At 40.5% G+C, this 72089-nt stretch overlaps 3 protein-coding genes across 3 annotated transcripts in view; all 3 read left to right on the forward strand.

Annotated features, from left to right (window-relative positions):
• Positions 1-18545: 18545 nt before the first annotated feature.
• Positions 18546-30992, forward strand: LOC309390517 (DGAT1/2-independent enzyme synthesizing storage lipids-like; the record flags this gene model as incomplete). Its single annotated transcript, XM_081949913.1, has 6 exons — positions 18546-18837; positions 23484-23648; positions 23908-24101; positions 28018-28078; positions 29418-29557; positions 30542-30992. The coding sequence occupies 6 exons, from the start codon at positions 18546-18548 to the stop codon at positions 30644-30646; spliced, it is 957 nt and encodes a 318-aa protein (XP_081806039.1). The 3' UTR covers positions 30647-30992.
• A 10755-nt stretch (positions 30993-41747) lies between these two features.
• On the forward strand, positions 41748-56389 carry LOC309391601 (DGAT1/2-independent enzyme synthesizing storage lipids-like; the record flags this gene model as incomplete). Its single annotated transcript, XM_081952233.1, has 6 exons — positions 41748-42039; positions 43810-43974; positions 44158-44351; positions 49027-49087; positions 50111-50250; positions 56277-56389. The coding sequence occupies 6 exons, from the start codon at positions 41748-41750 to the stop codon at positions 56379-56381; spliced, it is 957 nt and encodes a 318-aa protein (XP_081808359.1). The 3' UTR covers positions 56382-56389.
• Positions 56390-63869: 7480 nt separating this feature from the next.
• Positions 63870-72089, forward strand: part of LOC309391840 (DGAT1/2-independent enzyme synthesizing storage lipids-like) — an 8671-nt gene continuing 451 nt past the window's right edge. Inside the window, exons 1-7 of the mRNA XM_081952635.1 lie at positions 63870-63890; positions 64380-64717; positions 65547-65711; positions 65898-66091; positions 69939-69999; positions 70948-71087; positions 72075-72089. The exon at positions 72075-72089 is cut by the window's right edge and continues 451 nt beyond it. Coding sequence (XP_081808761.1) covers positions 64426-64717; positions 65547-65711; positions 65898-66091; positions 69939-69999; positions 70948-71087; positions 72075-72089 — 867 coding nt within the window. The 5' untranslated portion in view covers positions 63870-63890; positions 64380-64425. The remainder of the gene's footprint in view (positions 63891-64379; positions 64718-65546; positions 65712-65897; positions 66092-69938; positions 70000-70947; positions 71088-72074) is intronic.

Consider the following 72089-nt stretch of genomic DNA (forward strand, 5'->3'; position numbering starts at 1 on the left):
GTGGTTGTAAGCTGAGGACTACACTACAGGTAACAGAAGGGACCTCTGTATTCACCCAACAATGTACAGTCTTTTCAGGAAGGATGTTCCCCAACAAACAGGAAAGATATAGTCTTTCATCCAAGAAGATAGTTCAAGAATGAATGTCATATTCTCAGAGCAATACAGATTTCCTTTTTCTGAAATTTAGTTCTCAGTTCCAAAAAACAGGAATATATGAATTAGGTTCAGTACTTAGGTCAGTCCAAGTAGCTATTCAGAAGTTAGTGGTTAGAAGCAATGGTAAAGCAAGATATGGAATTAAAACCAGAAATATTTTGTTGGCTATTTGAAAGGGAGTACAATATATATTTAATTTTACACATGTTAGCAGCTGCTGGAATTGTGTTTACACAACAGTGGAAAAACAGAGATATGAAAATGAATAAATATTACAATGTGCAGGAATAAATAAATTGACAATTAAATCAAGAAGGCTTTGAATACTTTTTCACGTGGGATTTGTTTTGGCAATTGCTAATTAATGGAAACAGAAATTAGAAATCCAAAAGTATGAAAGAAAAAACCAATTATGTAAGGAAAGGTCCCTAAAATGTATAAGGAAATATTACTAGATCATTATTAATACGTAGATAACTGCGGGACATTACACACCCACACAAACTATGACAGTGCCAGGAAAACACCAAAAAATAAGAATCCCCCCCCCAAAAAAAAAGACTGCAAATGAAACCAGTTTTTTTTCCTAACCCTAAGGACAGGAAAGACAAAGCCACTGGAATAAAAACCATCAAGGCATTGTGGGAAATTATAAAGGACAGTGCCAGGATGCTCACAGAACCAGCAACCTCCTCAGAATTACCTAAACAACGAGGGTGAAACACACAAAATCTGGCAAAGCTGTCTTGCACCAACCTGGCCTGCCCATAGAAAAGCAGCCACTTTGAGATACATAAACCTGGTCTGAACACTTTTAAGCAACATATTGCATCACAAAGAAAACATTTGGAAAAAGGAATAACATTTCTTGAAGTAAATATATTTTATAAATAATTAACAAATAAAAATTCCCAAAAAATAATTTTAAAAAGATATTTTATAAATAAAAAAAATCCTTCAAAACCACTGTTAAGTATTCAACCAGCAATAATTTATACTGTAACCATTTCAAACTATTCCACGCACAATAATTTAAAATGAAACCATTAAAAATATTCCATACAGAATAAATTACAATAAAATGATTTAAAACAATTCTATGTACAATACATTTTAAAGTATTGAGTATAGAATATTTTAAAATGGTTTATTTTAATTTATTTTGGATAGAATCTTTTTTAAAATAGTCTAAGACAATTTAAAAAAAGAATCCACACACAATAAATTGAAGTAAACCATTTTAAAATATTCTATACTCAATACTTTTAAGTAAAATTATTTTTAAAAATTCTACGCACAATAAATAAAATATTATTTTAGAATACATTAAAAAAATAAAAGAAAAAAAATGGGTTACTTACCAGCAGGCAGAATCAGCAGCACTCTGATGCGATGGATGGATGTAACAGGCAGCAGACAGGCAGAGAGGCAGCAGGACAGGTAAGACTGTCACTAAGCAGGTCGCCTGGCAGGCTTAGCCAGCCAGGCGAGGCTGGAGAGAGGGGGTGGGGGGCTTTTGGCCTTCCCTCACGGAAGCTTGCCACCCGCGCCGCCCCCGCCAGCCCGCCGCTTCAGTGAGGGAAGGCCTGAAGGCCTCCCCGCGAGGAAGCTCACCGCCCGCCACCCGCACCGCCCCTGCCAGCCCGCTGCTTCAGCGAGGAAAGGCCTGAGGGCCTCCCCTTGCAGAAGCTTACCACCTGCCGCCACGGCCACCCCGCCAGCCCGCTGCTTCAGCAAGGGAAGGCCTGAAGGCCTTCCGTTGCGGAAGCTAGCCTCCCGCCACCCCCCTCGTGCTTAGTTGCTTACCTGAGGGAAGCAGCAAGCTCCTGGAAGGCGAAGGGAAGGGAGTTTTGAAATGGAGGACCCACTTTTAAACGGGTCGCCTCCAGCCCGCTCACTGATGGCTGGACTCCAGCCAATCAGTGAGCGGCGGGCTGGGCTAGCCTAGTTTAGTGCGGATGGGCAGGGGAGTGAGCGAGCTGCGTCGGAACGGCAAGGGCGATCGAGCGACAGGGCCGGTGCCAGTTCCCAGAAGTTACTTCCAGGTCCGGTTACTTCCGGGTCCGTTCACGATCCGGTTCGCCCGAACCGGTGTGACCCGGCAGAAACCCACCACTGCTCTGGATGCTCCAGAGTCTGACGCTAGATGGTCCTGGTCCCCGCTCTGCCTCTGACACAGAACTTTTGTCCGAGCCTTGCCCAGACTCCAGAACTGGTCCATGTTCCTCCCCAACCTCCTCACTGACTGACCTGCGGCACTACAACACTGCTAATGCTCCACTCTGTCGGCCACTCCCATTCTGTTACAGCCACCACTGGTCAGCTGGATCTCGACATTCCAGCGCACCACCAATCAGCTGGAACAGGCAACCGTAAATGCCACTATTGCACACTGCCTCCACCTGGTAGGAGCTGGAGCCTTCACCGTCAAACAGCTGATTGGCAGCTGGCTCTCAGCCTCCCGGCATGTCACTGATTAAGTATGGTGGGACTGCCACTGCTGTTTGCTGCCATTATTTGTTGTGCCGTTGCTGCTTTTCCCAAATCCCCTTCCCCCCAGCTATGGCAAATCCCCACCAAGGTTTGATACTTGCTCTCGAATGCAGGCTTGCTAACCTCCAATCCTAACCATGAGAACCATTGTTTTGCAAGATATTCCAGTGAACTGCAAATGACTGGATGAGATCTACTGTTATTCCTATCTTCAAAAAGGAAGAAAAGGAAAATACAAGAAATATAAACCAGTTATTCTAACTTCCATACTCTGGAATTTTTAGACTACATATTGTAATAATGAAAATGTTTATCATTCAACATAACTACCAGAAACCTGGCTTATCTTATTTATTTTTTTCAGACAGTAGACTGTAAGATTTTTGTAAAGATAATATATCTTGATATTTGTACAAAGTATCTGACAGAGTATTTAATTTTGACTAGCAGATTATTAATGTATAGGCTGCATAGAGACTAATTGACTGCACTTCCAACTTGAAAATTGTCTATCACTCATCAACATTGAGTGAAATTTAGAGCAGAAACATACAAGATTTAATTGAGACTCGTGTACTTTTCAATGTGTTAATGATTTAGATCAGGTGTGTCAATCCCAATTTCATTGAGGGCTGCATCAGGAATGTGTTTGACCTGGGGGGGGGGACTGGGGTAGGCATGGCCAGTTCGACATCACTTGTGTCGGAGGGCATCTGTGGTGGCAGATGGGGGGGGGGAAAAACAGTCCCAGAAAATTATAGACCAGCAGTGGAGACTTTATGAGACAAACACCAGAAAATACCTGTAAGCATATTGCATGCTCTTAGACAAGTCATATAATATAAAGTGATATAACAAATACAATATTTGTAGATAATATATATGTATTTATATTTAACATAACTGCCTTATTATTTAAATTTAAGAGGATTTAAAATTTGTACCTCAGATATATGATCTTGATACCAAAACCTGGTTTGACTAGTTAAGAATGTTACTAAACCTTTTTTAGAAAGTTTCAGCAAAGATTAATTAGAATAGGGTGTCAAACAAATCCCAGGAGCTGGAACCAGCACACGGGATACTTAGATCTGGCCCACGGAGCCACCCTGAAAACAGCAAAAGACTAGCCCGCAATGCTTCTTCCAGCGAAAACAAAGCTTGGGAGGGCTGCATGCGGTCCACCCAAGCTCCGCTTTTGCTGGCAGAGGGTTACAGGAGGCTGTCACAGCTGGAAACAGAGCTCGGGACCCCGTTTTCTCTGACAGAGCACTCGGGCCACTATAGGCGTCTCTGACACAAGTGACGTTGAGCTGGCCATGCCCACCCCTGGCCACAGCCCATTCCCATCCTCCCAAGGTCAAGCATGTTAGATTGGGTAAAGGAAAGGCACACTCAGGCTTAGGCAGCAACAGCTCTTTATTGTAACAGAACTATGTACAATCCAGCAAAGGTTCAGTCTGACAGCAGCCCTTTTATAGGGAGCTGTCAGATCCTTCAACCAATCAGGTTGAATCTCTGTTCCCGCCGGAACAGAGGACCTTGGTGGAAACCATTGTAACTGATTCTGGTATCTAACACCCCGCCCCTCTTAGATGGGATCAACCGACTTGTGACGTAGTCACGCAGAGAGGCGGGCTTTCTAGTGGCTCGTCCAGACCTGCGCAGTTTAGTTGTTGGGTGTTCTTCGGTCAGGTCGGACTGACCTGTTGGCTCTGCGGCTTCGTCTGGTGGAAGCTCCTGGAACCTTTCCCAGGCTGCGGCTGGAGCTTCTAGAGCCGGTTCGCTCAGAGCTCACTGCAGGCCTGCAACCTTAATAGATGAGTATCCCAGCACCATCAGGCTTGAGTTGTCTGTGGAAGGAGTGACTTTGTGCTCCATTTGGGTAGGGCTTTGGCTAACTCATGCAGGAGTTACCTCTGGTTGCCTAAGATTGGAGTTGGAGAGACGGCCACGGAGTTGGTCAACGTGCCTTCTCCAATTCCGACCATCCTCAAGCTCTACTAGGTAAGAGCGAGGTCCAGTAATGCCTATCACTGTGGCAGGAATCCACAGAGTTCCCCCAGCGTAGTTGTGGACGTAAACTGAATCCCCTATGCTAAAATTCCTTATTTTGCTTATCGAATTGGGGGGCAATGCGGCAGAGTAGTTTGGGTGTAGCTGGTCTAAGTGGGACCTTAGCCGGTAACCCATTAGAAGGTTGGGGGGGCTTCTCCCAGTGGCAGCACTTGGTGTGATGTGCTGAATGAGGAGGAATTGATCAACCCGTGTTTGCCAATCTCCTGGGCCCATCCTGGATAGGGCCTCTTTTGCAGATCTCACCATTCTCTCTGCCTGACCATTGGAGGCCAGATGGAATGGAGCAACCAGGGCATGTCTGATTCCCTGCGTTGCTAAATAGGTTTCAAACTGCATGGCCATAAATTGGGGCCCGTTGTCAGAGACCAGGACATCGGGCAGGCCGTGAGTGGAAAAAAGTCTCTGTAGTGCCTTGATGACTGCTTCTGGCATGGTAGAGGTCATCAGGACTACTTCTAGCCATTTCTAGTAGGCGTCCACAACTGCCAAGAAAGTTTGGCCTTGAACTGGGCCAGCGAAATCTATGTGCACCCTAGACCATGGTGCTTGAGGTTGCTCCCACTTCTTAGCGGGCACATCTGGGGGAGCTGGTCTGGACTCCTAGTACAGGTAGCCACCCATTCTTCTATCTCCCTTTCCATGTTAGGCCACCACATATAACTCCTGGCCAAAGACTTCATCCTGACAATTCCAGGATGCCCTATGTGCAAAGCCTCTAATACTGCAATGTGCAGTTTGGGTGGAACAACGACCAGATTCCCCCACAGTAGACAACCATTTATTACAGGCAGCTCATCACGTTTGCAGTAAAACATTTTAAACTCAGACCCCTCCACACCCAGTTCAAAACCTGTTTGAGAGTGGAGTCTTTTGCCAAATGGCAGGCAACATCACTAGATGAGACAGGACCAGTCTCTAGACAGTCAATGAGGAGGACTGGCATCTCAGGGGTAGGGTCTGCAAGCAGTTTAGGAATTGGGCATCAACTCAAGGCGTTTGCATGCCCCAATGTAGAGCCAGGTCGATGGACAAGATGATAACTCTAGGCTGCAAGGAAGATTGTCCATCTGGTCATTCACAGCGACAAAGAAGCAGGAGTAGGCCGGTTCCCAGCCAGCAAGCCCAGTAGAGGTTTGTGGTTCGTGATGAGTTTGAAATCACAGCTGCAGAGGTATTCGTGGAACCTTTTAATGCCGGAGACTACAGCCAGAGCCTCACAGTCCAGTTGCCTGTAGTTCCACTCGGCAGCAGACAAGTTTTGCGAGTAATAGGCGATGAGCGCCTCAGTTCCATTGGGCATGCAATGGCTGAGGATGGCTCTGATGCCAAATGGGGGAGCTTCACACGTTAGAACAAGTGGCAGGGTCTGGCTGTATTGGACCAAAAACATGTCTGCTGAGAGCAGTCTCTTTACCAAGATTCGCTAGTAATAGGCAAATATGGCTGCCTCGGCTTTTCCCCAGGACCACCTTGCATTCTTTGCGAGAAGCTGATGTTTCAGCAACTGTGGCTTTCTGTTTGAGAAAGATGCTGTAGAAGTTAAGGAGCTGGAGGAATGCCTGTTGCTCGGTCCCATTGTGAGGTGTAGGGGCGTCCTGGATTGCATTAATTTTTTTGTTGGTTGGGTGAATCCCAGAGCCGTTGATGAGGAACCCTAGAAATTTAACCCTCAGGACGTTAATTTGGCATTTTTCTTTTTTAATACGGAGGCCTATATCTCTGATTCTGGCCAGTACAGATCTCAATCTTTTGAATAATTGTGCCCTATTTGCAGCCGATACCAAGATGTCACCAAAATAGGGGACGACTCCTGGAATCCCCTGCAAAAGCTGTTCCATGACGCTTTGGAACAGTCCAAGGGCGATACTAACGCCGAATTGCAGGCGGTTGCATTTGAATGTACCCCTGTGCGTCACAATGGTTTGGGCCTCCACTGTGGCGTCATCTACAGGCAACTTTCGGTATGCCTGCGCCATGTCCAATTTTGCAAAAACTTTTCCTGGGCGTAATGAATGTAGTAAATGCTGTACAATGGGTACAGGATAAGGGCTTTGTTGTAAAGTTTTATTTATTGTGCACTTGTAGTCTGCACAGATGTGGACAGATTCATCAGATTTGACCGGTGTCACTATAGGGGTCTCCCAGCAGGCATGATCTAGCAGCTCTAGGATTCCCTGGCCTATTAATTTGTCCAGTTCCAAATCAATTTTAGGGCGGAGAGCGGAAGGTACTCTTCTGGGTTTTAGCCTGATGGGAGCTACATTGGAGTCAAAGTTAAACGATATTGGAGTCCCCACATACTTACCTAGATCAGTGTCGAAGATGTCCTCAAACTCCTTAAGGAATTCCTCAGTGCTTTCGTCTCGCATGGCATTGATTCCGGTCACTTCTAGACCCAGGGCTTCAAACCAGTGAAGCCCCAAGAGGCTCTGCAGGTCTCCGTTGACTACTGTCACTGGTAGCTGGCCACAGAAAGTCTTGAATTGCACCTGGAAGGTGCCCTGGCCCACGATGGGGACTTGGTACCCCTGGTAGTCGCGAAGGCGGATGTCAGGAACTCGGAGATGCTGCTTCTTGAGGCTAGGGATAGCCTGCTTGAGTACTGCCCAAGGCATTATGGTCAGAGATGACCCAGTGTCAATCTCCATTTCCCATGGAGAGTCCTCGATGAGGACTGTGACCTTCAGCTTCTTTGGCCACTTTGTGCGGACATGGCCTATAGAGGTGTGGTAGGGGAGTCTGGTGTCGCCTTCCGTTTGCCATGGTGGCAGCTGCCTTGCCCCTTGGTTGGGCCTCTGCTGGCGGTTAGGTTGGCTTCTGGGCATTTGTGGCGGGGTGATCTCTTCTGCATACCTTGGCGATGTGCCCCTTTCGATCACAGCATTGGCAGATTGTGTCACAGAAGCGGCAATGCAATCTGAGATGGTCTCCTCCACAGCCGGCGCAAGGCAGGAAATGCGGTTTGAATTTTCGCACTGGTTTGGTGCAGTCACTGTGCATGCGGTAGCTGTCATCTTTGCTCTCTGAGCTTTCAGGCTCTATAGCTTTGCAATGCACTCCTGCGCTCTTCCGCGTGCTTTTAGGACTGTTTTGGCACTGCAGGATTTCTGTTGATTTAATGGCAGACTCAGTGGCCCTGGCTTCATCTAGGGCAATTTGAAGCCTCAGGTTAGATTTAGCTAATAGCCTTCTCTGCAGGCCAATGTCTCTCACATTGCATATGATGTGGTCAAGTATCAGTTCATCGAAATCTCTAAACTCACAGTACGCTGTGGCCTTTCTAAGTGCCGCAATGTATTCATTGATGGATTCGCCCTCTTTCTGGTTGCGAATGTTAACTCATGCCTTCTGACATGTTTAGATGTTCTGGGAGCATAGTGTGTCCTCAGCGTCTGTTGTAACACCAACCAAGTGACCGATTGGAGTGGCATTGGCTTGGATAAGTCTTTTGCAGTCTCTAACAGTTCCCGTCCACAATAGCTCAGGAACATGTTCTTCTTTCGGCCTTCAGAAAGGCCCATGAGGTCGCTGGCTTCGAGGAAGCAGTTGAATCTCAGCATGTAGGATTCCCAGTGCTCGGTGACTGGGTTGTATGGAGTCGGTGGGGTGTGAATGGCCATCTTGTGTCTCTGAGGGCGTTTGAATTAGCCGCTCAAAGATGGCTGCTTGAAGCCGCGCTGAGCTCCGGGCTGGATTCACTTGCTGGATTGTTGTCCTCTTTTTTGTATGCCTAGTTGCCTTCCAATCCCACCTTCGTCATCAGTGTTAGATTGGGTAAAGGAAAGGCACACTCAGGCTTAGGCAGCAACAGCTCTTTATTGTAACAGAACAACTATGTATAATCCAGCGAAGGTTCAGTCTGACAGCTGCCCTTTTATAGGGAGCTGTCTGACCCTTTGACCAGGTTGAATCTCTGTTCCCGCCGGAACAGAGGACCTTGGTGGAAAACATTGTAACTGATTCTGGTATATAACAAAACACAACCCTGATGTGGCCCTCAATGAAATCGAGTGTGACATCCCTGAATTAGAATACCTCTGAAAAAGCTAGACAAACCAAGTTAATATGCTTATTTGGCAATTTATGCCATGTGCTCCATATAGAAAAGTAATGGTAGTATTTGATGGGCAAGCAGAATCTCAGATACATCCATGGATATTGCATAAACCTGAAGATTAATAACTAGATATTTGCAACATGCCCTGTCCTACTATTATGTCCTAATTCATTATACATATTGTAAAAGTATGTACTGGGATCTAGAAAATATTTGTAGAACACAACTTGATGAATGTAGATGGTAGTGTAATCCTTCGTTTACTTACAGCATAACTTCTGTTCTGTTGGTTCATGCTGATTACAGAGACAGTGGTACAGAGGTCAATCTTCAAGCCATGCCCACTATCCTGGCAAGATGCAGCCTTGGGAGAAGGAATCAACATAATTTAGTACTGCACAAAAAAATTCAGTAAAATGGAATGCTGTTTTATTCAAAGTGCAGAACTAAGCATAGGAAGGAATACTGACTGTCCATCACAATTTTTGCAATATGGAATATAAAATGATATGTTGCCATGAGTGCCACAGTTGTCTAAGGGCAAAGGTAACATGATTCCAAATATGTGTGGTGGTTATTTAAACTTTACACTTTTTTCTAAACTTTAATGTGAAAACTTTATCAATGGATGTGTCAGATTAATTTAAGGAGGAGCTACCAGTACTAGAAGCTCAATGACCTATGAAATTAAGGTTTCCCAGGCTGAGACTAACAAGGATGTTTCATTATTGTTGATTGAAGTACTATAATATCAGGTGATCATTTTCAGACTAGTTATTTCACTACAAATTCACCTATACTGGTTCACTTTCAGGAACTTCTAAAATACACAAGCAGTAATTACTGGTAGGAGGAAAACATTTCCAACCTTCAAACATATCATTAGTATTGTACATGTAATCTTTCTGTGGTGAAATTCTTTGCCGCAAGGAATAAAAATGGTCATTTCCAAATATTGTGGAAGAACACATACCTATTTCAGCCAACCAAATAAATAATCTCTTCGTTAAATAAAGACTAACAGAAAGAAGATCAAAGTAATAGAAAGCCCACACCTAAACATTTACTAAGAAATCAGGGACAAGTTACACATATTCCTTTTTCAACATTGTGTAACCTATGTTGGTTTTCACACCCAGTAATTGTTGAGCAGTGTTAGGTAAGTAATCACAGGCAATTAAGTTAGATTGACCTGAACAGACCAACTTACCTGTGAAGATGCCAAACCTAGCCATTTTCAACTTCTGAAGATGGTAGTCACAGTTGCCATAGAACAGGACATTTGTTGTTTAGACCACAGTCACTAAACCCTGAAATTCAACACTGCTTCCTTTCTGTAACCTAACTCCATACATTACTCATTGCTGTAATAAGGCTACAAACTCTGAATCAGTGAAGATATTGCCTTATTCATTATAAGTTGCTACAGGAGTTTAACACATTTGGAGCTCTGAATTTTTGGGATGGTTCCTGCAGATTAACTTTTTATTCCTGCTAGAATTAGTTGGATCTTTTTGCTTTATACCTTCTGGAGCTGTGTGACTGGTTCACTTCGGACCCACCTGAAACTTTCTGAAGGTGTTTCATTAGCAGTCAATCTGTTAATTGATTAATTCTTTTCTTCTCATTTCCACTTTTGCCACAACAGAGGAACAAAGGCGAATGGAACCGGGTATGCCTTGGAAATTGTTACATAAACAGACAGAGCCATTGTTGATATCATTTAGTAAGGTGACCAACCGTCCTCCTTTAGGGAGGACAGTCCTTCTTTTGTAATTTCCGTCCTCCCTCGAAAAGTGTCCTCCTACATGTCCTCCTTTTTGATATTTGAAGGCTAATCTGTTGCACGTTATGTGACGTATTTTATTAAACAGTTTTTAATGGTGTTTTTTTTTACTTCATCGCAAGTATATTGAACAGATATTGAATCTTGTGTTGAATTTTTATCTAAAGAAATGCTAGACATTAAAATAGACGACAATTGTCTCTTTGAAGAAATTAGAACACTGAATGTATATTTAAATTCTGAAAAATTAATACAATGGGAAAATCAACATGTTGAAATTGATAAAAGATGGGTGGATATTTTCAGCCATTTCAAAAATGAACATATTCCATGTGAACATTTATTTATACCTGTTCAATTTACGTTGTGCTGCCCTGGAACTAATGCAGCAGTTGAAAGAGTTTTTTTCAATTGGCAATGATTTTTCGACAAGTGAGAAATCGAGATTGAATGTTGATACTCTAGCTGCAGCACTTGCTGTAAAATTCAATATGAAGGATATTTCTTGTTCAGATATTTCCAATATATTGTTAGAAGATAATACATTGACAAAAAATATTAATTCAATGGAAAAGTACTCATTTAAATAATAATTAACAGGCATGTAAGTATAATTACAATATAAAATGTTGCAAATGTTTTTATTATGCATATATCATATTTTAGTGTATTATTGTTGCAATGAATACAATATTTCTTTTATTTACGATATATTTTTTCCAATTTATTTGTCTTCCTTTTCATTGTAAAAAAGTTGGTCAACTTAGCATTTTGGACAATAGAATGTGTTTTGTCCTCCTTTTCATTGTAAAAAAGTTGGTCACCTTACATTTAGGCCAGGGGTGTCCAAACTTGGGATCTTTAAGACTTGTGGACTTCAACTCCCAGAATTCCCCAGCCAGCATCTGGCTGGGGAATTCTGGGAGTTGAAGTCCACAAGTCTTAAAGTTCCCAAGTTTGGACACCCCTGATTTAGGCCAATGTGGCCTAAACTGTGCTCTTTATAAGGTAGATGTGAAACTTCAAAGCTTCCAAGGAAAGCCTTGCAAGTTTGATGATAAACTATGTTTTGAGATTGCCTATGAACACATGTCAGCTAATATTCATAGTCCTATAATATGTAGATTGTAGCTAAGAAAGTTTAGAGTTTTCTGTGAATGTGGTTCTCTCTCTCTCTCTCTCTCTCTCTCTCTCTCTCTCTCTCTCTCTCTCTCTCTCTCTCTCTCTCTCTCTCTCTCTCTCTCTCTTCCCCCCCCCCCCCTCTCTGTGATATCCTTCTAAAGGGAAACCGTTTTTTATGGATAATTTTGTGCAGGGCAGAAAAAAAGTGGGAGGCAGAATTGAACAATCTGCTGCTGTGTTATTCTTTCTTTCTAATAATATTGTAATTTTAGACAATAGTATGAGCACTGAGTGTAATGCAGGTAGATTCACTTATAAGTAGGCCTGCAGTTATGAAATTGTTTTTGTGGCCTCAATTTGAAGAGGTATTTAGGAGAAAGGTTTCTAGATAATCAGGCTCAGTGGAACAAACTTTTTGATTTGCAACCTCCTTGCTTCTGTCTTAGTAAGACAATTGAGAAAGATATGTATTTACCTGCAATTAAACCCAGCTGAATGGCTGAGGGCCAACTTTTATGAGGGAGGGAAGTGAACAAATAATCAAGCTAAGCAAGTTACAGCTGAAGAAGAACATTTGCCCTGAATTTTCCTAAGTACTTCTTATGCAAATGCATTTTTACTATGATATGAGAGCTTTTGTTGTATTGTTCTCATGCTTAACTCAATGGATCTTTGCTCATAGGATTTCCCCCTTTACATGGGGAAGGATGGAGTTGTATCTGTCAAATGTTAGGAAATAGAATGTAACAGGTATTATAAGAAGTTTGGTTTTGAGTTTAGGATGAATTTAGGCTGTTGTGGAATATACTATAGAATTCTTAATTCTTAATTAACTTCATATTCTTTGCTTCCCACTTGAAAATATGTGTGATTACTTGCGATTTTGTTTTTCTTTTATATTATCCACAAACTGCCAATCTCCTGCCATCCAAAATTTCAGAGATTTCATGGAATTTCATTTGAAGACATGTAGAAGACTGGGATGAGAGTCCTGAAAAAGGAGAACAACTGGTGTGGGATAGAACCCTAAGGGGAAAGACATTACTGTACATCAAGCAGACAAATGGAAGCCTGTATTACATAGTCATGAATTCTGTCATTTCGGTTTGTTGAATAAAATGCAGCTGTCTCCATTTTCTATCAATAATGACTGGCTCTACTACTTTTTTACAGTTCATGTGTGTAAACTGGCTATTACATTTCATGGTTTAAAATGATGTTTTCTAATAAAATCATACACTTTTACATGAAAACTATAACAAATTAAAAGAACCATTGTTAAATAGGATGAACGGATGAGACAGGGCTCAGGCTTCAGTGACAGCAAACAGCTCCTTAATCCATAACTATGTACAGATCCAGCGCTGGCCTGTGTTGACAACTAGCCCTTTTCATAGGGAGCTGTCAGATGGCTCAGCCAATCAGCTTTGAGTATTTTCCACCGGAATGGAGAATCTTGGTGGAATCTATTCCGGTCCCAATATGTAACAACCATAATAAGCTATTAGAGACAGTTTGATGTTGTGGTAAAGGTGCTGCTCTAGGAAGCAAAAGACTGAGTTGTAATCTCATTTTAGCATGAAACTGGCCAGGGTGACTTTGGATCAGTCATTCTATTTCAGCCCAGTCCATCTCTTAGATTATAGTTTTTGGTTTGATTTGTTTGGTGAAAGAAAACAGAAGGTGTGAATATTCATGACTTACAGAAAGGTAGCAGAAGCAAGTAATATTAAAAAAAAAACACCCTGTCTGTAACTGTCTCTATTTTGATTAAAAAAGAATAGCTGTGCCATACACACAAACACACACACACACACAAAAAACATAAATCAAGGACATCATTTTTCTAATAAAGAACAAATGGGAATTTGAATATATATTCTGTTTTATATATAAAGAAATGTATCCTGAGGTTCTAAATTTTCCTATCTATGAATTCTGAAACACCCTCATCTTCCCACTCTTCATTTCACCAAGCCAATTGGCTAAATTGATAGAGGGGAACTTTATGAGACAGGTGGACAAAAATACAGCTAAGCAGCATGAATCTGGGGCAACCACTGAGTTACATCATAAAGATTATATAGCTTGAACAATCACTCTATAAATATTAGTTTTATTAAGCAACTCTTTATACTTTGGTTTCAGTGCACAGGAAGAGTTGTAGTTGGTTCTCAATTTATTGTTTCCTTTTTTAAAATAGATTTGTTATTTTATTCAGAAAGTTTAAATGCAAATTTCCCAAAAATGTCCAAGCGCAAAAAAGACAAAATATTAAAAATATGTATTAGTTAGTTATTACCCCTTCCAAAGAAGCTCCATAGTTTATAGGCATCTCATCAACTTATAGCTAGCTTGGCCTGCCATTTATCTGCTACATGTAAAAACAAAGTAGTTAACAGGTAAATCAACAATGATTGAACAGGCTCCAAATCTTAACTAGATCCTGAGATCTGTTGATACAAAATCTTAACTAGATCCTGAGATCTGTTGATACAACCATGTCTTAGACCTGGGTGTCCCAATCTGTGAGGTATGGAGCAGTGGTGGGATTCAAAAAAATTTACTCCCGATTCTGTGGCCATGGTGTGGCGGGTGTGGCATGGCTTGGTGGGAGTTGCAGGGGAAGGAGACTATAAAATGTCCATTTCTACCCCAGAAGAAGGTTACTGCAAAATTCCCATTTCCTCCTGATCAGTTCGGACTCAGGAGGCAGAGAATAGATAGGGAGCCAGTCACAGGTGGTATTTACTTGTTATCAGAACTACTCAAAATGTCCATTACCAGTTCTCCAGAACTGGTCAGAACCTGCTGAATACCATCCCTGGTGTGGAGGTGCAGACAGAATCCAGGGGAGGGTTAAAGAACTCTTTAGCAATATGGTTATAATACATGCCTGTATTTCAAGAGTTTGTCCTATTGTTTGCATTGTTCATATGTGTGCATTTGGGTATTTAGAATTTTGCGGGAAATGTGTATATTAAAATGTCAAGGTGGTTCAGTGGCTAAGAAACTGAGCTTGTCGATCAGAAAGGTCGGCAGTTCAGCGGTTCAAATCCCTAGTACAGGTATCCTGCGTGAACAGTGGATTGGACTAGATGACCTCCAAAGTCCCTTCCAACTCTGTTACTGTTTTAAAAAATTACACGAAAGGGACATGTGATGGAAAAACTTTTAGGAACCCCTGTGTTAAACCCTTTCAAAAGGCAAACAGGACTGGACCAATCTAACTCCTGGCGATGTTAGGGGATGATGGTTCAATGGGCACATGTGACAGAAAACACTTTCATTTTGGGTCCCATCAGATGACCCTCCATAATATACAGGGCCCATAATAGGCTCTTTCTTTCAGACCTGATGCGACCTGATGGCATGGTTAGGTGTAGCCAGGGAGATCTAGCTCCTCAAATAATTCAGACCCATGCCATAAAAAGCCTTATAAATCAGGAGTGTCAAACTCATGGCCCGCGGGGCATATCCAGCCCTCAGGGTGCTTAAATCTGGCCTGCAGGGCCAGCCTGGAAATAGTAAAGGACCAGACTGCAGTGGTTCTGGGAACCAAAAAGGGGCATGGGGGAAGGGTGCACAGACCCCCATGCCCTATTTTCAGCTTGGAGGGCCTCCTGCAGCACTCTGCTGGTCAAAATGGCATGGGGAGTGCACATGCCCCCTCCTCACACCCCATTTTGGCCAGCAGAGTGCTGCAGATTCCAGAACCTACAAGAGACAGAAAACGAAGACCTTAAGGATATTATGAGTACAATTTTAGCAAAATATATCAAGAGAGATTTTAAAAAGTTGTGGTGGGACATGGATCTGGTATATAGGATTAATTCAACATATGCTAGAAGTCATAATGTTCCAAGGGAGGTGCATGTTAGATTTCTCAGGAGGACCACAAGGGATGAGGTGCTTGGGGCCCAAAGGGAGAGACCACTGAAATATAAAGATGAAGAAATTAACATTCTTAAACAGATTCTGAAAAAGATAAGAGAGAGAAGGAGGAAGTATTCCTCCTTATCAAAGAAATTATACAGTAAAGGAATTTGGTTTAGATGGTTATTGCCAGAGGGAAGGTGGATCTTCTGGGAGGGAAATAGGATTAGAATTAATGCAATTAATGAAGCTGAAGTCTTCATTAAAAAGCATTTCCCCCTCCTAGAGGATGAACACAGTGAAGGTAGTGAAAAGGATAGCAAAGTACAAGACAAGAAGGAAGAGGGGGGGCTGTGACTTCCTCGGGGGACAGGGAGGAAGGAGCAATATCGAAAAGACTCAGGTCACAAAAATAAAAGTATTTGAAATAATAGTAATTGTTGATATTCTAGAAAATGACAAAAGAAAAATGATTGAACATATGGTTGACAATATAGAATAAGATTCTGTTTTCTGCTTATCTTTTATCTTTTGTTTTTAAGACTGTAAAAACTGTGAGATTTGGATGGATTTCTATCACTAGTATGGGAGCTGCCAAATTTTCTATGTATCCCCTTACCTTTTCCCATAAATGTTTAAAAACCAATAATTTCTTTTTTTTAAAAAGAAGGAAGGAATTAATTCTGATTTTCCCTGCCAGCTTCCAAAAGGAAACTCAATGGGTTCCATTGATGCCCTCTTATCTATACAAGGGAAAAGCTGGAGACAGTTTTCAGAAAGTTTCCAAATTTCTCCTTCTATGGATAAAAGGGTATCAGTGGAGGATCTTCTTATTCTATGCTACAAATCTTCATTTTCTTGTTCCTTATTTATTTAATTGATTTGTTAAATTTATTCAGCTGCCCATCTTACTCATGTGACTTCACTGGCATAGAAAAATATAACGAAGTTGAAAAGAGCTGCAGATGGACCAATGCAAATAAATATCTCCCAAATCCAAATTGCATGTTGTGCGGAAGAGCATACCCTCATGCTGATTGGTTCTGACTTCCTGCTGAGAGACAGGGGGACATAAGGCAGATTCAAGTGGAAAATGTTAAAATTTGTGGGAAGAACACTGATTCAACCATCCTTGAACGACAGGCACTAGACATGTTTTCTCATGTGCAGGGCTGGAGAAGTTTGTTGCAGCCTTCAGGAAGACTTTCCAAAGGATAGATGTCACAACAGAAAAGAATCATCCAATAAAATGATATTCCTCTGTGAAATATCAAAAACTGATATTCCCACAAAATGCCTTCCTGCATGAGATTACATCAGAACATAAGCCCCAAAGGGTCTCATGGCCCAGGACTCAGACTCAGATAAATCTGCCTCTGCTGAACCAAGTGGAATGTCAACTCAGCAGAATATCACCAGGAGTCATCTAAGGTTGATTAAGTACAAGGTACCATGAGACTAGTTAGAGAAGACTTAATTCTCATTTCATAAGCTGCTTGTTCTTCACTTAAAGATGAATGTTGGCATTGGCTAAAAGAATGGTTAATTCTAGGTATTTGAATTGAGTTTGTTCTCACTCCACCCTCTGAGGGAGGAGAATTCATTCATTTAAAATCATATTTCATCAGAGTAAAATTGAACTTCCAAGCAAGCTGTTTGAAAGAGGTAATGATTGTGTATGCAGGTGAAATTCATCTCCTTTTTTTCAATACCTGTGGGTCCCTTCAGTTTTTAATCAATTATGCTCTGATTGTTCATAAATTTACAACTTTTCTTTTAATGTTTTGATACTGACCTCAATAGGATATTGTTATTGCAGAAAAGTGGCATAGTGAGGGGTTGTTACTGTATAAATTACTGTTTCATTCTGAAGGAAATTCAGTTGAATTACCTATTTTCATCACCTGCTCAAAATGACTTGCGGGGTGGGATGAAGAGTCTTAGAATCATTTTGCAAAAAGCTGAATATTATTACAAGACTTGGTGGTCATTCTGAGGTAGCTTTTCAGATATCTGTAGAATCTGAAATATTACTGCTATACTATTTCATCTACGAACAAAGCCAAGAAGAAAGGCTAATAGTGATACCAGCTATCAGAGTGTGCATGGAATAGTGTTATGCTATGGCTTCTATCTGTCTTGTTCTGCTAGAAGTTCTTTCAGCAGGTTAGCTCACAGAAAACAAAGACAGGAAATATTTATTTATTATTAATATTTTTTGGAAAAAATATATTTACTATTCTGAATAATGAATTTATTACTCATTCGGTCAGTAAATCAGAGAGTTTCCTTATTAATAGATTGCGAAAGATTGATAGATTGCGAGGCAAGATATTTCTTCATCCTGTTCTGCATTACTGTATAATGGTATAAGGAAATCCTTAAATGAAGCATTTCTTACTGAACAGTTAAGGGAGTGGGTGCCTTTTTCCACACTTATTTCCACACTGCTTTGGCATCTGTCCTGGCTGAATCCGTTGCTACGTTAGAGTAGCACAATGTTTTATATGCTCTGGGAGACTGGTTTGCTGGGCAACATCCCTGATATTTTAACTGCAGAAGAATTACAAGATTCGTATTTTGGAATTTATGCTGATGAAACTCTTGAAACTAACTAGTCAACTGAAGATCAATGTCCTCAGACACAAACCTATGTTAATGTTTGTTTCTATTAATTGAAGCTAACTTGCGTACTGAAGATTAGTGTCCTCAGACAGAACTACCATCCCTGTTTTAATCGTATTCTGCCTTGATTGTACTAAGATTTGATCTGTTTTATCATCTCAGCCCAATCTTCTCCATTAAGATATTTGAAAGTGTCATTACAATGTAGTCAGTGCTATTCTGATATTCTGCTGTTATCCGAAAGCTCAATATTGCAAATAGTAATTAAAGTATTAAAGAATGTTTGTATGATTTTTTTTTCAGGAAGAAAACGTTTTTGGACTTTTATTCATATATTATGAGTTAAACATGACTGCAGAAAATATTTACTATACCCCTGGAAAAGAATATTTCATCTGGCCAACTTACATTTGGAAAGAATGTGCAGGCTTTATGGTATATCCCATAACAGTGTTAGTGATATTTATAACATTATATTATCCAATTATATTTGCATTTTCCTGCTTCTATACCACTAATCTAATATATTATGTGTTGGCAAAAATTGGTAATTTGCCAGAAGATGACAATAGCAAACAATGGGATATACCAAAGAAAATTTACGCATTGATATCAGACTTGTTTGGAAAGATATTGCACGGTAAGTAGGATGTTCTTCATTAATTCTTTAAGGCAGAGGTAAGGAATTTATTTTCAGTTATAGACATAATTCTTGGGGCCAACCCTTAACTGCAGTCATTTGCATCTTGAAACCTCATCAGAATGTAGTAGGAAATAAAGGGGAAACTGAGGCTGCATACTGCCAATTTATATAGAATTCACTTTTGAAAAAATGCTTCTACAATTTGTCAACAAACTCCCTTAATCTTTGAGGTTGCAGAACTGAATCCAGGAGCTGCCTTAACCTCGTTTTTAAAGAATTTTATTGATTTTTAAAATTTATGGGAAAAGGGTAGGTGGATATACAAAAAAATTTTGGCAACTCTATCGTGCTAGAGGTAAAAATCTCCAATTCTCACAACTTTTACAGAAAGGAAAAAACAATAGATATAAGATAAGCAGAAACAGCATCTTATTATATATTTCAACCATGTGTTCAATCATCCCTTTTGCCACTTTCTAATATATCAACAATTACAATGATATTCCAGATATATTTATTTTTGTGACCTGAGTCTTTCCAATATTGTTTCCTCCCCACTGTCCCCAGGCAGACCTGCAGCCCCTCCCTCCTTCATGTCTTGTGTATTGTTGCCTTTTTCACTACCTCTTATATTTTCGTCCTCTAGGAGGGCACTATGTTTTTTAATGAAGGCCTCTGCCTCCACAACTGTGTTAATTCTAATTCTGTTTCCCTCCCAGAAGATCAACATTCCTTCTGGCAATAACCATCTAAACCAAATTCCTTTATTATATAATTTCTTTAATAAGGAGGAATATTTCCTTCTTCTTATCTCTTATTTTTTTCAGAATTTACTTAAGAATGGCAATTTATTTATCTTTATATTTTAGTGATCCCCCCCTTTGAGCCCCTAGAATCTCATCCCTCGTGGTCTTCCTAAGAAATTTAACATGTACTTCCCTTGGAACATTATGTGTTCTGGCATATGCTGAATTAATCCTGTAAACCAGATCCATATCCCACCACAACTGTTCTTTATCTCTTTTAACATATTCTGCTAAAATTGTACTCATGATATCCTTAAATCTTCATCTTCTCTCTCCGGTAGGTTCTGGAATCTGAGAAAGGACATTCTTTCAAGTTCTATCTTTGCCATAAAATTTTCCAATTCTATATTCCCCTTCTGGACTGCCTTGACCTCCTCCCCCCACCCAACCGCACCCTCCTCCAGCACACCAATTCTCTGTTTAATTTCTGTTATTTGTTGCTGTACACTTTTGAGCTCTTCTCCAAAATCTGCCACCTCCTTTTTCAACTCACTTTGTCCCTGCATAAGAGCCTGGAACATTTGAGTAACAGATAAATCTTTTGAACTCTCTCCAGTCCTTTCTTCTTGTGAAAATGATGAAATTTTTGTCAGTTGAGTCATTGGGCTGGATGTAGAAGAAGTAGGTGCCGAGGCTGCTTTGCCTGAAGGTGGTTTTCTGGGCCCCATTGTCTGAGTTCAGAGATGAGTATAAATCTTTTGCAAAAAAAATGGCGTCTGTGAAGCGCGCAGCCGAGCGAGTCCGAGAAGACAGGCAAATCCAAAAGTGAAAGTTAATCCTCAATTCCAATCCAAGAAGTCACACACACAAAAAAAAATCAAATAATCCAAATCCAGAAAGACCACATAACAGGAGAAGCTCCAGGAGTCCTTCAGGTGGGGTAATATAAAGCCAGACTTTCTTCAAAGGTAGTTTCAAAAGGCAGACTTCATTTATAAGTGCGAAGAAGAAGACAGAAGCAGGCCATCTTAGCTCTCCCTTTCACAGGGAACCAGGAGCAGAACATCAAAAATTTCCATAAAGTTTTCAAAACAACTCAGCAATCACCTCTTGCAATTGTGATATAAATATTTTCACATAGTTAGTTCAAGTGACTAATTCAACTTTTTGCTCTCTCTCCATTCCAAGATTGAGAGATAGTCCAAATGCCGCTTTGCCTGAGAGGGGTAGGGAAAAAAAAGAAACCCCCCTCCAATCTTCCAACTTCAAACAGATTGAAGCCACAACTTACAAAAAGCTGCTGCGCATTGATTAAAAGCGATTAAGGAGATTGGAGCGAACTTCTCACCTCCAGCACTTCAGCCGCTGCATGGAATTAGTTATTTCCTTCCCGAATCCATTCAGCAAAGGTGCTGCTATACACTCCCTACACTCCCCAGCTCCTGAGGCGAAACTGGAACCCCTCCCCCATGGCTGCCGCCTATCCGGGGGTTCTAGCAAGCTGCCCTATGGCAGGTGGTCCTTCCAAGACCGCCTGTGCTCCTAAGAGGAGCCCACCGGAGAAGCGAACAGCAGACCAACGTCCGTCGCCTTCGGAAGCCGGAAGCGATCTCCCCTTAACCAAAATAATTGCGGGTATGACACACAATATCAAGTTTGCTTATGGTCACTCAAACACACACACAAATACTCACAGCCCAGGTCATTAGCCATGCTCCAATTATTTTTAACTGAACACTGAGTTACAACTGGTTCTTTGGAATTTGTGAAGACCTGAAGAATTTAAAGTAAGTGAAAAACTTTACTGGTTTTGCAATGTACATTTTCACTTTTTCACATGCATGCAGACACTTATCCATATTTGTCACATCCTTCTCAGCTAGGCTGCCAAGTATTAGTCGGAAGGATGGAAGCCATCAATTATAGATCTAAAGTTAACTCAAAATGCACAGTGTTCAGTTTGTTGATTCTTAGGACTTGCCGTGTTCATTTTCAAGTCTGATACAGCTGTTGATGGGATTTTGGGAAGGGTTTTCCATGTGCTCAGGCTCAATTTCTTTAGTCTGGTTCTGGTGACACTTTTGCATTTGTTTCCTTAAAGACTTAGGTCTTCGTATATACTTCCTGGGGGTTTTCAAAAATAAACAGGTCAACCATTTGACTGATATGTTATAAGTTTCATGCTTTGGCCAGGGGGTTGGAGTAGAAGACCTCCAAGGTCTCTTCTAGCCCTATGATTCTATGATTCCATAATCTGGGAGACCTAATTTCTGACTTTTTGTCTACACTGCTTATGTGCCTGTTTTATCTTTAGTCTCATACATAGATTATTGTAGAATAATAATAAGATAAACCCTAACCATAAAATACCAGAAATATTTAGGTATAGTAGTATAGACTTTATTGTCATTCTACAAAATAAATACAATGAAATTGGTTTTAGCCTCACTGGTGCAAAATTATAGAAGAAATGAAAAAAGAAAGAAAAAGAAAAAAACTAGCGTGTGCGTGGAGTGATTGCGCTTGTATTCAAGAGTCTGACAGCCCAAGGATAGAAACTATTTTTAAACCTATACTTTGATGTCTTCTGCCCGATGGTAGAAGTGCAAAGAGACACTGACCAGGGTGTGAATCATCTCTGAGTATCTTCCTTACTCTCTGCTAAAGTAGAGAGACCTGGCGATGTCATCAAGTGGTGTCAGAGGGCAACCAATGGTTTCTTATGCCAAATTGATCACTCTCTCTAGTGCCTTCCTGTCCGCAGCTTTTAAGCCAGCTATATATACATCTTCATATCATTATATTCCTAAAAAATCAGAATTATAAAAATAATAACCAGTATATAATCTTCTTAGGAAAGGTTAAAAAAAATCAGAGAGGAAATTGTTCAGCACACTGGAGGAGCAAGACCTTATATCTAGCAAAAACACTAGCAAATGTTTTCCCTGGTGGGACAGGGAATAGCGCCTGGGTCTCCCATGTGTAAGGGAGGCATTTGCCTCTCATCACTGGCCTAGCAACCCAAAAAAGCCCTGGCCTTCTCCCCAGTGCTCTATTTAGTGACTGCAACTTGGAAAGTAGTCATTGAGTGAAGAGGTCATATGGCTTCTCCTATTATAATCACAAGAAGACCTATAATATATTTTGTGCTAAGGTGTCAGTTGCTTAGAAGCACATTGGCTTTACATTTTACACTAAGACATAATTTGTTCTGGTTTTGGTCTGGCCATCCAACCTAGTAATCTGTAATTCTAGTCTTTTTGACAATTAAAATAATTGTAATTTTATTTCATATGCAAAGTACAATAACTAAACATCTGACAGTAAACAAATTAAATCAGGAATATTTCTGCTAATCCTTGCCTCTACGTGTACAATTTTTCCTGTGCCTTAATATTAAACTCCAAATGTGCTGTTTTAATTTAAACTTGTTTTTTTTTTTCAAAATTGCAGTTAAGCTGTTAAACTTTACCATTAACTATACCTTTGGATAAAGCTGGAAGAAGCCATCTAAAGCCCATACATTCTATATGTTTGTAAGAATTTTGGAAAGTATCAACACAATACCAAAATTGTCTTTTAAAAATGAGGTTTTTAAAATGGACAAAATCTTAAAAGGCATAAATATTTGTGGGAAAGGTTTGGTGTCATTAAGTAACATGAATCTAAATAACTAATAGGAAACTAGACAGGATGTGCTGGATCACAAAAGCAGTAACATTGATTTCTCAGAAGATTTTTTTTTTTTTTAGTATTCAATGTGATGGTTCCAAAAAGAACATTTAATTTAAAATATTTAGCTTGATAAGAAAAATATGCCATATTTTAATGTGATCTTCTATAGGAAACTCTTGTGACAAAAAAACTGAAGCCATTTCATTGTTGTCCCATTAACAGGTTATGAGATTTCTGGACTAGAAAATTTACCCCAAGGACCAGCACTTCTTGTCTATTATCATGGAACCTTTCCAATTGACTATCACTGTTTTGCAATGAGGCTGTATAGACTCACTGGGAGATTCTGCTACTCTGTGATAGACAACTTCATCTTGCGTTTACCAGGTTAAAAAAATTACTATGTTTAGGGGTTTTGGGGGGGGCTCGGAGTTAATATTTATTTATTTATTTATTTATTTATTTATTTATTTATTTCTTAGCGCTTATAGACCGCCCCCTCTCCCGAAAGGGACTAAATAAAATTGATTCACTAAAATTTTTCTTCTCCAAGGTCTTATTTGGAGTTATGTTATTATGGAAATACATGTATTCTGTTTTCTTTTAAAAGCAAGAACAGAGTGATTTCTTACGTCTGCTTTTGCAGGACTAAAACCATTCATTTCCATTCATCGCTGTGATTTGTCTACAAAAGAAAGGTGTATAAACGTTCTGAAACAAGGGCACTTAATTGGAATTGCACCAGGAGGATTACGAGAGCAAAACTATGGAAATAACCAGTATAAAGTAATATGGGGAAAACGTAAAGGATTTGCTCATCTAGCTATAGATGCCAAAGTGGTAAGCCATTTGTCTTCATGTTTTTTTCCTAGTGGTCTTTTAAAGTGTAATATGAATTTGCAAAAATTATCTATTCATTTTAAGCTATTTGCTAATGGACAGGGAGGTGCATACAACCACAAATCAGATTTGCCAGACCAGGAAAAGGAAAAATTTACTTTTTTCAGTTCACCTGATTCATTTCACTTTTTTTATTTTCATCAATTTATTATGCTAAACTATTTAAGACAATGAAAGTATAAATGCATACATAATACATTATGTAGTCATGCATACAAATAGTATAACTACAAAAGTAGTGAAAATAAAAGTAATAATTAAAATAGGAAGGAAGGGTTGTGTTTCCTTTTGCTCTAGTAAAAATTTGTCTATCCAACCGTAAGCAATCCATACAATGCATCAACTATTATAGGCAGCGCACAGGAAAACAAACCTTATGACTTATCCATCTATGCCAAATTTGATTGTAATAAAAAGTATGCTGCTCTCGCCACATCTCCTGGAAAAAAAGTGAAGAAAATAAAATGATATTTTATTATGTGTACATAATAATACTTGTACTATGTAATAATCTACTTGTATTATGTGTACAAGTAGATAATAATACAAGTTTACATAAAATTAGAAATAAAATCATTGCCCTATAAAACTTAAAAATTATGCTGCTCTTCTGAACTCCCCAGAAAAAAAAAATTAATTTAATTTAATATAAAATTTGGTGCAAAAATTTGGTGAAATCAGGCAGTTAACTTATGTTTTCTATGTTAATTCATTTTATCAAATCTCAAACCGGGTGAGGTGTGTGTGTGTGTGTTTGATTAGTGGACATATCTATATCTGCGTGGTTCACATTCAAAAAAGTTCCATCATTACTTTCCCTTACAAAAGTGACATTGGTGGCAGCTACTTAGAAAATGGCCATGAGAATGAATATGAAAACTGTTGAACTTAGCTTTTCAATTGATTGAAAATAAACCCATTCAGCAAATTTTAAACTTGAGATTACAAGGGTTTTCAATCCACAAATCATACATCTCATTTAAAGTACACATCTGTGCTCTAGTAATCAATTTTCAAAGTTTTGTTTTAAGAATGAAATGTAAACATGACACTTTTTCAAGAGGCAACTGGACTTTCTGGATTTTCTCTGAAGATGTTTTGCTTCTCATCCAAAAAGCTTCTTGGATGAGAAGCAAAATGTTTTCAAACATTTGGACAATCATGACCTGGAAGACAGAACCACTATAGATATGTAAATAGTACATTTTTTCCACATTGGGAGGTATAATTAATATGTTTTTCTTTTTAAATGTATGAAAGATTAAGTAATTCAGCAAATGGTAAACTTGAAGTGCTGAATGATTTTCAATCTTAAAGAAGCAACAATCAGTAAAACTCCACAATGATTAAAAAAAGAGAGGAAATAGAAGACCTTAAAGCAGTGGTTCTCAACCTTCCTAATGCCGCAACCCTTTAATCCAGTTCCTCATGTTGTGATGACCCCCAACTATAAAATTAATTTCGTTGCTACTATGTAACATCGGGAGCCACAAAACCTGGGTGGGTGTGGCCAACTCAACATCACTCCCACCCAGTCACATGCCATCCCCCCCGGACATGCCTACCAAGGTTTCATGGCTCAGTGTTTTCTGTGGGAATAGGGTCTCTCTCTCTTTTCTCCCCCTCCCTATCATTTCTGTTTTTCTCTATTTTTCCTGTCCCTTTTTCTTCTTCCTTCCTTCCTTTCTTTCTTTCCTTCCCTTTCCCTATTTCTTTTTCTTTCTTTCTCATTGAATACGATAGCAAATCCAAAATAAAGTTATTAATTGTAGGAAATTGCTTCTCTGCAATCGTTTCAATGCTTTTAAGTTGATAGAAGCTGGCAAGATGGTACTAACAGCAAAAGGATATCTATTTTGATTTCTTTTGAGTTTGACAATATAATATGTTATCCAAAATTATAAATAATCTTATTTTTAGATGCATTTTTTGCCATCTCTCTTATTTTTTTAAAAAAAAATCAGACTTGCTTCCAATATGTGTCTTCTGCAAACTGCAGTTTTCTTGGCAAGAGATCAAGCTTGCCATTGCTTTCGTCATAGATCTGAACATGTTAGTTTCTTTCTTTATTTTCTCTTCCTTTCTTTCTCCATGATTTGCTTCCCTCTCTTTTCCCTCTCTCTCATTCTCTCCCTTCAGCTCTTTCATTTATTTCTCCTCCCCCCTTCTCCCTCTAATTTGTTTCCCTCTATTTTACCTCTCTCCCATTCTCTCTTTCCAGCTCTCTTTCACTTCTCTCTCTCTCTCTTTCTCCCCTTTTCTCTTTCATCTCTTTCTTGCGCCTGCAAGCAAAATACTCTCCTGGGCCAGGATCACTGCAGCAGGGACAGCGACTCATTCCGCTGCCGCCACTGAGAAGTGAGTAGCTGGCTGCGCTGAGCATGAGACTCTACAGCACCAGAGTCAGGTCGGTCCCCTTTGTGTTGACTCAGGAAAGAGCCAGAACAACCATCTCTGGATATAAAGAGGAAGAGTTCCAGAGCCCTGCACAAGGAAAGCCCTGTGCAGCGCAGGAGAACTGGAGCTCTTCCCTCCCTGCACACAACCAGCTGCTGCTGCTGCTCCCCATTCCCTCCTTCCTGAGCCAACATGAAGGGACCACTGCTCGCACTGACCTGAGTCTGGCGCTGAAGAGTCTCCTGCGCAGCATGGCTGCCCTGCGCTGCTTACCCAGTTACTCCCTTCATTGCAAAGTGGCGACAGCAGGAAGAGAGTCATCCCCTCCGCCTTGATCCTGGCCCAGGTGGGTATTTTGCTTGCACGCACATGCACGCACGCAAGAGATGAGCACAAGAAAAGGGCTGGAGCTCTTCCTGACACTGAGTTGCCTGCGAAGGGCACAGAATTGCAAAAGCAGGGGAGAGGCTAAACCCATCACACACACACACATACACACCCCTCTCCTTATGCTTTGCGGGGAACCCGACCCACTTCTTCCCTTTGGGCCGGCTTCTCACCAGCCTCTCTGTGGGAGGCTCCTCAATGACCCCTGTGAAAAGGTTGTTCAACCCAAAAGGGGTCGTGACCCACAGGTTGAGGACCGCTGCCTTTAAGGCTTAATTTGCTTTATGATGTACATTTGGACAAACTCCAGATCTCGATTCCAGACAGAGTTTTGGCTGTCCAGATCTTACATCCAGTTACCTTTTCATCCATAATGCGCCTGCAATGCAAAAGAAAATGGAAATTTTAGTTCATCTTCAACTCATTGGAACATTTCTGCCTCTGAATTGGAAGGTTGTGGAAGGTTTCTACCTTCCCCCAAAAGTCTAAGTCAGTGGTGTCAAACTCAAGGCCTGGGAGTTGTGACTGGCCTGCTTAGATCTGGCCAGCAAAAGACTCACCATTGGTGCCTGTGTCAGCATTTGCTTGAGTATGCTAGATGCCAATAACTGATCTGAAGGAGTAAATTTATCTGTAAGAAATATGGACAAAGTTATAGGACAATGTAATAAACACTAAAAAAAAGAATCATAATATTTTCATTCAACTCTTGCCTTTGTCTTCCCTTGGCATATTAGTTAGTTATGTGAAAAATAGAACTGAAGTTTAATATTAGTTTAAAAATCAGGATATTTTGGATGCATGAGCATGAAATTTCAGCATTAAGAAAAGAGGTTCAGCATGTCAGTAGCTGAACTACATTTAGTACAATAACACATCGAACTACATTTAGTTCAACAATGCTCTGCTGAAAAGGGATGTTATAAAAATACAATGATCTTATACAATATATTGTTCATATTAGTTAAAATAACCTTTTAATTGATGTATTTTATGTCCAACCAATATATTTTATTCCTTTGATGTATTATAACTAAAAGAAACTCATTATTTGTTTTTTTATTTCTTCTAGCCAATCGTTCCTTTGTTTACACAAAATATTAGAGAAGGATATATGACATATGCAAACATAAGTAAGTAAAACTTTACGTATTCTTGAGAATGTTATTTATTTAAGACTATAAATTTGTACATCTGCATCTTTGCTTACCAAATGTGGGTTCTAAGTAAAGTAAAAATATAATTGGGGTAGATTAATTTGGGATTGTTCTTATTTTATTATTAGGAAAACTGCTTTAAGAAGTGGTACATATTAGTTTTCACCTAGAATGAGAAAAGACTGTATATGCTCTCTCTTCAGATATCTATCTATCTTCTTGTCTGTCTGTCTGTCTGTCTGTCTTTCTGTCTGTCTGTCTGTCTGTCTATCTATCTATCTATCTATCTATCTATCTATCTATCTCTAGATATATATTTGCAAAACCTCAGATAGACATACACATATACTGTATACAAATACACACATATGTACATACTCCAGAACTCCAGAGCTTTGGTGGAAAAACTGATTTAATACATTTCCCATAACTGACGTAATGTCATGGGATTAAAAGGCACAGGGATGACCTAGAAATTATGGATATTCAGCAAAGTTATCCATATTCTGTAAATAAATTGGTAATTATCCTGGAAAGACTGCCTGTTTTGTCTGTTTATCTGTCTACTATCTATCAGCCTTCTGTCAGGCTACTTATATTTATGTGTCTATTTATGTGTCAGAATTAGCTGGATTCTCCTAACTCTAATTTTTTCATAATTTTTAAACGAAGTTGTATTTTGCAAATTGTAAGGCTCCAAATATGGTGGCTTATTTTCTTGTTTCTGTGTACTGCAAAAGCTTTCCATTAGTTGATTCCACTCCTGGCATTAATTATTGCATTTAAATATAGGCTTCCAACAAAGTGCAGAGAAGAGCAACAAAGATGATTAGGGGACTGGAGACTAAAACATATGAAGAACTGTTGCAGGAACTGGGCATGTTTAGCTTAAGAGAAAGTAGGACTAGGGGATACATGATAGCAGTGTTCCAATATCTCAGGGGTTGCCACAAAGAAGAGAGAGTCAAACTATTCTCCAAGGAACCTGACGGTAGAACAAAAAGCAATGGGTGGAAACTAATCAAGGAGAGAAGCAACTTAGAACTGAGGAGAAATATCCTGACAGTTAGAACAATTGATCAGTGGAACAGCTTGCCTCCAGAAGTTGTGAATGCCCCAACACTGGAAGTCTTTAAGAAGATGTTGGATAGCCATCTGTCTGAAACGGTATAGGGTCTCCTGCCTAGGCAGTGGGTTGGACTAGAAGACCTCCAAGGTCCCTTCCAACTCTACTATTGTATTGTATTAAAGTCAAATATGAAACTCTTGGCAATCTACTAATATGCATTTCATATTTTCTAAAATTTGTACCCAGGACCAATGAGATGGTTATATGAGAGAAACCGATGGTTCATCTTTCCAATGTTTGGAATGTTTCCAGTTAAACTTATAACCCATATTGGAAAACCAATTCCATATGATCCAGATGTAACTCCTGAAAAATTAGCTGAACAGGTAAGTGTATTTCTAGTCTAAAGAGAAAATATCCATTCAAATTAAAACTTCATTCTTTATGAAATTATAAGTTCAATAATAACTATTTGCAAACAGTTATGGAAATACACTAAGTATATATGCAGAAATATTGTTGAATGTTTGGTACATAATTCATCCCTTACTGTTTAAACAGCGCTTATTCAAACTACACAATATAATTAACAGCATGTATAAATGAAAATATCCATCAAATATACTGTATATCCCACTAAAGCTTCACCTCTTCTTACCCAATAAGTTTATATTTTCAATTTACCCAATTATAGTTTCTTCAACAAACCACTGTTAGGAACAAATTAAATAAGAGGCATCAGCATGCATTCTGCTTTTTAATTATACTATTGGGTGTAGCAGACAGTCTAGCCTAGGTCAGAAGATGTAGAAGAAGGCTTGAACACCATCTCCGGCCATACGGCACAATTCCAACTCTTCTGCAAGGGCATTTCTAAGAAGGAGAAAGAGATGAAGGTTTGTGTTTTTACATGCAAAGGAGGAATTTTTTTTATAGACATTGCTGGAAATGTTCAACTCCGTTTACCATGGTCTTATTCTGGCCCACATGAATTTACTCTTGGTTACAGTATAGAAAAAGAGACAGATATTTGTACACCATATCTTTACAGATTTATAGGAAAATGTGATTTATCTGAATATGAATGGTATAACATGAGCAGGAAGAGAGAGAAAATCTTTGCCATAAGATAAAATCAAAGAGAACATTGGTTTTCAAATGTATGTTAAAGACTGTGATGAAGAGCAAGTTAGAATTTTATATATGTGTTTAAACATGTGGTGTGTTCTATTAAAGAGTCTGTATATTGTATATTTAGTTCCAGAATGTTCTCTCAACAGTTCCTGAACCATAAATCTAAATTAAATCTCTTTTTTTCCTTTTTTTTCTCCCATTCCATCCCACCTCATGCCACTCCACTGCTCCAACAGACTCAAAGGGCAATGGAAGATTTACGGGACAAACACCAAAAAATCCCAGGAAGCATATTGCATGCTCTTAGGCAACGCTTTGATGCACATGACAAAGATAAATAGTGATATAACATCAACAATATTGTGGATAATATACATATGTAGCTAATATATGTGTATGTGTAATGTATGCGTTCCATCAGGCACTTTTTAAAAACAAAATGTCAGGGCAAGATTGAGATGGGATGAAAACATTTATTTCTTCAATGTGTTTAAATCTCCAACACCAGATTAAATTACATACTAAGGTATCAAAAGCATTGAGTGATTTTCCCCCCAAACTCTTATGAATTATGTTTGAGAAATCCTGATGAACTGGAGGATGACTCGATAACACCAACTGTTGTTCTCATCTTCAAAAAGGAGAAAAAAGAAAACACAGCAAGTTATCGACCAGTTACTCTGATGTCAGTACTCTGAAAAATTTAAGAGTGCATACTGTTATCATAAAAGAACTTATCATTAAACATTTTGAAAACAATTGCTAGAAACCTGTCTTTCCTTATCTAATCTTTTTAGATAGCTTCCTTAGTAGACTGTAGGAATTTTGTGAAGTTAGTACGATATATCTTGCTTTCTCTACAAAGAAGTTGACAGAGTATTTTATTCTGTGCAGCAGGATATTAGTGTACAGGTTACATGATGATTGATTGAGTGCACTGCTGACTTGAAAATTATCCTCAAAGAGTGATCATCATTCATCAAATACAGAGCATCACACAATATTCAGTTGGGAATCCTGTACTCTTCAACAATTTAATTAATAACTTATATTAATTAAGGTGCTCAAGAAACAACTTGCAACTAAATACTAGTAAGACAAAGGAGGTGACGTCTCTCTGATCATGTGGCCAGCATGACTAAATGCCGAAGGCACATCAAACGCTGTTACCTTCTCACCAAAGGTGCTTCCTATTTTTCGACTTGCATTTTTATGTGCTTTCAAACTGCTAGGTTGGCAGAAGCTGGGACAAGTAACAGGAGCTCACTCTGTTATGTAGCACTAGGATTCAAACCACTGAACTGCCAACCTTTTTGATCGATAAACTCGGTGTTTTAGCCACTGAACCACCATATCCCATCAAGGTGGGTTAACTAGTGCTAAATGACAACTTCTCACTTGCCTTCTTACTGCCCCTACTGGAAAAGTCTATTGCTCAGAGGTGGTATTCAACAGGTTCTTACCAGTTCTGGAAAACCGATAGTGGAAATGTTGAGTAGGTCGGACAACCAGTAAATACCACCTCTGATTGGCTCCACCCCCATCTATTCTCTGCCTCCCAAGTCCCAGCTGATCGGGAGGAAATGGGGATTTTGCAGTAACTTTCCCCTGGAGTGGGGCAGGAATGGAGATTATACAGTATCCTTCCCCTGCCACGCCCACCATGCCATGCCCACCAAGCCATGCTACATCCACCAAGCCATGCTGACAGAAATAAATAAATAAATATAAATAAATGTATCCTGAGGTAAGCAACTCTTTATAGTTTGGTTTCAGTGTACAGGAAGAGTTGTAATTGGTTCTCAATTTATTGTTTCCTTTTTAAAAATAGATTTGTTATTTTATTCAGAAAGTTTAAATACAAATTCCCCAAAAATGTCCAAGTGCAAGAAAGTAAAATCGACAAAACATTAAAAATTAGTTACTCCCCCTTCCAAAGAAGGCCCATAGTTTATAGGCTTCTGCATCAATTTATAGCTAACTTGGCCTGCCATTTATCTGCTACATGTAAAAACAAAGTACTTAACAGATAAATCAACAATGATTGAACAGGCTTGAAACCTTAACTAGATCCTGAGATCTGTTGATACAACCATGTCTTAGACCTGGGTGTCCCAAACTGTGTGGTATGGAGCAGTGGTGGAATTCAAAAAATTTTACTCCCAGTTATGTGGCCATGGCTTGGAGGACCTGGCGTGGCTTAGTGGGAGTGGCAGGGGAAGGATACTATAAAATGTCCATTTCTACCCCAGAAGAAGGTTACTGCAAAATTCCCATTTCCTCCTGATCAGCTCGGACTCAGGAGGCAGAGAATAGATAGGGAGCCAGTCACAGGTGGTATTTATCTGTTATCAGAACTACTCAAAATTTCCATTACCAGTTCTCCAGAACTGGTCAGAAGTTGCTGAATACCATTACTGGTGTGGAGATGCAGACAGAATCCAGGGGAGGGTTAAAGAATTCCTTAGCAATATGGTTACAATACAGGTCTGTTTTTCAAGAGTTTGTCCTATTGTTGCTTCTTGGGAGTGCATTTTCGAGAATTGTCAAGAGAAATGCTAAAGGGGCAATCATTTTAGGATTAAATTCCAAATGAAATTGGGTCTACAGGGTAAGGAGAAATGAAGACTTTTCAACTGCAGGTTTCTAAAAATCTTATTAAAATGAATGTCTAGAAGCAGCTCTTTAGCTTTAAGCTAGAGGGAGCAAAATATATAGGGCCCCAATGAGGGTCTTAGCTAATTAACTCAGGAATAATGGAATAACAGAGCTGAAAGGGACTTTGAAGGTCTTCCAGTTCAACCCCCTACTCAGGCAGGGAAACTGAGGATGCCAAAATCTCTTGGCTTGGGAAAGGTGTCAGAATAACAGAATAACACTTAAAAGGGACTTTGTGGGAGACCCTATACATTAAAGACAAATGGCTGTCCAGTCTTTTCTTAAAAATGTCCTGTGATCAGGCACCAGTGGTGGGAAACAACCGGTACACCCCGGTACAGGTGTACCGGTGCCTGCTGGGACCACCAGGTACCATTCCAGTATGGTGCTCCGGGGGGCCCACCCGCCTTCCTTACCTGTATTTGAGCCAATCAGGACTTACGCATATGGAGTGTACGGCACCTGCGCAATGTTCCACCGAGCAGCTGGAGCGTCACGGGCGGAAAGTATGCGTGCGCATGCTGCCGGCGTTCATGTGGTGGATGCCCAGCCCCGTTGCACCATACTGGTTGTAACGGGATCCGGAACCCACCACTGTCATGCACCCAGAATGTCTGGAGACAAGTAGTTCCACTGGTTAATTGTTCTTACTGTCAGGAAGTTTCTCCTTAGTTTTAGGTTGCTTCTCTCTTTGTTCAGTTTCCATCTATTGCTTCTTGTTTTGCCTTCTGCTTCTTTCGAAAATATATTTTCCCCTTCTTCATGGCAGACCCTCAAAAGAATGTTTTATGACCTGCCTATCACACTCTTAGGCAAAGCATCTGAGCCATTTTCTCCTTTCAGTGGTCCATGAAAATACATCTATCGTATGTAGATTCAGATAATAAAGTTGAAAAAGGTGAACAATATTTTTACAGACCTATAGATAAATTGAGGCCAGGGGTGACAAGGAGTGGAGGGGAGGGGAGGGGCTGGGCGAAGCACCCCTTGACATGAGTGATGCAAAGTTGACCATGCCCATCAAGTCATATGCCCACCCAGCCACACCCACCCAGTCATATGACCACCAAGCCATGCCCACCAAGCCAAGCCTACCACTGTTCCAGTTGCATATTTGCTACACATATATTAAAATTTAAAGTTAATTATTTTTAAAACAGCTCTTAAATCATCACTAGAATAATTCATTTCTAGAGGGAGAATGGGGCCTACACTTTCAGAAGAAGAATGCCATTAGTTGGGAGGGAGGGAGGGAGGGAGGGAGGGAGGGATGAAGGAAGGAAGGAAGGAAGGAAGGAAGGAAGGAAGGAAGGAAGGAAGGAAGGAAGGAAGGAAGGAAGGAAGGAAGGAATTCTGATTTTCCCTGCCAGCTTCCTATAAGAAAACTCAATGGTTTCCATTGATGCCCTCTTATCTATACAAGGGAAAAGCTGGAGACAGTTTTCAGAAAGTTTCCAAATTTCTCCTTCTATGGATAAAACGGCATCAGTGGAGGCTCTTCTTATTCTATGCTACAAATGTTCTTTTTCTTGTTCCTTATTTATTTAATAATAATAATAATAATAATAATAATAATAATAATAATAATGATGTATTTATTTCTTAGCCGCACCCTCTCCCGAAGGACTCGGGGCGGCGTACAATGAAACATACGAAATAAATATGTAAACAAAACAAACATATAGCAAAGACATACACTGAAACATACACAAGGAGGAGGTCGATTGATAAAAACAATTAAAATACAGTATATAAAACCCCTAGAAATTAAATATAATTAAAATACCCAGTTAAAAACCCGTCAGGAGCGATATGGTTAGATCAAAGTTGAGCCAGGCCAGCTGCTTGGAATAGGTGGGTCTTAAGCTTAATACGGAAGGAGCGAAGGTCAGAGGTATTCCTAATATCCGGAGGGAGGTCATTCCACAGGGCTGGGCCCACCACAGAGAAGGCTCTACTCCTAGGCGCCGCCCCACGACATTGTCTAGCGGACGGCACCTGGAGGAGCCCCTCTCTGTGCGAGCGAATTGGTCGCAGGGATGTATGGGGCAGAATACGATCCCGCAAGTAACTAGGTCCTAAGCCATGGAGCGCTTTAAAGATAGTTATCAAAACCTTGAAACGCACCCGATAGACCACAGGAAGCCAGTGCAGCTCGTGCAGGAACGGTGTCACATGGGAGTACCTAGTACTCCCCATAATTACCCGCGCGGCTGCGTTCTGGACCAACTGCAGCCTCCGGGTGCATTTCAAGGGAAGCCCCATGTAGAGAGTGTTACAGTAGTCCAAGCGAGACGTCACCAGCGCATGAGTGACTGTGCGCAAGGCATCCCGGTCCAGTAGGGGGCGCAATTGGCGCACCAGGCGAACCTGGTGGAACGCCCCCCTTGCCACGGCTGTCACATGGTCATCCATGGACAGCCGGGCATCCAGGAGGACGCCCAAATTGCGCGCCCACTCCACGGGGGCAAGATGAATGCCCCCAATGGCCAATGATGGAATTAATTGGCTGAACCGGGGGGCTGGTACCCACAGCCACTCCGTCTTGGAAGGGTTGAGCTTGAGTCGGTTGTCATCCATCCAGATCCGTACGGCTTCCACACACCGGGACATCACTTCGATGGCCTCGTTGGGGTGGTTCGGGGTGGAAAAGTACAGCTGAGTATCATCAGCGTACAGATGGTATCCCACCCCGAAACCACGGATGATCTCACCCAGCGGCTTCATATATGTGTTGAACAGGAGTGGTGAGAGGACCGACCCCTGTGGCACCCCACAAGTAAGGGGGCGTAGGGTCAACCTCTCTTCTCCTGTCAACACACGCTGCGTCCGGTCAGAAAGGAAGGAGCCGAACCACCGCAAGACGGTGCCCCGGACCCCCAACCCCTCCAACCGGCGCAGCAGGATACCATGGTCGATGGTATCAAAAGCCACCGAGAGGTCTAATAGGACCAGGATAGAGGAACAACCTCTATCTCTGGCCCTCCAGAGATCATCCACCAACGCGACCAAGGCCGTCTCCGTGCTGTAACCGGGGCGGAAGCCGGACTGGCGCGGGTCTAGATAATCATTTTCCTCCAGATGTCGTGGGAACTGGTGGGCCACCACACTCTCTACAACCTTCGCCAAAAAGGGAAGGTTGGAGACAGGACGATAATTGGCCAGCTCCAAAGGGTCCAGGGAAGGCTTCTTGAGCAAGGGTCTCACCACCGCCTCTTTCAAGGCGGCCGGGAGAGACCCCTCGCCCAACGAAGCATTCACTAGGCCCAGGAGCCAGTCTCGTGTAACCTCCCAGGATGCCAGTACAAGCCAGGAGGGACACGGGTCCAATAAACATGTGGTGGGTCGCAGTCGTCCACGCAATCTGTCCAAATCCTCGATGGCAACCAAGTCAAACTCCTCCCAGATCGAAACCTCAAGACTCGCCATGGGCGTCTCCACTGGACCACTGACTGGAACCCAGTCTCTCCGGATTTGAGCGATTTTATCCTGCAGATATTTACCAAATTCCTCTGCCCTGCCCTGTAAAGGGGCCTCCCGCGGCCTCTGAAACAAGAGGGAGCGGGACACCCGAAACAGGGCGGCAGGGCGGTTCTCCGCGGACGCAATGAGAGTGGCACAATATTGACGTTTGGCCGCTCTCAATGCCACAAGGTACGTCCTTAAATGGGCTCGTACCTGTGTTCGATCAAATTCGGAGCGAGAGGATCTCCAACGACTCTCTAGACGTCTCTTGCGGCATTTCATCACCCTCAGCTCCTCGGTAAACCAAGGGGCTAGGGTGGATCGTTGCCGCCGGAGAGGCCGCAAAGGCGCCATCCGGTTCAAGGCTCCGGTAGTTGCATTATTCCACGCAACCACCAGGTCCCCTACCCGGGGGCGGGTCAAGGTTACAGGAGGTGGCCCAAGCTCCGTCTGGAACCTATCAGGTTCCATCAGGCGCCTGGGGTGGAACCATCTGGAACTTTCCGGTTCCGCCTCCCCGCGGCGGGAGGTAGCACCAGGGAAGTCAAGACGAAGGAGTGAGTGATCTGACCATGACAGGGGAGTGATGGTTAAGTCCCCTCCTCCCAGATCACTCAGCCACTGGCCAGAGACAAAAACAAGGTCCAGAGTGTGTCCTCCCTCGTGTGTTGGGCCCTGAATCATTTGAGTCAGGTCCATGGCTGTCATGGAAGCCATGAACTCCCGAACCCCCTCTGATGCTTCTCCCACCGACGGCAGGTTAAAATCCCCCATCACTAAAAGTTTGGGGGTCTCAACCGCCACCGATGCGATCAGCTCGAGTAGTTCAGGCAGGGCTGCTGATGTATAGCGAGGAGCCAGGTATACTATCAGCAGGCCCAACTGTCTCCCAGGCCCCCATTTCACAACAAGGGTTTCACATCCGGACGTCTGTGGCACAGTAGACTCCCTCGGCTCTAAGTCCTCCCGAATAATTGCTGCCACCCCGCCGCCCCTTCCCTGGGCCCGGGGCTGGTGAAATGCTCGGTATCCTGGTGGGCACATTTCCACGAGGGGAAGACCTCCCTCGTGGCCCAACCAGGTCTCCGTTATTCCCGCGAGGTCCGGCTCCCCCTCTAAAATTAGATCGTGAATGAGGGGGGCCTTGTTAACAACGGACCTCGCATTGCATAACAACAGCCTTAGGCCTTGGGTCTGTGACTCTTGACCACCTAGAACGCGGGGGTTGGTACAAGCGACCGGGTGTAACCAGCAACCACGGTCTCCCAACCGACTGTAAGTTCTTAAACTGTCCTCGTATCTGCCCCTCCCTGCGACTGTTGGAATTAAAGAGCCCTGTATAGGAATGGTATCCTCCCCCTCCTCCTCCCTTCCGCCCCTTCTGCTCGTGACCACACCTGGGGGCCCGGCTCTCACATCGCTCCTGATCTGACCCACCCGCCCCACAACCCCTAAAACCCCACCCCTACAAATATTTAAAAAGCAACTAACTAAAAAACCCCTAAGTCTCCGCTTCCTCCACCTCTCGGGATTAATAAAACCGTCATCAAGGTGGGCCCTCGAAAGGGCGGAGGGCCACACCTGCGAGAGGGGGGACTCTCGCAGTAGGATAAGGTCTGACCTTGAATACATAAAACGTTAAAAAGTTCGTCGTCGGGGCTTAGGGTCTGTGCTGAAGATGTCATGATCCAATAAAAATTTGAAGAACACAATTGCAGCAAAAACAGAATAGTCCAGTCATTAGACTTAGATGTGGGGGTAATAGTAATGGATTGGTTAGATGACAATCAAGAGGTGGGGGCGGTGGGTGGTAGGTGGCAAATGGCAAGGGGTAGTTGGACTGTAGTTGGAAATAGGCAGGGAGCAGATGGTCAATCAGCAGTGAATCATATAGGGTAGGCAGAGGTCCTCTAGGGCACACGCAGATGGAATCCGGGCAGTTGTTAATAAATAGTCAGCAGGGGGGGTAGGTGGGGTGCAGTCAAATGCACGATGACAAGGGCCTCCTGGCAATCCACCAACAAAACTCCCCCCCCCCCAGTCTCTATGCAGCCTCCTGAATCATAGTCGTGGTCCTATTCCTACCAGGTCCTAGGCTTTCAATCCTGCCTTGGCCTGTAACTACGAATTTGGCCCCCCAAAAACCGCCATTCCAGGCCCCAACGCCGCTCCCACCGGCCTCTCATCGGCCTCCAGCTTCCTTCTCCAACTTCCTTCCTCCAGCTTCCTTCCTTCCTTCATCCAACTCCTTCTCGGCCTATCCATCCAGTCTTTACCAGCCTCAAAAGTCCTGGCCGGTCTCCAGTCCTCGTAAATTCAGCCAACATGGATTTTAAACCTTTTCAAACCTCCCATAGCTCCCACAGCTACCTCTCATAACAAGCTGCAGGCCGAGGGATTTAATTGATTTGTTAAATTTATTCAGCTGCCCATCTTACTCATGTGATTTCACTGGCATAGAAAATATAACAGCAATGAGCAAATACATTATGACAAATTTCATTTTAAACTATTTTTTTTAATTGTCATAATCTTTGGTATGGTGTAATCAATTTCCCTGCCAATGCAGCCACTTTGCAGGTGCCCATATACACACTCCCAAATCCCAGGCTAAATGGAAAAACCATGTCTTCTGGTAGGCCACAAAAGTGGAACCAATCTGCCTCTAGGCTGATTGAGAGTTGTGCAACTATCGCCACAAAGTTGGAAGTTGAAAAGAGCTGTAGATGGACCAATGCAAATAAATATCTCCCAAATCCAAATTGCATGTTGTGCGGAAGAGCATACCCTCATGATGATTGGTTCTGACTTCCTGCTGAGAGACAGGGGGAGGTAAGGCAGATTCAAGTGGAAAATTTTAAAATTTGCAGATGTATAAAAAGAACACTGATGCAACCATCCTTGAACAACAGGCACTACACATGTTTTCTCATGTGCAGGGCTGGAGAAGTTTGGTGCAGCCTTCAGGAAGACTTTCCAAAGGATACATGTCACAACAGAAAATAATCATCCAATAAAATGATATTCCTTTGTGAAATATCAAAAACTGATTGTTACATCGGGTAGTGAGAAGGCAGACACTGGCTTAACGCAACAATAGCTCTTTATTGCAATGCAACAAGTCTGTACAATCCAGAAACTTCTTGGTCTGACAGCAGCCCTTTTATAGGGAGCTGTCCGACCTCTTAACCAATAGGACTCAATCTCTGTTCCCGCCTAAACAGAGGACCTGTTTGGAAACTATAGCAGACAGAGTTAATATCTAACACTGATATTCCCACAAAATGCCTTCCTGCATGAGATTACATCCAATCATAGCCCCCAAAGGGTCTCATGGCCCAGGACTCAGACTCAGATAAATCTGCCTCTGCTGAACCAAGTGGAATGTCAACTCAGCTGAATATCACCAGGAGTCATCTAAGATTGATTAAGTACAAGGCACCATGGAACTAGTTAGAGCAGACTTAATTCTCACTTCATAAGCTGCTTGTTCTTCACTTAAAGATGAATGATGGCATTGGCTAAAAGAATGATTAATTCTAGGTATTTGAATTGAGTTTGTTCTCACTCCACCCTCTGAGGGAGGAGAATTTATTCATTTAAACTCATATTTCATCAGAGAAAAATTGAACTTCCAAGCAAGCTGTTTGAAAGAGGTAATGATTGTGTATGCAGGTGAAATCCATCTCCTTTTTTTCAATACCTGTGGGTCCCTTCTGTTTTTAATCAATTATGCTCTGATTGTTCATAAATTTACAACTTTTCTTTTAATGTTTTGATACTGACCTCAGTGGGATATTGTTATTGCAGAAAAGTTGGATAGTGAGGGGTTGTTAATGTATAAATTACTGTTTCATTCTGAAGGAAATTCAGTTGAATTACCTATTTTCATCACTTGTTCTAAGTGATTTGGGCGGTCGGATGAAGAGTCTTAGAATCATTTTGCAAAAAGCTGAATATTATTACAAGACTTTGTGGCCATTCTGAGGTAGCTTTTCAAATATCTGTAGAATCTGAAATATTACTGCTATACTATTTCATCGACGAACAAAGCCAAGAAGAAAGGCTAATAGTGATACCAGCTATCAGAGTGTACATGGAATAGTGTTATGCTATGGCTTCTATCTGTCTTGTTCTGCTAGAAGTTCTTTCAGCAGGTTAGCTCACAGAAAACAAGGACAGGAAATATTTATTTATTATTAATATTTTTGGAAAAAATATATTTACTATTCTGAATAATGAATTTATTATTCATTCTGTCAGTAAATCAGAGAGTTTCCTTATTAGTAGACTGCGAAAGATTGAGAGATTGCGAGGCAAGATATTTCTTCATCCTGTTCTGCATTACTGTATAGTGGTATAAGGAAATCCTTAAATGAAGCATTTCTTACTGAACAGTTAAGGGAGTCTGTGCCTTTTTCCACACTTATACGGCTGCTTTGGCATCTCTCCTGGCTGAATCCGTTGCTACGTTAGAGTAGCACAATGTTTTTATATGCTCTGGGAGACTGGTTTGCTGTGCAACCTCCTTGATATTTTAACTGCAGAAGAATTACAAGAGTCGTATTTTGGAATTTATGCTGATGAAACTCTTGAAACTAACTTGTCAACTGAAGATCAATGTCCTCAGACACAAACCTATGTTAGTGTTTGTTTCTATTAATTGTAGCTAACTTGCCTACTGAAGATTAGTGTCCTCAAACATAACTACCATTCCTGTTTTAATCGTATTCTGCCTTGAAGATGCCTGTCATAATGAAGCAGGTTCTAGCAGAAGGGAATAGAAGGTGGGTTTCTTACAATAAGTCTACAAATGATCCCTTTCTAATAAAAATAAAGCAGGGGGTAGAAGCTCAGGGAGAGAATGGACATCAGCCACGAAGAAAAAGTTTCTATGACGGATTTTTAACAGAGGATTTCAAGATTTGTCTTGTGTGCACAAAAACACACAAGTTGTTTCAAAAATCAAGGACTCCCTTCTGAATAGACACCTTTCGCTGGTCAAACCTTTTCTTTCTTGGTTGGTTAAAAAAAACAAGTTTAGCCTGAGCGTCTAACTATACTAGTAATATTTCATTAAAAGTATCAATAGTTTGATTGATGGTAATAAGATTTGATTTGTTTTATCATCTCAGCCCAATCTTCTCCATTAAGCTATTTGAAAGTGTCATTACAATGTATTCAGTGCTATTCTGATATTCTGCTGTTATCCGAAAGTTCAAGATTGCAAATAGTAATTAAAGTACTAAAGAATGTTTGTATGTTTTTTTCAGGAAGAAAACATTTTTGGACTTTTATTCATATAGTCTGAGTTTAAACATGTCTGCAGAAAATATTTACTATACCCCTGGAAAAGAATATTTCATCTGGCCAACTTACATTTGGGAAGAATGTACAGGCTTTATGGTATATCCCATAACAGTGTTAGTGATATTGATAATATTATATTATCCAATTGTGTTTGCATTTTCCTTCTTCTATACCACTCAGCTAGTATATTATGTGTGGGCAAAAATTGGTAATTTGCCAGAAGATGGCAACAGCAAACAATGGGATATGCCAAAGAAAATTTACGCATTGATGATAGACTTGTTTGGAAAGATATTGCACGGTAAGTAGGATGTTCTTCATTAATTCTTTAAGGCAGAGGTAAGGAACTTATTTTCTCTCATAGACATAATTCTTGGGGCCAACGCTTAACTGCAGTCATTTGCATCTTGAAACCTCATCAGAATGTTGTAGAAAATAAAGGGGAGACTGAGGCTGCATACTGCCAATTTATATAGAATTCACTTTTGAAAAAATGCTTCTACAATTAATCAACAAACTCTCTTAATCTTTGAGGTTGCAGAACTGAATCCAGGAGCTGCCTTAACCTCAATTTAAGAAAATAATTGAGGGTATAACACACAATATCAGGTTTGCTTATGGTCACTCACACACACATTCGCAGCCCGGGTCAATAGCCATGCTCCAATTATTTTTAACTGAACACTGAGTTAGAACTGGTCCTTTGGAATTTGCGGAGACCTGAAGAATTTAAAGTGAAAAACTTTACTGGTTTTGCAATGTACATTTTCACTTTCTCACACTTATCCATATTTGTCACATCCTTCTCAGCTAGGCTACCAAGTATTAGTCGGAAGGAAGGAATCCACCAATTATAGATCCAAAGTTAACTCAAAATGCACAGGCCTTAGGATCCCTTTTATCCCCCAAAGTGTTCAGTTTGTTGATTCTTAGGACTTGCCGTGTTCATTTTCAAGTCTGATACCGCCCAGCAGCCCCAAAACAAAAAGCCCTCCATGATAATAAGCCCATGGCCATATTTCGTGGGGCAAAAGAAAATGAGCCCCTGTCGTATTTTCGGGGAAACACGGTAGTTGTTGGTGGGATTTTGGGAAGGGTTTTCCATGTGTTCAGGCTCAATTTCTTTAGTCTGGTTCTGGTGACACTTTTGCATTTGTTTCCTTAAAGACTTAGTTCTTTGTATAGTGGAAACTAAAAAAGAAAGAAAAAGAAAAAACTAGTCATACATTTCCACATGTGCATGGAGTGATTGTGGTTGTATTTAAGAGTCTGACAACCCAAGGATAGAAGCTATTTTTAAACCTATTTGTTTGGCTGTCTTCTGCCCGATGGTAGAAGTGCAAAGAGACACTGACCAGGGTGTGAATCATCTCTGAGTATCTTCCTTACTCTGCTAAAGTAGAGAGACCAGGCGATGTCATCCAATGGTGTCAGAGGGCAACCAATGGTTTCTTATGCCAAATTGATCACTCTCTCTAGTGCCTTCCTGTCCGCAGCTGTTAAGCCAACTATATATACATCTTCATATCATTACATACCTTAAAATTCAGAATTATAAAAATAAAAACCAAATGTGCTGTTTGAATTTAAACTTGTTTTTTCAAAATTGTAGTTAAGGTGTTAAAGTTCACCATTAACTATACGTTTGGATAAAGCTGGAAGAAGCCATCTAAAGCCCATACATTCTATATGTTTGTAAGAATTTTGGAAAGTATCAACATAATACCAAAATTGTCTTTTTAAAAATGAGATTTTCAAAATGGACAAAATCTTAAAAGACATAAATATTTGTGGGAAAGGTTTGATGTCATTAAGTAACATGAATCTAAATAACTTATAGGAAACTGACCGGATGTGCTGGATCACAAAAGCAGTAACATTGATTTCTCAGAAGATTCTTCTCTTTTTTTTTTTTTTTTTTTTTGGTATTCAATGTGATGGTTCCAAAAAGCACATTTGATTTAAAGTATGTAGCTTGATAAGAAAAATATGCCATATTTTTATGTGATCTTCTATAGGAAACTCTTGTGACAAAAAAACTGAAGCCATTTCACTGTTGTCCCATTAACAGGTTATGAGATTTCTGGACTACAAAATTTACCCCAAGGACCAGCGCTTCTTGTCTATTATCATGGAACCTTTCCAATTGACTATCACTGTTTTGTAATAAGGTTGTATAGACTCACTGGGAGATTCTGCTATTCTGTGATAGACAACTTGATCTTGCGTTTACCAGGTAAAAAAATAACTATGTTTAGGATTTGGGGGGGGAGGAGTTAATAAAATTGATTCACTAAACTGTAAAGTCCAATTTTTCTTCTCCAAGGTCTTATTTGGAGTTATGTTATTATGGAAATACATGTATTCTGTTTTCTTTTACAAACAAGAACAGAATGATTTCTTAGGTCTGCTTTTGCAGGACTAAAACAATTAATTTCCATTCATCGCTGTGATTGTTCTACAAAAGAAAGGTGTATAAACGTTCTGAAACAAGGGCACTTACTTGGAATTGCACCAGGAGGATTACGAGAGCAAAACTATGGAAATAACCAGTATAAAGTAATATGGGGAAAACGTAAAGGATTTGCTCATCTAGCTATAGATGCCAAAGTGGTAAGCCATTTGTCTTCATATTTTTTTCCTAGTGGTCTTTTAAAGTGTAATATGAATTTGCAAATATTATCTATTCATTTTAAGCTATTTGCTAATGGACAGGAAGGTGCATACAACCACAAATCAGATTTGCCAGACCAAAAAAAGGAAAATCTTATTTTTTCCAGTTCACATGATTCAAATCACTTTTTTTTATTTTCATCAATTTATTATGCTAAACTAGTTAAACAATGAAAGTATAAATGCATACATTATACATTATGTAGTCATGCATACAAATAGTATAAATTCAAAAGTAGTGAAAATAAAAGTAATAATTAAAATAGGAAGGAAGGGTTGTGTTTCCTTTTGCTCTAGTAAAAATGTGTCTATCCAACCGTAAGCAATCCATACAATGCATCAACTATTAGATATTATAGGCAGAGCACAGGAAAACAAACCTTATGACTTATCCATCTATGCCAAATTTGATTGTAATAAAAAGTATGCTGCTCTCGCCACATCTCCTGGAAAAAAAGTGAAGAAAATAAAATGATAAATAATGCAAGTATTATGTGTACAAGTAGATAATAATACAAGTTTACATAAAATTAGAAATAAAATCATTGCCCTATAAAACTTAAAAATTATGCTGCTCTCCTGCACTCCCCAGAAAAAAAGAAAAAAGAAAAACATTGATATATAAAATTTGGTGCAAAATTTGGTGGAATCAGGCAGTTAACTTATGTTTTCTATGTTAATTCCTTTTATCAAATCTCAAACCAGGTAAGGGGTGTGTGTGTATGTGTGTGTGTGTGTGTGTGTGTGTGTTTGATTAGTGGACATATCTATATCTGAATGGTTCACATTCAAAAAGGTTCCATGAATACTTTCCCTTACAAAATTGACATTGGTGGCAGCTATTTAGAAAATGGCTATGAGAATGAATATGAAAACTGTTGAACTTAGCTTTTCAATTGATTGAAAATAAACCCATTCAGCAAATTTTAAACTTGAGATTACAAGGGTTTTCAATCCACAAATCATACATCTCATTTAAAGTACACGTCTGTGCTCTGGTAATCAATTTTCAAAGTTTTGTTTTAAGAATGAAATGTAAACATGACACTTTTTCAAGAGGCAACTGGACTTTCTGGATTTTCTTTGAAGATGTTTTGCTTCTCATCCAAAAAGCTTCTTGGATGACAAGCAAAATGTTTTCAAACATTTGGACAATCATGACCTGGAAGACAGAATCAATATAGATATGTAAATAGTACATTTTTTCCACACTGGGAGGTATAATTAATATGTTTCTCTTTTTAAATGTATGAAAGATTAACTAATTCAGCAAATGGTAAACTTGAAGTGCAAAATGATTTTCAATCTTAAAGAAGCAACAATCAGTAAAATTCCACAATGATTAAAAAAAGAGAGGAACTTGAAGACCTTAAAGCAGTGGTTCTCAACCTTCCTAATGCGGCGACCATTTAATCCAGTTCCTCATGTTGGGGTGACACCCAACTATAAAATTATTTTCGTTGCTACTATGTAACATTGGGAGCCACAAAACCTGGGTGGGTGTGGCCAACTCAACATCACTCCCACCCAGTCACATGACATCCCCCCCGGACATGCCTACCAAGGTTTCATGGCTCAGTGTTTTCTGTGGGAATAGGGTCTCTCTCTCTTTTCTCCCCCTCCTTCTCATTTCTGTTTTTCTCTATTTTTCCTCTCCCTTTTTCTTCTTCCTTCCTTCCTTTCTTTCTTTCCTTTCCTCTCCCTATTTCTTTTCTTTCTTTCACATTGAATACGATAGCAAATCCAAAATAAAGTTATTAATTGTAGGAAATTGCTTCTCTGCAATCTTTTCAATACTTTTAAGTTGATAGAAGCTGGCAAGATTGTATTAACAGCAAAAGGGTATATATTTTGATTTCTTTTGAGTTTGACAATATAATACGTTAGCCAAAATTATAAATAATCTTATTTTTAGATGCATTTTTTGCCATCTCTGTTATTTTCTTTTCTAAAAATCAGACTTGCTTCCAATTTGGGCCTTCTGGCAAACTGCAGTTTTCTTGGCAGGAGATCTAGCTTGCCATTGCTTTCGTCACAGGTCTGAGAAAGTTAGTTTCTTTCTTTTCTCTTCCTTTCTTTCTCCCTGATTTACTTCCCTCTCTTTTCGCTCTCTCTCATTCTCTCCCTTCAGCTCTCTTTCATTTTTTTCTCCTGCTAACCCTTCTTCCTCTAATTTGTTTCCCTCTATTTTCCCTCTTTCCCATTTTCTCCCTCCAGATCTCTTTCATTTCTCTCTCTCTCTCTCTGTCTATCTCCTTTTCCTCTTTTCTCTTTCATCTCTTTTTTGCACGTGCAAGCAAAATACCCTCCTGGGCCAGGATCACGGCGGTGGGGACAGCGCCTCATTCAGCTGCTGGCTGCACTGCGCAGGAGACTCCACAGCACCAGACTCAGGTTGGTCCCCTTTCTGATGACTCAGAAAAGACCAGAGCAACCATCTCTAGATATAGAGAGGAAGAGTTCCAGAGTCCTGCACAAGGAGAGCCCTGTGCAGCGCAGAAGAACTGGAGCTCTTCCCTCCCTGCACCCAACCAGCTGCTGCTGCTGCTGCTTCCCATTCCCCTCCTTCCAGAGCCAATATGAAGGGTCTGCCGCTTGCAGTGACCTGAGTCTGGTGCTGAGGAGTCTCCTGCACAGCGTGGCTCCCCGATACTGCGTTCCCAGTTACTTACCTCATTGCACAGTGGCGACAATGGGAGGAGACTCATTGTCCCCTCTGCCTTGATCCTGGCCCAGGTGGGTTTTCTTGGCAAGAGATGTAGCTTGCCATTGCTTTCATCATAGATCTGAGAGTGTTAGTTTCTTTCTTTCTTTTCTCTTCCTTTCTTTCTCCATGATTTACTTCCCTCTCTTTTCGCTCTCTCTCATTCTCTCTCTTCAGCTCTCTTTCGTTGATTTCTCACGCTACCCCTTCTCCTTTTAATTTGTTTCCCTCTATTTTACCTTTCTCCCATTCTCTCTTTCCAGCTCTCTTTCACTTCCCTCTATATCTCTTTCTCCCCTTTTCTCTTTCATCTCTTTATTGCGCGTGCAAGCAAAATACTCTCCTGGGCCAGGATCACGGTGGCAGGGACAGCGACTCATTCCGCTGCCACCACTGAGAAGTGAGTAGCTGGCTGAGCTGAGCATGAGACTCAGCACCAGAGTCAGGTCGGTCCCCTTTGTGTTGACTCAGGAAAGAGCCAGAGCAACCATCTCTGGATATAAAGAGGAAGAGTTCCAGAGCCCTGCACAAGGAAAGCCCTGTGCAGCGCAGGAGAACTGGAGTTCTTCCCTCCCTGCACCCAACCAGCTGCTGCTGCTGCTCCCCATTCGCCTCCTTCCTGAGCCAACACGAAGGGACCGCGGATTGCAGTGACCTGAGTCTGGCGCTAAGGAGTCTCCTGCGCAGCGTGGCTCCCCTACACTGCATACCCAGTTACTTACCTCATTGCACAGTGGCAACAGTGGGAAGAGAGTCATCCCCTCCACCTTGATCCTGGCCCAGGTGGGTATTTTGCTTGCACGCACATGCATGCACACAAGAGATGAACACGAGAAAAGGGCTGGAGCTCTTCCTGACACTGAGTTGCCTGCAAAGGACGTGGAATTGCAAAAGCAGGGGAGAGGCTAAACCCATCACACACACACACACACACCTCCTTCTGCTGTGCGGGGAACGCAAGCCACTTCTTCCCTTTGGGCCGGCTTCTCACCAGCATCTGTCTGCGAGGCTTCTCGATGACCCCTGTAAAAAGGTTGTTCAACCCAAAAGGGGTCGCGACCCACTGGTTGAGAATCACTACTTTAAAGGCTTAATGTGCTTTATGATGTACATTTAGGCAAACTCCAGATCTCTATTCCAGACAGAGTTTTGGCTGTCCAGATCTTACATCCAGTTACCTTTTCAGCCATAATGCGCCTGCAATGCAAAAAAAAAATGGAAATTTTAGTTCATCTTCACCTCATTGGAACATTTCTGCCTCTGAATTGGAAGGTTCTGGAAGGTTTCTACCTTCCCACAAAGGTCTAACTCAGTGGTATCAAACTCAAGGCCTGGGAGTTGTGACCGGCCTGCTTAGATCTGGCCCGCTAGGCTGCCCTGGAAACAGCAAAAGACTCACCCGTGGTGCCTGTGTCAGCATTTGCTTCAGTATGCTAGATGCCAATAACTGATCTGAAGGAGTAAATTTATCTGTAAGAAATATGGACAAACTTATAGGACAATGTAATAAACACTAAAAAAAGAATAATAATATTTTCATTCAACTCTTGCCTTTGTCTTCCCTTGGCATATTAGTTAGTTATGTGAAAAATAGAACTGAAGTTTAATATTAGTTTAAAAATCAGGATATTTTGGATGCATGAGCATGAAATTTCAGCATTAAGAAAAGAGGTTCAGCATGTCAGTAGCTGAACTACATTTAGTACAATAACACATCGAACTACATTTCATTCAACAATGCCCTGCTGAAAAGGGATGTCATAAAAATACAATGATCTTATACAATATATTGTTCATATTAGTTAAAATAAGCTTTCAATTGATGTATTTTATGTCCAACCAATACATTTTATTCCTTTCATGTATTATAACTAAAAGAAGCTCGTTATTTGTTTCTTTTATTTCTTCTAGCCAATCGTTCCTTTGTTTACACAAAATATTAGAGAAGGATATATGACATATGCAAACATAAGTAAGTAAAACTTTAGGTATTCTTGAGAATGTTATTTATTTAAGACTGTAAATTTGTACATCTGCATCTTTGCTTACTATGTTTAATTTCAATGAAGAATAGCTAAATGTGGATTCTAAGTAAAGTAAAAATATAATTGGGGTAGATTAATTTGGGAAAACTGGAAAATTGTTTTACGAGATGGTACATATTAGTTTTCACCTAGAATGAGAAAAGACTGTATATGCTCTCTCTTCAGATATCTATCTATCCTATCTTGTCTGTCTGTCTGTCTGTCTGTCTGTCTGTCTGCCTGTCTTTCTGTCTGTCTGTCTGTCTGTCTGTCTGTCTATCTATTTATCTATCTATCTATGTCTAGATATAGATTTACAAAACTACAGATAGACACATATACTCTATACATAAACACACATATGTACATATTCCAGAACTCCAGAGCTTTGATGGAAAAACTGATTTAATACATTTCCCATAATTGACGTGATGTCATGGGATTACAAGGCACAGGGATTACCCAGAAATTATGGATATTCCGCAAAGTTATCCATATATGGAAAAACTGATTTAATACATTTCCCATAATTGACGTGATGTCATGGGATTACAAGGCACAGGGATGACCCAGAAATTATGGATATTCAGCAATGTTATCCATATTCTGTAAATTAATTGGTAATTATCCTGGAAAGACTGCCTGTCTTATCTGTTTATCTGCTACTATCTATCAGCCTTCTGTCTGTCAGGCTCCTTAAATTTGTGTCTATTTATGTGTCAGGATTAGCTGGGTTCTCCTAACTCTATTTTTTTCATAACTTTTTAATCTAAGTTGTATTTTGCAAATTGTAAGCCTCCAAACATGGTGGCTTATTTTCTTGTTTCTGTGTACTGCAAAAGCTTTCCATTAGTTGATTCCACTCCTGGCATTAATTATTGCATTTAAATATAGGCTTCAAACAAAGTCAAATATGAAACTCTTGGCAATCTACTAATATGCATATCATATTTTCTAAAATTTGTACCCAGGACCAATGAGATGGTTATATGAGAGAAACCGATGGTTCACCTTTCCAATGTTTGGAATGTTTCCAGTTAAACTTATAACCCATATTGGGAACCCAATTCCATATGATCCAGATATAACTCCTGAAAAATTAGCTGAACAGGTAAGTGTATTTCTATTCTAAAGAGAAACTATCCATTCGAATTAAAACTTCATTCTTTATGAAATTATAAGTTCTATAATAACTATTTGCAAACAGTTATTGAAATACATTAAGTATATATGCAGAAATATTGTTTTTTTTTGTCAAATTTTTTTTATTGATTTTAAAATTTTTACAAGGGAAAAGGGGTTAAGAGGTTATGGAACATTTTGACAGCTACATCGTGCGGGGGGGGAGAGAAGCCTCCCCCCCCGGGTCTTGCAACTTTTACAAAAAGGAGAAATAAAAAACTATAAACTTTTGCATAGATATTAGCAGTTTTAAGTTTACACAAAATCATCAATATGTTTCAATCATTTTACTTTTGTCACTTCCTTGAAAATACATTGTAACAACATTTAGAATAGTGTTTAAATTCACTTTTGTGATCTGAGTCTTGTTGTCGCATCCTCCCCCCTGCCCCGTCCACTGGCAGAGCCTCAGCCCCTCCCTGCTTTGTTTCTTGTGTGACATCCCCCACGTCACCTAAGAGAGCAGTATGTTTTTTCATAAAAGCCTCTGCTTCCGCAACTGTGTTAATTCTGATTCTACTGCTCTCCCAAAAAATCAACATGCCTTCTGATAACAACCATTTAAACCAAACCCCGTTATTATATAATTTATTTGCTAAGAAGGTATATTTCCTTCTCTTATCTCTTACTTTCTTTAGGATCTGCTTAAGAATGGTTATTTCTTTATCCTTATATTTTAATGGTCATCCCCCTTGAGCTCCTAGAACCTCATCTCTTGTGGTTTTTCTAAGAAATTTAACATGAACTTCCCTTGGAACATTATGTGTTCTTGCATAGGCTGAATTAATCCTATAAATCAGGTCAATATCCCACCCAAACTGTTGTTTATCTCTTTTAATATATTCTGCTAACATTTAAGATTTTCATTTTCGACTTCTGTTAAATTTTGAAACCTAAGAAAAAATGACATCCTTTCAAATTCCGTTTTTATCACATGATTCTCAAATTCTGCGTTCCCCCTTTGGACTGCCTCCAGGTCGCTCCTCATCCCAGCCGCACCCTCCTCCAGTACACCTATCCTTTGCTCATTCTGTGTAGTTTTTTGTTGTGTCTCTCCGAGCTGGTCATTTAAGTCCTGCAGCTGTTTTTTCATTTCGTCCTCTCCCTTTAAGAGAGCCTGAAGTATCTGCTGAGTAGACAAATCCTTTGAGCTTTCTTCAGGGGCTTTAGGTTGTAAAAAAGATCCCAGTTGTGACTGGTGGACTATGGGGCTGGACGTAGAAGATGTGGGGGGCGATGAGGCCTTTCCAGGTAGTAATTTTTTTGGACCCATCATGAAACTCAGAGATAGTTATTGTCCTATACAGAGAATGGTGTCCATGGGAAAGCACAGCTGGTAGAGACCAACAAACAGACAAATCCAAAGGAGAATAAATCGTTTAGTTCAAGACCAAAGCAGATGGGTGGATCAAAATATTCCAATTCCAGGGGAAAAACTTATTTGAAGAGGCTCCTGAAGGTCTCTGGGGTGGAAATTAATTCAAGGCAACAAAGTTTTTCAAGGGAGGAGTCTCATGCACAAAGACAAAGAAGAAAGAGGAAGTGAGCCATCTTGGCTCAGCCAGCACCGGTGGTCAGGAAACAACAAAGTCAGAGTTCCCATGGATAATTAGAGAAGAATCAGTTCAACCATCCTTCCTCTCACAGTTGTAGTCAGAAGAGGGGGAAAAAAGGTTTTCTTCCCGGTTAATTAAGGGAAGTGAAAGTATTTAAAACTTTTTTAAAAAACTTTCTCTCTCTCCCTTGCGAGGGAGAGATTTTCCAAGTACCGCTTTTCCGAGGGGGGTGGAAACTCCCTCCCCCCTCAACTTTTGACTCTTCCACTGGTTGAAACAAAGTCCAAGAAAAAACTGCAAGTCAGTCAATAAGCCGAGAGAGCCGAGAGAGTTCACCGTGCCACAGACATCCGGGTGTGAGTCCCTTGTTGTGAGATGGGGCCCAGGGAGGCAGTTGGGCCTGCTGATAGTATACCTGGCTCCTCGCTATACATCAGCGGCCCTGCCTGAACTCCTTGAGCTGATCTCATCGGTGGCGATTGAGACCCCCAACCTTATAGTGATGGGGGATTTCAATCTGCCGTCGATGGGAGAAGCGTCTGAGGGGGTTCGGGAGTTCATGGCCTCCATGACAGCCATGGACCTGACCCAGTTAATTCAGGGCCCTACTCACGAGGGAGGCCACACGCTGGACCTTGTTTTTGTCTCAGGCCGGTGGATGAGTGATCAGGGAATAGGGGACTTAGCCATTACTCCCCTGTCATGGTCGGATCACTATCTTCTCCGGCTGGACTTCCCTGGTGCTACCCCACACCGCGAGGAGGCGGAACCGGAAGGTATTAGATGGTTCCGCCCCAAGCGCCTGTTGGAACCAGATAGGTTCCAGACGGAGCTTGGGCCACCTCCTGTGGATTTGACCCGCCCCCGAGTGGAGGACCTGGTAGACGCATGGAATAGTGCGACTACCGGGGCCCTGGACCGGGTGGCGCCTTTGCGGCCTCTCCTGCGGCGACGAACCACCCTGGCTCCCTGGTTTACCGAGGAGCTAAGGGTGATGAAACGCCAAAGGAGACGCCTAGAGAGTCGTTGGAGATCCTCTCGTTCCGAATTTGACCGAGCACAGGCACGAGCCTACTTGAGGACGTACCTTGTGGCATTAAGAGCGGCCAAACGTCAACATTGCGCCGCCCTTATTGCGTCTGCAGATAACCGCCCTGCCGCCTTGTTTCGGGTGACTCGTTCCCTCTTGTTTGAGAGGCCGCGGGAAGCCCCTTTACAGGGTAGAGCAGAGGAGTTTGGGAAATATCTACATGACAAAGTCGCTCAAATCCGGATGGGATGGACCCCCTTCAGTGGTTCAGTAGAGACGCCCGTGGCGAGTCTTGAGGGTCCGCTTTGGGAGGAGTTTGATTCGGTTGCCATCGAGGATTTGGACAGGTTGCGTGGACGTCTGCGACCCACCACATGTTTATTGGACCCGTGTCCCTCCTGGCTTGTACTGGCATCCTGGGAGGTTACACGTGACTGGCTCCTGGTCCTAGTGAACACTTCGTTGGGTGAGGGGTCTCTACCAGCCGCCTTGAAAGAGGCGATGGTGAGACCCCTGCTCAAGAAGTCTTCCCTGGACCCGACGGACCTAGTCAATTACCGTCCAGTCTCCAACCTTCCTTTTTTAGCGAAGGTTGTAGAGAGTGTGGTGGCACAGCAGTTCCCACGCCACCTGGAGGAAAATGATTATCTAGACCCGCGCCAGTCCGGCTTCCGACCCGGGCACAGCACGGAGACGGCCTTGGTCGCATTGGTGGATGATCTCTGGCGGGCCAGAGATAGGGGTTGTTCCTCTATCCTGGTCCTATTAGACCTCTCGGCGGCTTTCGATACCATCGACCATGGTATCCTGTTGCACCGGCTGGAGGGGTTGGGAGTCAGGGGCACCGTGTTACGGTGGTTTGGCTCCTACCTCACTGACCGGACGCAACGTGTGTTGGCAGGGGAGCAGAGATCGACCCGGAGGCCTCTCACATGTGGAGTGCCACAGGGTTCGGTACTCTCGCCTCTCCTGTTCAACACATACATGAAACCGCTGGGCGAGATCATCCGTGGTTTTGGGGTGGGATATCATCTGTATGCTGATGACACTCAGCTATACATCTCCACCCCAAACCACCCCAATGAGGCCATCGAAGTGATGTCCCGGTGTTTGGAGGCCGTACGGATCTGGATGGATGGCAACCGACTGAAACTCAACCCTTCCAAGACGGAGTGGCTGTGGCTTCCGGCGCCCCGGTTCAACCAGGTGTTTCCATCTCTGGCCATTGGGGGCGTGCAACTAGCCCCTATGGAACAGGTGCGCAATTTGGGCGTCCTCCTGGATGCCCGGCTGTCCATGGATGACCATGTAACAGCCGTGGCAAGGGGGGCGTTCCATCAGGTTCGCCTGATGCGCCAATTGCGCCCCTTATTGGACCGGGATGCCCTACGCACAGTCACCCATGCGCTGGTGACGTCTCGCCTGGACTACTGCAATGCTCTCTACATGGGGCTTCCTTTGAGATGCACTCGGAGACTACAGTTGGTCCAGAACGCGGCCGCGCGGGTGATCATGGGGAGGACTAGATTCTCCCCTGTAACACCTCTCCTGCGCGAGCTGCACTGGCTTCCTGTGGTCTTCCGAGTGCGTTTCAAGGTCTTGATTATGATCTTTAAAGCGCTCCATGGCACAGGGCCTAGTTACATGCAGGATCGCATCCTGCCCCACACATCCCTACGACCAATCCGCTCTCACAGAGAGGGACTTCTCCGGGTGCCGACCGCCAAACAGTGTCGGGGGGCGACACCCAGGAGCAGAGCCTTCTCTGTGATGGGCCCAGCCCTGTGGAATGACCTCCCCCGGGACATCAGGATTACTTCCGATCTCCGCTCCTTCCGTGTACAACTGAAAACCCACCTCTTCCAACTATCTGGCCTGGCTCAACCGTAATTTTCTCGTACTCCTCCTGACTGTCTGTTTTTTAACATTTTGAATTTGGATTGTACATGGGGTTTTGTAATTAGGGTATTTTAATGGTTTTTAATTGTCTATGTATTGTATCTGTTAACCTCCTCCGAACATGTGTGTCTTTGTACTTATGTATGTCATGGATTTATGTAAATGTTATATGTTTTTTACTCCATTGTACGCCGCCCCGAGTCCTTTTCGGAAAGGGAGCGGCTAATAAATTTAAATTATTATTATTATTATTAATAAGGTGTTAAACTGTAAAAGACCCAGGGAGAGCCCCCACCTCACCGCGCTTCAGCTGTTGCATTCAAATTAATCGCTTCCTTCCTGGCTGCACTCGGCAAAGCATGCGTTGGCATTCCGTGCGCTCCCTACGCTCCACGGCTCCTGGGGCAAAGCTGGAGACCCCCACCATGGCCACCGCCATTCCAAAGGGTCCCAGCAAGCCGTCCCTATGGCAGAGCGCCACTCCAAGGCACCCTGGGCTCCCCTAGGATTCAGGGGAGCCCACCGAAGCAGCGAGAAGGCGGACGTACACGTCTGTCACCTTCGGCCGCCGGAAGTGGTCTCTCCAGAAATATTGTTGAGTGTTTGGTACATAAATGTCAGTGTAACATTATCATCCATTCATCACTTACTGTTTAAACAGTGCTTATTCAAACTACACAATATGATTAACAGAATGTATAAATGAAAATATCCATCAAATATACTGTATATCCCACTAAAGCTTCACCTCTTCTTACCCAATAAGTTTATATTTTCAATTTATCCAATTATGGTTTCTTCAACAAACCACTGTTAGGAACAAATTAAATAAGAGGCATCAGCATGCATTCTGCTTTTTAATTATACTATTGGGTGTAGCAGACAGTCTAGCCTAGGTCAGAAGATGCAGAAGAAGGCTTGAACACCATCTCCAGCCGTACGGCATAATTCCAACTCTTCTGCAAGGGAATTTCTAAGAAGGAGAAAGAGATGAAGGTTTGTGTTTTTACATGCAAAGGAGGGATTTTTTTTAATAGACATTGCTGGAAATGTTTACTCTGTTTACCATGGTCTTATTCTGACCCACATGAATTTACTCTTGGTTACAGTATACAAAAAGAGACAGATATTTGTACACCATATCTTTACAGATTTATAGGAAAATGTGATTTATCTGAATATGAATGGTATAGCATGAGCAGGAAGAGAGAGAAAACCTTTGCCATAAGATAAAATCAAAGAGAACATTGGTTTTCAAATGTATGTTAAAGACTGTGACGAAGAGCAAGTTAGAATTTTATATATGTGTTTAAAAATGTGGTGTGTTCTATTAAAGAGTCTGTATATTGTGTATTTAGTTCCAGAATGTTCTCTCAATAGTTCCTGAACCATAAATCTAAATTAAATCTCTTTTTTTCCTTTTTTTTCTCCCATTCCATCCCACCTCATGCCACTCCATCTCTCCAACAGACTCAAAGGGCAATAGAAGATTTACGGGACAAACACCAAAAAATCCCAGGAAGCATATTGCATGCTCTTAGGCAACGCTTTGCTGCACATGACAAAGATAAATAGTGATATAACATCAACAATATTGTGGATAATATACATATGTAGCTAATATATGTGTATGTGTAGTGCATGCGTTCCATCAGGCACTTTTTAAAAACAAAATGTCAGGGCAAGATTGAGATGGGGTGAAAACATTTATTTCTTCAATGTGTTTAAATCTCCAACACCAGATTAAATTACGTACTAAGGTACCAAAAGCATTGCGTCATTTCCCCCCCAAACTCTTATGAATTATGTTTGAGAAATCCTGATGAACTGGAGGATGACTCGATAACACCAACTGTGGTTCTCATCTTCAAAAAGGAGAAAAAAGAAAACTCAGCAAGTTATCAACCAGTTACTCTGATGTCAATACTCTGAAAAATTTAAGAATGCAAACTGTTATCATAAAAGAACTTATAATTAAACACTTTGAAAACAATTGCTAGAAACCTGTCTTACCTTATCTAATATTTTAGACAGCTTCCTTAGTAGACTGTAGGAATTTTGTGAAGTTAGTACGATATATCTTGCTTTCTTTACAAAGAAGTTGACAGAGTATTTTATTCTGTGCAGCAGGATATTAGTGTACAGGTTACATGATGATTGATTGACTGCACTGCTGAGTTGAAAATTATCCTCAAAGAGTGATCATCATTCATCAAATACAGATCATCACACAATATTCAGTTAGGAATCCTGTACTCTTCAGCAATTTAATTAATAACTTATATTAATTAAGGTGCTCAAGAAACAACTTACAACTAAATACTAGTAAGACAAAGGAGATGGTGCTAGATTTCTGAAAGCACAGAGAGGAGCTTTCCCCATTGTATATCGAGGGAGGCTGTGTGGAGAGGGTTTCCTCTTTTAAATTCTTGGGAGTGCTTATTAGTCAAGATCTCACCTGGAATAACAACACTGGTGATTGGAAAGGCCCAACAGAGACTTCATTTCCTTAGAGTCCTGCGAAAAAATCAAGTGGAACAGCGGCTCTATCGGTCCACCATAGAAAGTGTCCTCACATACTGCATTACAGTTTGGTATGCTGGTTTAACAGCTGAGGACAGGAAGGCACTACAGAGAGTGATCAATTCGGCACAAGAACCCATTAGTTGCCCTCTGATACCATTGGATGACATCGCCAGATCTCACTGCTTTAGCAGAGTAAGGAAGATACTCAGAGATGATTCACACCCTGGTCAGTGTATCTTCGCATTTTTACCATCGGGAAGAAGACATCAAAGTATAGCCAGCTGAACGAATAGGTTTAAAGATAGTTTCTATCCTTGGGCTGTCAGACTTTTAAATACAACCACAATCACTCCATGCACACGCTAGTTTTTTTCTTTTTCTTTCTTTTTTCATTTCTGCTATAATTTTGCACCAGTGAGGTTAAAACCAATTTCGTTTTATTTAAGTGCAAACAATAAAGATTATACTTAGATATGAAGAATTTTTTAACAAATTTAAAGATATCTCAAGCCTGGGTAGGATAATTCATACCTAGAAAACATAAACTGAATTCACTAAAAATTAACGGTACAGAAATAGCAGGAAATGAAAATTTAGATCATATTAATGCAACTGTGTGCTATCAAAAATAATTCAGTTGCCTAAGAATAGAGTTATAAAATTCCTAGACCAGTAATAGTACTTTAAAGGGGGGGGGGGTGAATTGTAGTTCAACAGACTGACACAACAGAATGCAAATACAATTTTAAGCTGCTTTAACAGAGATATAGTTTCTAAATTGCATGAAGTAGATTTCCTCTTTGATCCTCAATTGTCAAGTAAGCCTTGTTGAGCACATATCACAGAAATCATATAAATAATGACTTTACTTTGTCAAATATAGTACTCAAGATAAAGGTAAAGGTAAAGGTTTCCCTTGCACATATGTGCTAGTTGTTCCCGACTCTAGGGGACAGTGCTCATCTCCATTTCAAAGCCGAAGAACCAGCGCTGTCCAAATACATCTCTGTGGTCATGTGGCCAGCATGACTAAATGCCGAAGTTGCATCAAACGCTGTTATCTTCTCATCAAATGTGCTTCTTATTTTTCTACTTGCATTTTTATGTGCTTTCGAACTGCTAGGTTGGCAGAAGCTGGGACAAGGAACGGGAGCTCACTCCGTTATGTGGCACTAGGGATTCAAACCACTGAACTGCCAACCATTTTGATCGATAAGCTCGGTGTCTTAGCCACTGAACCACCATATCCCATCAAGGTGGGTTAACTGGTGCTAAATGACAACTTCTCACTTGCCTTCTTACTGCCCCTACTGGAAAAGTCTATTGCTCAGAGGTGGTATTCAACAGGTTCTGACAAGTTCTGGAGAACCGATAGTGGAAATTTTGACTAGTTCGAAGAACCAGTAAATACCACCTCTAATTGGCTCCACCCCCATCTATTCTCTGCCTCCCGAGTCCCAGCTGATCGGGAGGAAATGGGGATTTTGCAGTAACTTTCCCCTGGAGTGGGGCAGGAATGGAGATTACACAGTATCCTTCCCCTGCCACGCCCACCATGCCATGCCACATCCACCAAGCCACGCCGACAGAAATAAATAAATAAATATCAATAAATGTATCCTGAGGTTCTAAATTTTCCCATCTATGAATTCTGAAGCACCCTCATCTTCCCACTCTTTATTTCACCAAGCCAATAGGCTAAATTGATAGAGGGGAACTTTATGAGACAGGTGGACAAATAAGCAGCATGAATCTGGGGCAACCACTGAGTTACATCATAAGGATTATATAGCTTGAACGATCACTCTATAGATATTAGTTTTATTAATCAACTCTTTATACTTTGGTTTCAGTGTACAGGAAGAGTTGTAATTGGTTCTCAATTTATTAGTTAGTTACTCCCCCTTCCAAAGAAGGCCCATAGTTTATAGGTTTCTGCATTATTTATAGCTAACTTGGCCTGCTCTTTATCTGCTACATGTAAAAACAAAGTAGTTAACAGATAAATCAACAATGATTGAACAGGCTCCAAACCTTAACTAGATCCTGAGATCTGTTGATACAATCATGTCTTAGACCTGGGTGTCCCAAACTGTGAGGTATGGAGCAGTGGTGAGATTCAAAAATTTTTACTCCCGGTTCTGTAGGCGTAGCTTGGTGGGCGTGCCGTGGCTTGGTGGGAGTTGCAGGGGAAGAGACTATAAAATGTCCATTTCTACTCCAGAAGAAGGTTACTGCAAAATTCCCATTTCCTCCTGATCAGCTCGGACTCAGGAAGCAGAGAATAGATAGGGAGCCAGTCACAGGTGGTATTTACCTGTTATCAGAACTACTCAAAATTTCCATTACCAGTTCTCCAGAACTGGTCAGAACCTGCTGAATACCATCCCTGGTGTGGAGGCGCAGACAGAATCCAGGGGAGGGTTAAAGAACTCTTTAGCAATATGGTTACAATATATGCCTGTATTTCAAGAATGTGTCCTATTGTTGCTTCTTGGGAGTGCATTTTCGAGAATTGTCAAGAGAAATGTTAAAGGGGCAATCGTTTTAGGATTAAATTCCAAATGAAAATGGATGTTCAGGGTATGGAGAAATGAAGAACTTTCATCTGCAGGTTTCTAAAAATCTTATTAAAATGAATGTCTAGAAGCAGCTCTTTAGCTTTAAGCCAGAGGGAGCAAAATATATAGGGCCCCAATGAGGGTCTTAGCTATTTAGCTCAGGAATAATGGAATAACAGAGCTGAAAGGGACTTTGAAAGTCTTCCAGTTCAACCCCCTACTCAGGCAGGGAAACTGAGGATGCCAAAATTTCTTGGCTTAGGAAAGGTGTCAGAATAACAGAATAACACTTAAAAGGGACTTTGGGGAAAACCCTATACATTTCAAACAAATGGCTGTCCAGTCTTTTCTTAAAAAGGTCCTGCGATCAGGCACCAGTGGTGGGATACGACCGGTACGTCCCAGTACAGGGGTACCGGTGCCTGCTGGGACCACCAAGTACCATTCCAGTATGGTGCTCCAGGGAGGCACATCCGTCTTCCTTACCTGTATTTGAACCAATCAGGACTTACGTGTATGGAGTGTACGGCACCTGCGCAATGTTCCACCGAGCAGCTGGAGCGTCACGGGCGGAAAGTATGTATGTGCATGCTGCCGGCGTTCATGTGGTGGATGCCCAGCCCCATTGCACCATACTGGTTGTAACGGGATCCGGAACCCACCACTGTCATGCACCCAGAATGTCTGGAGACAAGTAGTTCCACTTGTTAATTGTTCTTACCGTCAGGAAGTTTCTCCTTAGTTTTAGGTTGCTTCTCTCTTTGTTCAGTTTCCATGTATTGCTTCTTGTTTTGCCTTCTGCTTCTTTCGAAAATATATTTTTGCCCTTCTTCGTGGCAGACCCTCAAAAGAATATTTTATGACCTGCCTATCACACTCTTAGGCAAAGCATCTGAGCCATTTTCTCCTTTCAGTGGTCCATGAAAATATGTCTATAGTATGTAGATTCAGATAATAAAGTTGAAAAAAGGTGAACAATATTTTTACAGACCTATAGATAAATTGAGGCCAGGGGTGACAAGGAGGGGAGGGTAGAGGAGGGGCTGGGCGAAGCACCCCTTGACATGAGTGATGCAAAGTTGACCATGCCCATCAAGTCACATGCCCACCCAGCCACACCAATCCAGTCATATAACCACCAAGCCATGCCCACCAAGCCAATCCTACCACTGTTCAAGTTGCATATTTACTACACATATATTAAAATTTAAAGTTATTTTTTTTAAAAACAGCTCTTAAATCATCAATAGAATAATTCATTTCTAGAGGGGGAATGGGGCCTACACTTTCAGAAGAAGAATGCCATTAGTTGGGAGGGAGGGAGGGAGGGAGGGAGGGAGGGAGGGAGGGAGGGAGGGAGGAAGGAAGGAAGGAAGGAAGGAATTAATTCTGATTTTCCCTGCCAGCTTCCTATAAGGAAACTCAATGGTTTCCACTGATGCCCTCGTATCCATACAAGAGAAAAGCTTGAGACAGTTTTCAGAAAGTTTCCAAATTTCTCCTTCTATGGATAAAAGGGCATCAGTGGAGGCTCTTCTTATTCAATGCTACAAATGTTCTTTTTCTTGTTCCTGATTTATTTAATTGATTTGTTAAATTTATTCAGCTGCCCATCTTACTCATGTGACTTCACTGGCATAGAAAAATATAACAGCAATGACCAAATACATTACGACAAAAATCATTTTAAACTATTTTTTTTTATTCTCATAATCTTTGGTCTGGTATAATCAATTTCCCTACCAATGCAGCCGCTTTGCAGTTGCCCATATACACACTCCCAAATCCCAGGCTAAATGGAAAAACCATGTCTTCTGGTAGGCCACAAAAGTGGAACCAATCTGACTCTAGGCTGATTGAGAGTTGTGCAACTATCGCCACAAAGTTGGAAGTTGAAAAGAGCTGTAGATGGACCAATGCAAATAAATATCTCCCAAATCCAAATTGCATGTTGTGCGGAAGAGCATACCCTCATGATGATTGGTTCTGACTTCCTGCTGAGAGACAGGGGGAGGTAAGGCAGATTCAAGTGGAAAATTTTAAAATTTGCAGATGTATAAAAAGAACACTGATGCAACCATCCTTGAACGTCAGGCACTAGACATGTTTTCTCATGTGCAGGGCTGGAGAGGTTTGCTGCAGCCTTCAGGAAGACATTCCAAAGGATAGATGTCACAACAGAAAATAATCATCCAATAAAATGATGTTCCTTTGTGAAATATAAAAAACTGATTGTTAGATCGGGTAGTGAGAAGGCAGACACTGGCTTAACGCAACAACAGCTCTTTATTGTAATACAACAAGTCTGTACAATTCAGCAACTTCTTGGTCTGACAGCAGCCCTTTTATAGGGAGCTGTCTGACCTCTTAACCAATAGGACTCAATCTCTGTACCCGCCTGAACAGAGGACCTGTTTGGAAACTATAGCACACAGAGGTAATATCTAACACTGATATTCCCACAAAATGCCTTCCTGCATGAGATTACATCAGAACATAAGCCACAAAGGGTCTCATGGCCCAGGACTCAGACTCAGATAAATCTGCCTGTGCTGAACCAAGTGGAATGTCAACTCAGCTGAATATCACCAGGAGTCATCTAAGATTGATTAAGTACAAGGCACCATGAGAACAGTTAGAGAAGACATAATTTTCATTTCATAAGTTGCTTGTTCTTCGCTTAAAGATGAATGTTGGCATTGGCTAAAAGAATGATTAATTCTAGGTAGTTGAATTGAGTTTGTTCTCACTCCACCCTCTGAGGGAGGAGAATTTATTCATTTAAAACCATATTTCATCAGAGTAAAATTGATCTTCCAAGCAAGCTGTTTGAAAGAGGTAATGATTGTGTATGCAGGTGAAATTCATCTCCTTTTTTCAATACCTGTGGGTCCCTTCTGTTTTTTATCAATAATGTTCTGATTGTTCATCAATTTACAACTTTTCTTTTAATGTTTTGATACTGACCTCAGTGGGATATTGTTATTGCAGAAAAATTGGATAGTGAGGGGTTGTTACTGTATAAATTACTGTTTCATTCTGAAGGAAATTCAGTTGAATTACCTATTTTCATCACTTGTTCTAAGTGATTTGGGGGGTCGGATGAAGAATCTTAGAATCATTTTGCAAAAAGCTGAATATTATTACAAGACTTTGTGGCCATTCTGAGGTAGCTTTTCAGATATCTGTAGATTCTGAAATATTACTTCTATACTATTTCATCTACGAACAAAGCCAAGAAGAAAGGCTAATAGTGATACCAGCTATCAGAGTGTGCATGGAATAGTGTTATGCTATGGCTTCTATCTGTCTTGTTCTGCTAGAAGTTCTTTGAGCAGGTTAGCTCACAGAAAACAAGGACAGGAAATATTTATTTATTATTAATATTTTTTGGAAAAAATATATTTACTATTCTGAATAATGAATTTATTATTCATTCTGTCAGTAAATCAGAGAGTTTCCTTATTAATAGACTGCAAAAGATTGATAGATTGCGATGAAGATATTTCTTCATCCTGTTCTGCATTACTGTATAATGGTATAAGGAAATCCTTAAATGAAGCATTTCTTACTGAACAGTTAAGGGAGTGGGTGCCTTTTTCCACACTTATACGGCTGCTTTGGCATCTGTCCTGGCTGAATCCGTGCACATTATTTTTTTCCTCCGAATCCAATATACTCAGCAGTTACAGAATGTTTAGATTGTTTCTTTTTAAAACAGATATATTAAATGGGAGTAAAACACTTGCTACGTTAGAGTAGCACAATGTTTTTATACGCTCTAGGAGACTTGTTTGCTGTGAAACATCTCTGATATTTTAACTGCAGAAGAATTACAAGATTCGTATTTTGGAATTTATGGTGATAAAACTCTTGAAGCTAACTTGCCTACTGAAGATTAGTGTCCTCAGACAGAACTACCATCCCTCTTTTAATCGTATTCTGCCTTGGAGATGCCTGTCATAATGAAGCAGGTTCTAGCAGAAGGGAACAGAAGGTGGGTTTCTTGCAAGAAGTCTACAATTGATCCCTTTCTAATAAAAATAAAGGAGGGGGTAGAAGCTCAGGGAGAGAATGGACACCAGCCAGGAAGAACAAGTTTCTATGACGGATTTTTAACAGAGGATTTCAAGATTTGTCTTGTGTGCACAAAAACACACAAGTTGTTTCAAAAATCAAGGACTCCCTTCTGAATAGACACCTTTCGCTGGTCAAACCTTTTCTTTCTTGGTTGGTTAAAAAAAACAAGTTTAGCCTGAGCCTCTAACTATACTAGTAATATTTCATTAAAAGTATCAATAGTTTGATTGATGGTACTAAGATTTGATTTGTTTTATCATCTCAGCCCAATCTTCTTCATTAAGCTATTTGAAAGTGTCATTACAATGTATTCAGTGCTATTCTGATATTCTGCTGTTATCCGAAAGCTCAAGATTGCAAATAGTAATTAAAGTATTAAAGAATGTTTGTATGGTTTTTTTTTCAGGAAGAAAACATTTTTGGACTTTTATTCATGTAGCCTGAGTTTAAACATGACTGCAGAAATTATTTACTATACCCCTGGAAAAGAATATTTCATCTGGCCAACTTACATTTGGGAAGCATGTACAAGCTTTATGGTATATCCCATAACAGTGTTAGTGATATTTATAATATTATATTATCCAATTTTATTTGCATTTTCGAGCTTCTATACCACTAATCTAGTATATTATGTGTGGGCAAAAATTGGTAATATGCCAGAAGATAGCAGTAGCAAACAATGGGATATGCCAAGGAAAATTTATGCATTTATAACAGACTTGTTTGGAAAGATATTGCACGGTAAGTAGGATGTTCTTCATTAATTCTTTAAGGCAGAGTTAAGGAATTTATTTTAACTCATAGACATAATTCTTGGGTCCAACTCTTAACTGCAGGCATTTGCATCTTGAAACCTCATCAGAATGAAGTAGAAAATAAAAGGGAGACTGAGGTGGCATACTGCCAATTTATATAGAATTCACTTTTGAAAAAATGCTTCTACAATTAGTCAACAAACTCCTTAATCTTTGAGGTTGCAGAACTGAATCCAGGAGTTGCCTTAACCTCAATTTAAGAAAATAATTGAGGGTATTACACCAATAAAGTTTGCTTATAGTCACTCACACACACATTCGCAGCCCAGGTCAATAGCCATGCTCCAATTATTTTTAACTGAACACTGAGTTAGAACTGGTCCTTTGGAATTTGCGGAGACCTGAAGAATTTAAAGTGAAAAACTTTCCTGTTTTTGCAATGTACATTTTCACTTTCTCACACTTATCCATATTTGTCACATCCTTCTCAGCTAGGCTGCCAAGTATTAGTCGGAAGGAAGGAATCCACCAATTAGAGATCCAAAGTTAACTCAAAATGCACAGGCCTTATGATCCCTTTTATCCCCCAAAGTGTTCATTTTGTTGACCGGATGTGCTGGATCACAAAAGCAGTAACATTGATTTCTCAGAAGATTCTTCTTTTTTTTTAGTATTCAATGTGATGGTTCCAAAAAGAATATTTGATTTAAAATATTTAGCTTGATAAGAAAAATATGCCATATTTTTATGTGATCTTCCATATGAAACTCTTGTGAAAAAAAACTGAAGCCATTTCATTGTTGTCCCATTAACAGGTTATGAGATTTCTGGACTAGAAAATTTACCCCAAGGACCAGCGCTTCTTATCTATTATCATGGAACCTTTTCAATTGACTATCACTGTTTTGTAATAAGGTTGTATAGACTCACTGGGAGATTCTGCTACTCTGTGATAGACAACTTGATCTTGCGTTTATCAGGGAAAAAAATTACTATGTTTAGGATTTTGGGGGGGGGGGGGAGTTAATAAAATTGATTCACTAACCTGTAAAGTCCAATTTGTCTTCTCCAAGGTCTTATTTGGAGTCATGTTATTATGGAAATACATGTATTCTGTTTTCTTTTACAGGAAAGAACAGAATGATTTCTTACGTCTGCTCTTGCAGGACTAAAACAATTAATTTCCATTCATCGCTGTGATTGTTCTACAAAAGAAAGGTGTATAAACGTTCTGAAACAAGGGCACTTACTTGGAATTGCACCAGGAGGAGTACGAGAGCAAAACTATGGAAATAACCAGTATAAAGTAATATGGGGAAAACGTAAAGGATTTGCTCATATAGCTATAGATGCCAAAGTGGTAAGCTATTTGTCTTCATGTTTTTTTCCTAGTGGTCCTTTAAAGTGTAATATGCATTTGCAAATATTATCTATTCATTTTAAACTATTTCCTAATGCACAGGAAAGTGCATACAACCACAAATCAGATTTGCCAGACCAGGAAAAGGAAAATCTTATTTTTTCCAGTTCACATAATTCAAATCACTTTTTTTAAATTTTCATCCATTTATTATGCTAAACTATTTAATGAATGTGAACGTATAAATGCAAACATACATTATGTAGTCATGCATACAAATAGTATAAATTCAAAAGTAGTGAAAATAAAAGTAATAATTAAAATAGGAAGGAAGGGTTGTGTTTCCTTTTGCTCTAGTAAAAATGTGTCTATCCAACCGTAAGCAATCCATACAATGCATCAACTATTAGATATTATAGGCAGAGCACAGGAAAACAAACCTTATGACTTATCCATCTATGCCAAATTTGATTGTAATAAAAAGTATGCTGCTCTAGCCACATCTCCTGGAAAAAAAGTGAAGAAAATAAAATGATAAATAATGCAAGTATTATTTGTACAAGTAGATAATAATACAAGTATATATAAAATTAGAAATAAAATCATTGCCCTATAAAATTTAAAAATTATGCTGCTCTACTGCACTCCCCAGAAAAAAAATAAAAAAGAAAAACATTGATAAATAAAATTTGGTGCAAAATTTGGTGGAATCAGGCAGTTAACTTATGTTTTCTATGTTAATTCCTTTTATCAAATTTCAAACCAGGTGAGGGGTATGTGTGTGTGTGTGTGTGTGTGTGTGTGTGTGTGTGTTTGATTAGTGGACATATCTATATCTGAATGGTTCACATTCAAAAAGGTTCCATCATTACTTTCCCTTACAAAATTGACATTGGTGGCAGATACTTAGAAAATGGCTATGAGAATGAATATGAAAACTGTTGAACTTAGCTTTTCAATTGATTGAAAACAAACCCATTCAGCAAATTTTAAACTTGAGATTACAAGGGTTTTCAATCCACAAATCATACATCTCATTTAAAGTACACATCTGTGCTCTGGTAATCAATTTTCAAAGTTTTGTTTTAAGAATGAAATGTAAACATGACACTTTTTCAAGAGGCAACTGGACTTTCTGGATTTTCCTTGAAGATGTTTTGCTTCTCATCCAAAAAGCTTCTTGGATGAGAAGCAAAATGTTTTCAAACATTTGGACAATCATGACCTGGATGACAGAATCAATATAGATATGTAAATAGTATATTTTTTCCACACTGGGAGGTATAATTAATATGTTTCTCTTTTTAAATGTATGAAAGATTAACTAATTCAGCAAATGGTAAACTTGAAGAGCGAAATGATTTTCAATCTTAAAGAAGCAACAATCAGTAAAACTCCACAATGATTAAAAAAAGAGAGGAAATAGAAGACCTTAAAGCAGTGGTTCTCAACCTTCCTAATGCCGCGACCCTTTAATCCAGTTCCTCATGTTGTGATGACCCCCAACTATAAAATTATTTTCGTTACTACTATGTAACATCAGCAGCCACAAAACCTGGGTGGGTGTGGCCAACTCAACATCACTCCCACCCAGTCACATGCCATCCCCCCCGGACATGCCTACCAAGGTTTCATGGCTCAGTGTTTTCTGTGGGAATAGGGTCTCTCTCTCTTTTCTCCCCCTCCCTCTCATTTCTGTTTTTCTCTGTTTTTCTTGTCCCTTTTTCTTCTTCCTTCCTTCCTTTCTTTCTTTCCTTCCCTTTCCCTATTCTTTTTCTTTCTTTCACATTGAATACGATAGCAAATCCAAAATAAAGTTATTAATTGTAGGAAATTGCTTCTCTGCAATCTTTTCAATAGTCTTAAATTGATAGAAGCTGGCAAGATTGTACTAACAGCAAAAGGATATATATTTTGATTTCTTTTGTGTATGACAATATAATACGTTAGCCAAAATTATAAATAATCTTATTTTTAGATGCATTTTTTGCCATCTCTGTTATTTTCTTTTTTAAAAATCAGACTTGCTTCCAATTTGGGCCTTCTGGCAAACTGCAGTTTTCTTGGCAAGAGTTGTAGCTTGCCATTGCTTTCAGCATAGATCTAAACATGTTAGTTTCTTTCTTTCTTTTCTCTTCCTTTCTTTCTCCATGATTTGCTTCCCTCTCTTTTCCCTCTCTCTCATTCTCTCCCTTCAGCTCTCTTTCATTTATTTCTCCCGCTACCCATTCTCTTTTTAATTTGTTTCCCTCTATTTTACCTTTCTCCCATTCTCTCTTTCCAGCTCTCTTTCACTTCTCTCTCTATCTCTTTCTCCCCTTTTCTCTTACATCTCTTTCTTGCGCGTGCAAGCAAAATACTCTCCTGGGCCAGGATCACGGCGGTAAGGACAGGGACTCATTCCGCTGCCACCACTGACAAGTGAGTAGCTGGCTGTGCTGAGCATGAGACTCCACAGCACCAGACTCAGGTCGGTCCCCTTCGTGTTGACTCAGGAAAGAGCCAGAGCAACCATCTCTGGATATAAAGAGGAAGAGTTCCAGAGCCCTGCGCAAGGAGAGCCCTGTGCAGTGCAGGAGAACTGGAGCTCTTCCCTCCCTTCACACAACCAGCTGCTGCTGCTGCTCCCCATTCCCCTCCTTCCTGAGCCAACACGAAGGGACCACGGCTCGCAGTGACCTGAGTCTGGCGCTGAGGAGACTCCTGCGCAGCGTGGCTCCCCTACACTGCATACCCAGGTACTTACCTCATTGCACAGTGGCGACAGCTGGAAGAGAGTCATTCCCTCCGCCTTGATCCTGGCCCAGGTGGGTATTTTGCTTGCACGCACATGCGCACACACAAGAGATGAGTACGAGAAAAGGGCTGGAGCTCCTCCTGACACTGAATTGGCTGCGAAGGACACGGAATTGCAAAAGCAGGCGAGAGGCTAAACCCATCACACACACAAACACACACACACACACACACACACACCTCTCCTGCTGTGCGGGGAACCCGAACCACCTCTTCCCTTTGGGCCGGCTTCTCACCAGCCTCTCCATGGGAGGCTCCTCGATGACCCCTGTGAAAAGGTTGTTCAACCCAAAACGGGTCGCGACCCACTGGTTGACAACCACTGCCTTAAAGGCTTAATGTGCTTTATGCGCCTGCAATGCAAAAAAAAAATTCATCTCATTGGAACATTTCTGCCTCTGAATTGGAAGGTTCTGGAAGGTTTCTACCTTCCCCCAAAGGTCTTCCCCCAGTGGTGTCAAACTCAAGGCCTGGCAGTTGTGACTGGCCTGCTTAGATCTGACCCGCTGGGTTGCCCTGGAAACAGCAAAAGACTCACCCGTGGTGCCTGTGTCAGCATTTGCTTCAGTATGCTAGATGCCAATAACTGATCTGAAGGAGTAAATTTATCTGTAAGAAATATGGACAAACTTATAGGACAATGTAATAAACACTAAAAAAAAGAATAATAATATTTTCATTCAACTCTTGCCTTTGTCTTCCCTTGGCATATTAGTTAGTTATGTGAAAAATAAAACTGAAGTTTAATATTAGTTTAAAAATCAGGGTATTTTGGATGCATGAGCATGAAATTTCAGCATTAAGAAAAGAAGTTCAGCATGTCAGTAGCTAAACTACATTTAGTACAATAACACATCGAACTACATTTAGTTCAACAATGCTCTGCTGAAAAGGGATGTTATAAAAATATAATGATCTTATACAATATATTGTTCATATTGGTTAAAATAGCCTTTTAATTGATGTATTTTATGTCCAACCAATATATTATATTCCTTTCATGTATTATAACTAAAAGAAGCTCATTATTTGTTTCTTTTATTTCTTCTAGCCAATCGTTCCTTTCTTTACACAAAATATTAGAGAAGGATATATGACATATGCAAACATAAGTAAGTAAAACTTTAGGTATTCTTGAGAATGTTATTTATTTAAGACTGTAAATTTGTACATCTGCATCTTTGCTTACTATGTTTAATTTCAATGAAGAATAGCTAAATGTGGATTCTAAGTAAAGTAAAAATATAATTGGGGTAGATTAATTTGGGATTATTTTTATTTTATTGTTAGGAAAACTGTTTTACGAGATGGTACATATTAGTTTTCACCTAGAATGAGAAAAGACTGTATATGCTCTCTCTTCAGATATCTATCTATCCTATCTTGTCTGTCTGTCTGTCTACCTGTCTTTCTGTCTGTCTTTCTGTCTGTCTGTCTGTCTATCTATCTATCTATCTATCTATCTATCTATCTATTTATCTATCTATCTATGTCTAGATATAGATTTACAAAACTACAGATAGACATACACATATACTGTATACATAAACACACATAAGGTACATATTCCAGAACTCCAGGGCTTTGATGGAAAAACTGATTTAATACATTTCCCATAACTGACGTGATGTCATGGGATTACAAGGCACAGGGATGACCCAGAAATTATGGATATTCAGCAATGTTATCCATATTCTGTAAATTAATTGGTAATTATCCTGGAAAGACTGCCTGTCTTGTCTGTTTATCTGTCTACTATCTATCAGCCTTCTGTCTGTCAGGCTGCTTATGTTTGTGTGTCTATTTATGTCAGGATTAGCTGGATTCTCCTAACTCTAATTTTTTCATAACTTTTTAATCTAAGTTGTATTTTGCAAACTGTAAGACTCCAAACATGATGGCTTATTTTCTTGTCTCTGTGTACTGCAAAGCTTTCCATTAGTTGATTCCACTGCTGGCATTAATTATTGCGTTTAAATATAGGCTTCCAACAAAGTCAAATATGAAACTCTTGGCAATCTACTAATATGCATATCATATTTTCTAAAATTTGTACCCAGGACCAATGAGATGGTTATATGAGAGAAACCGATGGTTCATCTTTCCAATGTTTGGAATGTTTCCAGTTAAACTTACAACCCATATTGGAAAACCAATTCCATATGATCCAGATATAACTCCTGAAAAATTAGCTGAACAGGTAAGTGTATTTATAGTCTAAGGAGAAAATATCCATTCGAATTAAAACTTCAGTCTTTATGAAATTATAAGTTCTATAATAACTATTTGCAAACAGTTATTGAAATACACTAAGTATATATGCAGAAATATTGTTGAGTGTTTGGTACATAATTCACCCCTTACTGTTTAAACAGCGCTTATTTAAACTACACAATATGACTAACAGCATGTATAAATGAAAATAATCAACCAAAGATACTGTATATCCCACTAAAGCTTCACTTCTTCTTACCCAATAAGTTTATATTTTCAATTTATCCAATTATGGTGTATTCAACAAACCACTGTTAGGAACAAATTAAATAAGAGGCATCAGCATGCATTCTGCTTTTTAATTATACTATTGGGTGTAGCAGACAGTCTATCCAAGGTCAGAAGATCTAAATGAAGACTTGAACAAAATCTCCGGCCATAAGGCATAATTCCAACTCTTCTGCAAGAGCATTTCTAAAAAGGAGAAAGAGATGAAAGTTTGTGTTTTTACATGCAAAGGAGTGATTTTTTTTTTATAGACATTACTGGAAATGTTCAACTTCGTTTACCATGGTCTTATTCTGGCCCACATAAATTTATTCTTGGTTACAGTATACAAAAAGAGACAGATATTTGTTCACCATATCTTTACAGATTTAGAGGAAAATGTGATTTATCTGAATATGAATGGTATAGCATGAGCAGGAAGAGAGAGAAAATCTTTGCCATGAGATAAAATCAAAGAGAACCTTGGTTTTCAAATGTATGTTAAAGACTGTGACGAAGAGCAAGTTAGAATTTTATATATGTGTTTAAATATGTGGTGTGTTCTATTAAAGAGTCTGTATATTGTATATTTAGTTCCAGTATGTTCTCTCAATAGTTCCTGAACCATAAATCTAAATTAAATCTCTTTTTTTCCCTTTTTTTCTCCCATTCCATCCCACCTCATGCCACTCCACTGCTCCAACAGACTCAAAGGGCAATA

This window comes from Natrix helvetica, assembly GCF_964273705.1.
Source record: "Natrix helvetica genome assembly, chromosome: 4".
Classification (NCBI taxonomy): Eukaryota; Metazoa; Chordata; class Lepidosauria; order Squamata; family Natricidae; genus Natrix; species Natrix helvetica.